Source organism: Pisolithus orientalis, assembly GCF_024613125.1.
Source record: "Pisolithus orientalis strain OTSU chromosome Unknown F5J12scaffold_20, whole genome shotgun sequence".
NCBI classification, from domain to species: Eukaryota; Fungi; Basidiomycota; class Agaricomycetes; order Boletales; family Pisolithaceae; genus Pisolithus; species Pisolithus orientalis.
The window spans coordinates 614,050-668,795 of NW_026260801.1; the positions used below are offsets into that span (position 1 = coordinate 614,050).

General features: G+C 47.3%; 9 protein-coding genes across 9 annotated transcripts; 1 reads left to right on the forward strand and 8 right to left on the reverse strand.

The window, feature by feature from the left end:
- Positions 1-11,374: 11,374 nt before the first annotated feature.
- On the reverse strand, positions 11,375-13,097 carry F5J12DRAFT_209603 (uncharacterized protein). The gene is made up of 4 exons (XM_051738432.1): positions 13,058-13,097; positions 12,203-13,007; positions 11,561-12,148; positions 11,375-11,500 (listed from the first exon to the last, which is right to left on the reverse strand). The coding sequence occupies exons 2-4, from the start codon at positions 12,935-12,937 to the stop codon at positions 11,456-11,458; spliced, it is 1,368 nt and encodes a 455-aa protein (XP_051598799.1). The 5' UTR covers positions 12,938-13,007; positions 13,058-13,097; the 3' UTR covers positions 11,375-11,455.
- A 2,345-nt stretch (positions 13,098-15,442) lies between these two features.
- F5J12DRAFT_840610 (FAD-linked oxidoreductase-like protein) lies at positions 15,443-18,164 on the reverse strand. The gene is made up of 8 exons (XM_051746108.1): positions 17,510-18,164; positions 17,127-17,429; positions 16,794-17,062; positions 16,582-16,740; positions 16,100-16,527; positions 15,950-16,044; positions 15,549-15,888; positions 15,443-15,467 (listed from the first exon to the last, which is right to left on the reverse strand). Exons 1-7 carry the CDS (start codon positions 17,960-17,962, stop codon positions 15,760-15,762), a joined length of 1,836 nt encoding a protein of 611 aa, XP_051598800.1. The 5' UTR covers positions 17,963-18,164; the 3' UTR covers positions 15,443-15,467; positions 15,549-15,759.
- A 1,311-nt stretch (positions 18,165-19,475) lies between these two features.
- Positions 19,476-20,596, reverse strand: F5J12DRAFT_209809 (uncharacterized protein). The gene has a single exon (XM_051738434.1). The coding sequence runs from the start codon at positions 20,348-20,350 to the stop codon at positions 19,787-19,789; it is 564 nt and encodes a 187-aa protein (XP_051598801.1). The 5' UTR covers positions 20,351-20,596; the 3' UTR covers positions 19,476-19,786.
- On the reverse strand, positions 20,440-21,591 carry F5J12DRAFT_209711 (uncharacterized protein). Its single transcript, XM_051738433.1, has 4 exons — positions 21,453-21,591; positions 21,124-21,400; positions 20,647-21,053; positions 20,440-20,596 (listed from the first exon to the last, which is right to left on the reverse strand). The coding sequence occupies exons 1-3, from the start codon at positions 21,505-21,507 to the stop codon at positions 20,717-20,719; spliced, it is 669 nt and encodes a 222-aa protein (XP_051598802.1). The 5' UTR covers positions 21,508-21,591; the 3' UTR covers positions 20,440-20,596; positions 20,647-20,716.
- A 2,746-nt stretch (positions 21,592-24,337) lies between these two features.
- F5J12DRAFT_209880 (uncharacterized protein) lies at positions 24,338-25,475 on the reverse strand. Its single transcript, XM_051738435.1, has 5 exons — positions 25,310-25,475; positions 25,214-25,251; positions 25,105-25,161; positions 24,567-25,040; positions 24,338-24,495 (listed from the first exon to the last, which is right to left on the reverse strand). Exons 1-5 carry the CDS (start codon positions 25,338-25,340, stop codon positions 24,487-24,489), a joined length of 609 nt encoding a protein of 202 aa, XP_051598803.1. The 5' UTR covers positions 25,341-25,475; the 3' UTR covers positions 24,338-24,486.
- Positions 25,476-26,916: 1,441 nt separating this feature from the next.
- On the reverse strand, positions 26,917-27,769 carry F5J12DRAFT_722890 (uncharacterized protein; the record flags this gene model as incomplete). The annotated part of the gene is made up of 3 exons (XM_051741407.1): positions 26,917-27,233; positions 27,289-27,557; positions 27,612-27,769. Coding segments are annotated over 3 exons (744 nt in total), but the record flags the coding sequence as incomplete, so codon positions are not given.
- A 1,419-nt stretch (positions 27,770-29,188) lies between these two features.
- On the reverse strand, positions 29,189-31,276 carry F5J12DRAFT_783831 (uncharacterized protein; the record flags this gene model as incomplete). The annotated part of the gene is made up of 6 exons (XM_051742923.1): positions 29,189-30,266; positions 30,322-30,510; positions 30,549-30,611; positions 30,864-30,980; positions 31,102-31,120; positions 31,147-31,276. The coding sequence occupies 6 exons, from the start codon at positions 31,274-31,276 to the stop codon at positions 29,189-29,191; spliced, it is 1,596 nt and encodes a 531-aa protein (XP_051598805.1).
- Positions 31,277-32,415: 1,139 nt separating this feature from the next.
- Positions 32,416-33,250, reverse strand: F5J12DRAFT_947559 (uncharacterized protein; the record flags this gene model as incomplete). Its single annotated transcript, XM_051749762.1, is given in 2 exon segments — positions 32,416-32,856; positions 32,876-33,250. The coding sequence occupies 2 exon segments, from the start codon at positions 33,248-33,250 to the stop codon at positions 32,617-32,619; spliced, it is 615 nt and encodes a 204-aa protein (XP_051598806.1). The 3' UTR covers positions 32,416-32,616.
- A 2,578-nt stretch (positions 33,251-35,828) lies between these two features.
- On the forward strand, positions 35,829-36,331 carry F5J12DRAFT_783833 (uncharacterized protein; the record flags this gene model as incomplete). Its single annotated transcript, XM_051742924.1, has 2 exons — positions 35,829-36,108; positions 36,144-36,331. 2 exons carry the CDS (start codon positions 35,829-35,831, stop codon positions 36,329-36,331), a joined length of 468 nt encoding a protein of 155 aa, XP_051598807.1.
- Positions 36,332-54,746: the final 18,415 nt, after the last annotated feature.

The window sequence follows — 54,746 nt, forward strand, 5'->3', positions numbered from 1 at the left end:
GTCCAGTTCATCTTTTGGATCATCCTCATCTGGATTATTGTCACCAGGCCCATCATCACCAGGACCGTTGCCAGGGTCATCATCATTGGGATTGTTGTTGTCATCATCATCCAGCCCTTCATCCCCAGGATCACCACTGGGGATGGAAGCAATGGGGTGACATGGGGTAGGAGTATTGGATGTTTGGGCTGAAAAGCCCCTGAAAGGACTAACAGGGTCTGGGGATCATCTAGTGGTGCCCAAGGCAGCTAGTGCTGTCTCATGGCAGGTTCCACTGGCTGAGGCAGAGTCAGGGTTGGTGGCAGAATGGTCATGGGGAGGTTGGAAACAAGCCTTGGTTGCCATGGTATGTTAGACCCACACAAGTGGCAGTCTGAAATACTGTCAAGTTTGTGATATCCAGGTTGAGGCTGGACCAGAGGTCAAAGTGGGTGTGAGGCTGAGGGGTCAGGATCAGGGGGAAGGGGCAGAGATACAGGTGGTGGACTGATTGGACTTAGCGACTGAGATTACAGTGCTATTCCCTTGCATGGGTTTCAGTCCAAGTCCAAGGCTGAGAATTACAGATAGAACTTCTTTGATCTCAGACTGGGGAGTACAGGCCAAGTATCTAAGAGCTTATATACTAGAAGTAGCTATAGTACAGAGACCAGTAATGCCAGTCTCACAAAGATTGCTAAGATGATTGGTAAGACAAGTATCAGTAAGGTATGACTAAGGTAACAGAGACTGGGACAGGGCAAACCAGGGACAAGACTGGGCAGAATTCAACTGAAGTGACCTGCACTGCAAAGCAGTATGTACCATGCTAGACCATCTGGGGATAAGGGAGTGAGTTGGTTGGCAGGAATCGACAATAAGATATTGATGGGTGCTTGTTCCCAGGCTTGGGACATAGAATGAACCAGGATGAGTGCTTTCATTTTGTCATTCAGGGTAATACCCTGAGCAGAAATGGCCGCGAGGAGCATAGTAATCTCCGAGATCTTGACCATTATGTCATCCTTGGGTTTAATTTGGATGCAAATTAGGTGTTGAAACTCCATGAATGTAGTCATTGCAGATGGAGCACCATAACTGGCATTTAAAGCAAGCCACTTTTCATTTGAGGTGGCTAACCCGTCAATTGACATTGCGATCATTGGATCACAATACAAAGTTAAGATTCCTTGTGCACAGGCATCAGAGGTGTCCCATGCATCGATTTCGGCTTGTGCTGCACCAGCTCCAGGTCTGGCAACAGTGCCACCAACAATTCCCATAATACCGAGTGTTTGCATATAAGCCTTCATAAGAACCCGACCAAGAGGCATAGTTCAAGCCGTTGAGTTTTGGGATCTGCTTTGAAAGACCTTCAGACATCTAGTGTCAAAAGTCCATAAGCAGGTGTTCGTATAAGAACAAGTGAGTCGGATGAATTTTAATGGATGGAGGATTTAATATGTGGATTTTGTTGCCCTTAGGTCTGCGAGCAGAAGCTCTAGCAGATTGAGATGGGCAGCGATACTTGCATTTGGGAATATGAGGACGAGGATTTCGCCAGGTTTTAACTATCAGTGTACCTCTCTCAGCGAATCTCCAGTTAGGGATGCGAGAGTTATTGCGCTCTAGACTTTCAAAGTCTAGTGGAGGAAAATAGTGGTAGCTTAAAAAGCTCCAGTTGCAGTCATGCAATGGTATTCCATCCGAACGAAATCCAAGATATGGATCTGCGCAAGAATAAGGTACATTGATAGCATAGGAATAGCAAAAATGAAGATTTCTACAAAGAACTTCGAGACAATTGTAGGACTTGTTGATAATACAAGTATTAGTTCCCAAATGGTTTCGCCCTCCTAATACGTATGGTATGTCCATTAAACTTGGAAGAGGATAATTTTTGACATATGGCTCGAGCTTCATGAGCTCGGCTAAGAGCAGTAGTGCATATTCCTCGAGGTTGGGGTTCTGCGAGATAATCAAAAGTACCTGTCTCCATGACATGTTCGAGATCGTTAAGAATCTCTGCTGTGCCAGGCCAGTAAGTGAAGTTAGCATTAATGGGGTCTGTACCCCATGAAAGATGCCAGTTAGAAGGTGTATATTGCAGGTTATCTCCCATATCGGCTTCATCCCGGAACCGTCATATAAACCTAAATAGACCGCTATCAAAGCAGTCTCCTCTGTGTCTGCGTTCTCAGAACCATCTCGGCACACAACGGACATCTGTGGTACCGTCAACCCAAACTCCTTGGAAATTGAACTCAAGATGTTGGTTCCAAAGGTGGAGAGGAGGGATGACGCCATTGAAACATGGGTCATAGAATGGGTGGATGTTGTAGTAGACATATACGAACATATCATGGGTGACCGAGAAGGCCAGAACAGTGTCAAGGGCAGGATCTTCATAGAAGGCTGAGGGAAGATTGCAACCATTGAAGTTCACAATAGCATGTGGAGTTGACGTATGGGATAATTTAGGGAAGAAGTCGGTTAGATAACCATGAAATGCTAAATGAAGGCCAGGGTAGAAAAATGGAGACTCAAATCTGGGAAAGTGGGGCATTGTCTGCCACACTGTTTCCATGGTTTTGAGCGGAACGAGGTAGGTAGCTGGATTCGGCTTTTTGAAATATGTGACTGAGGAAGGAACCGCTTCTCTCCAAGTTGAACAGTCCTGCACATATAACATCTCAATATACTCTATGATCTCCTTTACTGCATACTTCTGCCACTTCACATCATACATCCCGTCACATTGTTCAGCGATATGAAGCTCAGTTTTCTTTGCGATGACCAAAGACATCTTGTAAGGACCATAGATTAGTTCCCATAATAGATTGAAATGACCACAAATGAAGTTAGAGCAAATTGAACTCTGTGTTGTTGTCTTGAACGACAGCGAGAACAAGCTCTGGGTTAAGCAATTTGTTCAATGCAACAATTTCCTCAGGAAGAGGAGTTGAAGCGCATCGAGGAAGAGGAGGATCAGCTGCCTCAAACTCGTCATATGGTGGTACGGGATCTAGGTCAGCTTCAAAGTTGATGTCAGGAAGATGAAAATGAAGATAATGAGGAGGTGGAGTCGGTGGACAGCAAATGAGTGCTTGAACAAGAGCTTGACAAATGACTACTTCTTGGAGAAGATGCTGTTGTTGTCGCCACCAAGTGGAAAGACCTAATAGAGTAAACCAGAAAGCCATAGAGCATATAAACAGCTCCCAGAGGGTCAACATATCCAAGCCTGCATAATGAAGTAACAGTACAGACTGGTTAAGACCAGCCACAAGTGACATGGCAAAGACAACTACAACCATTCCTAGCACATCTAGGCCTATGACATCCATCATGATTTGCCTGTCAGCAGTGATCACTTGATGCAAATGCATAAATAGCTCACACACCTAGAAGGCAGGGCTCATAACCTATTGCACAGAGGAATGGGAGAAATGAAGAGCAATATAGACAAGAACACTTGCCTTGTGAGAATGGTTGTAGTGTTTGAGAGTTAGCAACAATGAGTAGTCTTGTTAGACGAGGCTCAGTAGATTGGATGTGTAATCTGATGGGGACTCTAGGAGAAAACCCTGAGTTTATATACATGAGTAGGTATGCACGGACCAGTAGCATATAAGGAAACTACTACTATGTATAGTAAGGAATAGTGCAGAATGCTATGGAATATGACATATAATATGACGTCATTGTGGAGCTGATTGCTAAGGCAGGTCATGTGATATGAAACGTGTTGATACACATGTAAGTCTAGATGACTCTAGATGTCAGAACTATTAGGATATTTCCAACACTTGCTTCCCTCATTACCTTCACTTTGCATGGGTCCTGGCTTTGGAGCCTGTGACTCCAGCTTTCCTAGCTTTGGCTTTGCCCACCCCACCCACCTTTGCTCCTGTTTTGTGAGATTGCTTTCCTCCTTTCACAAGTGCATTGCCTCATGGTAAGCTTCTCTGCATGCCATATTCTGGGTCTTCCACAAATTTTCCACTTTCTTCCACTCTGTCTGATGCTCAACCACATGGTTATAAAATTCATCACCTGTGAGTAATCTTGGCAGTCCATCACTGTTTAGCTGACCCTTCTTCCTTCTCTTCTGTTTTTCCTCCCATGCTGCCAGCTGACCTGACAGATGATCACAAAACATTGACTGCAAAACAACAGTTGACTGCATTCCAATGGGTGCATTCTTTGATGTGAACTCTTGCTCATAGGATTCATGTAATGCCATTTGGTAAGCTTTCTCTTTCTTGTTTGCTGGTTCTTCATCTAGCAGGGGGTGTGTGCATTTGTGCCATATTGGGGAGATTTGGGAAGGTGTGAATGGTGGGAGGCAATGGGATGAGGTGAGTGGGGTATCAGCCATGAGAAATGAGGCTGATGTAGATGCAAGTGATTCAACAGCATCTTTTGCTGCTGTGTGCCAAAGTGACTGATGCTGCCATTTCAAGGCACTGTTGCAACTTGAGTCAATGAATGGATTGTCATTGCTGCTCTGGCCAGAGGGTTGACTCATGTGGGAGTATGTGATGGACCTGGCACAGTACTTGATGGAAATGGGGTGTGTTGGATATCTTCAGCCTTTTTTTGATACTGATGCATAAGAGATGTGATGACATGAACAGGGCTTGGCTGTGGAAGTGGCAGCTGACCTTGAGATGATGTCTCCAAGCTCAGGGCCATCATCTCTTTGGTAATGATGTTTCAGTCAAGTGGCCAGACCCCAGTTACCCTGAATGCAGAATGAATGGTTTCAGGGGTGAGTGCTTTGAGATGAGCTCTTTTGTAGATTGTGATGAAGTTATTTTTAGTTATTTTTTGACATGTAGAGCTCTCAAAGCTGTTGCATGCCTCTGTCCAATAGTTCTTCAATGGACTGAAGACAACAACATCAAGGCCCTGATAGATGTGAGTGGCATGTGCAGGATAGCACAAAACATGAATATTATGTTCCCTGGCATAATTTAGGAACTCCTTTGTGTAATGGGAGTTATGGCCATCAACAAGGAGAAGACAAGCTCATCCATGTGCTTTCTCACAGGTTTTGTTGTCAAAGTCTTCAATCCAAAGTCTCCCAATTGCACCATCAGTCCACCCTTTGGGTGAATGAGTGACTCTATAATTATGTGAGTCCTTAGTATTCTAGTTGGAAGCCTGGCAAAGTGAACTCATGAGGCATTCAGAGTATTGTCTTGATGCCAATTTGTCAAAAATGACTTCCCCTTGTAGATGATAGTCGGTGCAATTGATCCACCTTGGCACAGATGGTCACCATCACAGTGATATTTTCATGATTTCCATCCTGCTGCTGATGTTGCATCTTCCTTTGTGCAGGACCAATGACACACTGTCAGCATCCATTCCCAGGCTGGAAGCCAGTCTCATCTGCTGCCCAGATGCAGTCCTTGACAATATTATTATCCTTGATGGTGCTCTTGAGTAAGTCACACCATGCTTTGAGGGTGTGCTCATTGACTACCTGCCCATGAGCAGAATCAAGTGGAGAACTGTCATAGTCATGTCTTGACCCTGGCTGGACTTGGACTTGCATTCATTCAGTCTGGCCTTGGCCTTGCCAATCCCAATACCGTTATACCTCGCATGAAAGAAGTCTGGGCCCACAAATCGGGCAAATCTATGCTTCCACAAATGGAAAAACCTGGGTCTTCTTCGACCCATATCAAACAAGAATCAAATTCTCTTCTAGCACGAATGAATAAGCCTCCACTTTGCCAAATTTGCAGAGGCAGCCATAATACCCATGATCATTAGTCTGGATCAGGCTCTGGATCCTTTTGTGGTAACTGTGGAGGTCACAGAAGAGGTCGTGGAGGTCATGGATGTGGACATGGATGTGGAAGTTATACTCCCTATCCACAACAACAGCAGCAAGGTTCTGGTTCTCATGGCCGAGGCCAAAACCATTGCCAAGGCAAGGGCAAAGCCTGAGCCAGTAATCTCGAAGTAGAAGGTACTGAGACTTTAAACTCTGCCTACATCGAAGAACTCCCTGAGGGTTCTTACGATCCTAATTCCAGATCTTGGGACATCTACCCTGATCAGGAACAATTCGAGAATACTGCTGAAGAATTTGATATCACTACTATTGATATCCCACACAAACCTTCCCCTGAATATTCTCTCCTGGATCCTACTCCAGTTGAACAAGTCTATTCTAATGACCTTGATACCTATCTCAGTTCTCACGTAATCACTGAGACTGAATCATATGATCCAGATCTTTCCAGACAAGATCTTGCTATGGCTATGGAAGTCATAGGACACACTGCTCATAATCCTGTGTCTCCTTCCACTGGTCAACTTGTGCCATGGTATATTGACAAAATTTCCAATTACCAACCGGACTGAGTTGAGTCAGTCAAGATTCGTGTAAAACTTCTGAAGTCTAATCTCCCCTGCACATGTTCAATTTGCAATCACACAGCCCTTTCTTGCTAGCGAATGGTCCCATCCCTTCGGGAACCATGGCAATGGAAGAACTCAGACTCTTATCAGAGGACAATTTCCCTTCCCCCTGATGAGCAGGACAGGACACATCAGAGTGGTTCCCTCGAACCCTCAGTATGAATGGGAACTTCCATTTTGGCTTGTGAGAACATGGTGGAGAATCGGAATGTTGAGGATAATGGCAGTTCGGCTTCGCTGACAGTATGGAATTCTGATCAATCTGCCTCTCAATTTCAAGGACAGAATTGTGGAAATGGAGGATCTCTCCAAAAATCCATACTTGTAAAATCTCATAAAAAGAAAAACCATCCTATGTCCTTATCTCAATTTCACGAATCAGTGCCAGAAAAACCTGTATGTAAACCTTTCTGTATAAAGCATAATCCAGACATTGAGTATGATCCAAACGAATCTGCATCGGGATATCTCCCTTCTGCATTCAATGGACATGCCTTCAATTCTTATGGCTGCTACCCCTTGGGTGTGCCCATGTCATTTGCAAATCTAAAAAAGAACCTTCCAAAGGGTGAGTCATTATGGATGTTGGATTCTGGAGCATCACATCATGTGACTCCTTTTAAAACTGATTTCCTCACATATCGAGAATTTAAAAATCCACCTTTGGCCTCTACTGCTGGTCTTAAAAAGGTTCAACTTCTCAGTGAAGGAACAGTGGTTATTTGCCTGGAAAATGGCAGTAACCTGCCCTTGCATAATGTTGTATACAGTCCTCTCTTTTCAAAGAGATTATGCTCAAGAAATGCACTCCTGAATAATGGGTATCGGAGCACTGCAACACTTACTGGCAAGACAATCAGAGCACCAAACAGCTGGATTGTCCTAGAAGCAAAAGTAGCTTCTCCAACTTCACCTCTTCATTGGTTTGTGGGCATACCACTTCCACCTACAACTGCCTATGGGGTCCTTTGCCCTTTGGTCAAGGAATCTCAAGAGTCTCTCTGGCATAATCACATGTGTCACCCTGCTCAAGCAGTTCTCAGACATATGCACTGATTAGGCCTGAAACAAGATATACAAATACAGGGGGAGACTTCCTCTTGTAAAGGTTGTGCACAAGGCAAACTTTCTTCTGAAGCTTTTAAACCATCATGAAAACGAGCAACTAAACCTCTCAAGTTGGTCCATGCTGACCTTCTTGAATTACCTGTCGAATCATACTTTCGGTCCAAATATATTTTAACCCTCTTGGATGATTATTCATCTTACGGTTTCTGTCTCTACCTCCAAAACAAATCTGACACTTATACTGCTTTTGCCAATTGGATGGTATCTATGCAACATACTACTGGACATCATCTTCTTGTGCTCTGTTCGGATCGAGGGGGAGAATTTATGGGTTCCACCTTCAAAGTGCTCCTTTCTTCGTGTGGAATTACCCATTATTTATCAATCGCTGACCAGCCACAGCAAAATGGTCGTGCTGAATGTTTTAATCAGACCATACAAGAAAAAGCAGGAACTATTCGACATCATACTTGTGTTCCAAAATGCTTCTGGAACTTTGCTTTCGACTGTGCACTTCACATGTACAATAGAACTCCTCTCAAAAGGATTCTTTTCAAAACTCCTGTCGAACTTTTCTTAGGAAAAATACCTGACATTTCCTATTTTCGCACCTTTGGCTGCAAAGCCTTTGTATGGGTTCCCAAAGAACAAAGAAAAGACAAATTGGAACCTCATGCAGTCAAAATGGTTTTCCTAGGCTACGAGCCTAACACAAAAGGATACTGATTTTTACATGGTCAAAAGATCATTCTTTCTCGCACTGCAAAATTTGTAGAAGACTCCTTTCCTTTCTGCTCTGATCATTCACAAAAATCCGAAACCTTTGACTCTGGTTCTGAAGACAACCAAGAATCATCATCTTCCAACTCTGAAAGCCTACATTCACTTCCGGATCCTGATCAGATCCAACTGGCACCTCATCACCACCAACCACCTCATCCGTTAACTCCTCCACAACAAAACCCACAGCAGAGAGCTGCGGACCAGCCTAGAGCTCCTCAACAACAAAGAAGAGCACCTGCTGCTGTACCACCAGTCGACCCTCATCATCTTAGGCATCCTTATCAACCTGAATTCATTCAAGGTGACTCACACAATGTTCGCAGAGCTCAACCTCCTGCCAATGACAGAGAACCTCATCCTAAACATCGATTCATACCTGTTTCTCATCCTGGAAATATCTATGGAGATAGACCTCCAGTCCAGATTGAACAAGATATTCAACAAAATCAGGATCAAGCACAACAGTGGATTCATAATGCTGAGCAACATGCTCACAATTCCAGAGAAGATATTCGGAGATATGCAAAAGAAAGAAGACCTCCTTCTCCGAGGCTACCTCCTGCACTTGTTCCTCCTGAAGTTCCTCATCATTTGACAGAACATCCTCAGGGAACTACACCTCCATCTCCTGGATCTCCACTTACTCCTATTCCAGATACTCCTGATTCTCCAAAAGGAATGCCTGGCCAAGAAGCTGAAATGCATCCTTTTGAGTTTGCACTTGCTGCTTGAATCAAGGAATCTCCGGAGCACTATAAAGATGTGCAAAAGTTATCTCCCAACTTACAAAAGAAATGGTTTGATGCCATGAAGGACGAATTAAAGTCTATCGAAGAAAGACAAGTATGGACCTTGGTGGATCCCCCAAGAGATCAGAAACCTGTTAAGTGTCGATGGGTTTTCACTATCAAAAGCGATGGTTGTTACAAAGCTCGTCTTGTGGCAAAAGGCTTCACACAAGAATTCGGCACCAACTTTGAAGATACCTTCTCTCCAGTGGCTCGATTCGAAACTGTATGAATCATACTTGCATTCGCTGCCCAAAGAAATTGGGACACAGAAGCCCTGAATGTCAAAACTGCCTTTTTATATGGCAACCTTGGTGAAGAAATCTATATGGAGCAACCAGAAGGTTTCAAAGTTACGGGTCAAGAACACAAGGTTTATCGGTTGCTTAGAGCCCTTTATGGCTTAAAGCAAGCTGCACTTGCATGGAATAAAGCCCTACATCAATCTCTACTTCAAATGGGCTACATACATTCAAAAGTGGATGCTGGGATTTATATCCATTCATCAAAGCTGGCATTGTCATTTTTCTCATCTATGTCGATGATGGACTCTTTCTAGGATTGGACAAACATCTTTTAAAAGCCAAGAAAGAACAATTCATGAAGAAATGGGAATCTCAAGACCTTGGTGAAGTCAAGGAATACCTTGGCATTCAAATTCACCAGGATAGATCCAAGAAGGAACTTTACCCTGATCAAATCCCCTATGTCAAAAAGGTCATTAAAAGGTTTAATATGGAGACTGCTCAAAATGTTCGCACTCCATTACCTTCAGGATATCAACTGGAAAAAGCACCATCAGACTATCAAGCTACATCCTCACTCCGAAGCCAGTACCAGTCTATAATAGGGTCTTTACTCTATTTGGCACTTGGCACAAGACCTGACATTGTGTTTTCTGTTATTCACATGTCACAATATATGGCAAATCCTACTGAGGATCATCACAACAAGGCCCTGCATATAGTTTGCTATATTGCATCTACTTCAAAAATGGCCTTATACTATTCTGGTCTTGAATCTTGGATCTTTGGCTTTGCTGATTCTGATTGGGCTTCAAATAAAGACACTCGTCATTCAACCACTGGTTACCTAATGTTTCTTGGAACATCTCCTATTTCTTTGTGCTCTCGCAAACAAAAGACAATTGCACTCTCCTCCACAGAAGCTGAATATATGGCACTCTGTGATGCTGCATGACAAATCAAATGGCTTCATATGCTATTTGATGAAATGAAATTGAAGACTGAGAAAACAGTTCTCTACTGCAATAATATGGGAGCTTGCTTCATAGCTGAGAATCCTTTATCGGATGGTCATTCCAAACATATTGACATCCAATGGCACTTCATTTGCAAATGTGTTCAAGAAGGTTTATTCAGTGTTGAATACGTTCAAACTGATAAACAAAAAGCAGATGGTCTTACAAAATCATTAACATGGCAAAAGTTCAAAACTAATCACTCGTCAATTGGTTTAGTCAACCTACCATTTTAGAGCAAGGGGGAGTATTGGAAATATCCTAATAGTTCTGACATCTAGAGTCATCTAGACTTACACATGTATCAACATGTTTCATATCACATGACCTGCCTTAGCAATCAGCTCCACAATGACATCATATTATATGTCATATTCCATAGCATTCTGCACTATTCCTTACTATACATAGTAGTAGTTTCCTTATACGCTACTGGTCCGTGTGTACCTACTCATGTATATAAACTCGGGGTTTTCTCCTAGAGTCCCCATCAGATTACACATCCAATCTACTGAGCCTCATCTAACAAGACTACTCATTGTTGCTAACTCTCAAATGCTACAACCATTCTCACAAGGCAAGTGTTCTTGTCTATATTGCTCTTCATTTCTCCTGTTCCTCTGTGCAATAGCAAGGGAAATGGGGAGGTCACTGGCAGCAAGGATGAGCAGAGTGTCAAGGGCACTGAGAGTGATGGCGAGAATGCGATATCGCTAAGATAACGCTGATTGGTGTTGCTTGGTCACTGACATACCTGTTTTGGTGATGGTTCAAGTGGTGTGGCATCCATGATAAGTCGTCAATTCTTGTCCAAGCTAATCACAAAAATACAGTATTCAAATTTTCGTTCATTTTCTTTATACTATATGCTCAAGTATATACCAAAGTCATCCTACCAGCTGATCTTAATAAAACATTGTTGCTGTGAATACAGAGGCGACCAAAAACTTGGTGGTTCAAGTGCCGGTAAATGACTGTAGAGAAGTGCGACAGCAGTGATGAGAGAAACCAAGTGGAATACATAGTGGTGGAGTACATGGGGAGGACAAGGAGGGGAGCGGATAACACATACGTGCCAGTGGGTACCTATAGAATATGCACATACGGTACCGATACGTGACCAAGAAATGACGCGCTATGTTTTGTGGGCGTCTGCGCAAAATTGATGAACCATGTTCATCTAACGCGGATAGTGTAAATGCGCCTCTCTGAGATGCCTAAGCATGTTTTTTCGTTTCACCTTCTTCTCTGCACCTAAAGCACACCAACGGCAAAGCACTTCGGTATCTGCCGCCATGTTCTTGATTTCATGGACGGCAGCAAAATGCTCTGCACAGTTATTGTACGTGACAGGTTCACCACACAGTCTGCCATCTTCGTTCTGCCAGCCACAGCACGTGCGTACGTTCCGATCGGAGAGCGGACGTACGGCGGACGGTCTCATCCTGCTCCGGGATTGGATTTTGGCAGAACGACCTGCTCGACGGGTGGAGATTGGCTCACTGGCACACGGACCTCTCTTCATTTTCGTCCGGCGGCGAGCTCTGATAGGACCGCGAGCCTGGTTTGCTTCAAACCCATCGATCATAATTCCATAAAGAAGATAGTCTACCATTGCCGGTCCTGCAGGTATTGGAAGGTTGCCGCTTCCAATGTCAGAGAGGCCGTCGTGCGTACAAAACTCGCTCGACGATGGCAGCGGCGAACTTTGGAAAGGTGGTATTGATGTTGATAGATGTGAGTTTGCAGCATGAGCACTCGAGTTGGACTGAGATGGGGTTGGAAGTATGTAAGGAGGGATGTGGGACACAATGGGCGTGGATGCGACCTAAGATCACGGAAGTGGGATGGTCGAACAGGGCATAAATGGCGAGTGACTCACTTCGATCTGTTGGTTTGGAGGTAGATAGGATTGCCATGTAAGCCAAGTTGGACTTGCCGCCCATTCCACAGGCGTTAGAATGTTCCCACCGTCTAGATGGTCCGAAGGATACGGACCCTGAAGTGGCGGCACGACGGAGTTTGAAGACGACGGCCATGATACGTTTGACAGGGGTGCAAAGAGAGCTGTGGAAGTTGGGCCCGTCGTAGGCTCGGTGGTGGCATGATGAGCGAGGGGTGGCTCGCCAGACTTGGAAACGTTCTCATTGTCCTGCGGGTATTCTAACGGGTGTCCCACCGCGCGGGGTAACACAATACTGATGTCTGGTGATGAAAGAGCAACGCTAGGGTTTATGGTATCGTCGGAGGCGCGACCCTGCGCACCCCCCTTGTAATGAGGCGTTACGGCATCAACAAGCGGTGCGTCACGGTGATAACTTTGGAAGGAAACCTGGGCTTGAGTAATTGGAACAGGGGCGGTATGATGGAGCAACTGAACGGGTTGATCCTTGACCTGTGTTACAGTAAGAGACTTGATAAATGTGGTTGTGCCGAAAATTTGGCTCACGATGGATAACCTCCCATCTTCGTCAGCGTAAGATGTTGAAACGGGGTAGTTCGTTTGCGCATGGGGGCTACCCCACGCCATATCTTGGTACCTCGGTATTGAAGTCGGAGCCTGATCGAGCGGTGGAGAGCCCTTGGTCTGAATGAGGACCCTCGGCTTACTTGACATCAGCGAAGCTTACAATAGATAATGCTCCGCTTTCAGCGACATTGTCCGAGGGCATTCCGGCACGTGCAGTCTACGGATGGACGAATTAGTGGACGACGAGATCAGCGGACGGCGGCTTACACACTGCAGATAGTCAACTGGGGAGACGGAGAAGTTATTGCTAAAGGTGAGAACGAAGGTGGGCAACCAGAGCTGGACGGCAGTGGGATGACATTTACGCTGATGATGAACCGATGCATTCCGCCGCTTGAGGTTGTTGGACGGCATAGCCATGAGCGGACGTTGCACCATAACGTGTGTGGTTGAGGTGACAATTCTGTTGGCAACGCAGGATCTGAGGAACACGTATTGTCGACCCGCTCGACATTGCAAGCGAGGGTGTTACCGACGAGGAAAGGAAGTAATGCATTGTATGTTCGAGGATAGATTGGATAGAACGAAACGTAGAAAGAGGGGAAGAGATACTATGGGGAGCAAGCGATCAGAATGGGTGTCTGTATTTCAGAGTGGCAACAACGATAAAAGTGCAGCCGTTGGAGGACGTCCCGATATGCCAAGCGGTAGCCGTGGGCTCCATGACACATAGGGAACATGCTTTACGGATCAACTGAACGTTCTCGGGGATAGAGATTGAGACCTCCCAGATAGCAATCTGTGAATCGGAACGCCGTCTGGTGGGCAACACGAGGTCAAAAGAATAGCAAAGAGAGGAAGCATGTGTTGCGCAGTTTAGTTGGGAAAATCCGAGCATGGCATAAATGAAGGTGGGAAGGAGGGCGGAGTTTCTGATGGTCACCGAGACGTCAAGTCGCAGTGAACAGGAACAAGGCTATTGATGAGCATGAGGTCAAGTAAATGGGGAAAACACGTTGTGGGCGTTTAACAGCTTGATGGCCGCCCAATGCCTTTTGCGGTTGTGGTTCGGAAAGAGCAGGTTTTGATATCGTCGGCGTTGAGAACTAAAGGTGAATGTCGATGTTTGCAGTAAGTGGCTTTGCCCCCGCTATTCCAATCTAGATAAAACCTCTCAGTTTGATAAGTGTGGGATCAACAGGTCGTCGTGCTGCACGTCGAAGTGAGGCAATGAAGCAAACTCGCGTGCCTTAGCGCATCTGGCACTCAGACATGACTATGAACCCCCGGACGATAGAAACCGTGGAACAGTGGGAGACAGCCTCTCGAGCGATGAGCTGGGATCGAGGCAAGCGGTCAGCCCTCCGTATGACTAAGCAATGTGGCTGTGCTCGAGCCTCCTTTCTCCGATTGGCAATTCCCGAGTGGCTTGCTACCTGCCTACAGCCGCGGTGTACCGCATCAGCTGCACCATTGTACGTGGTGTACCCAGGAAAATGGCTCGTCTAGCTCCTGGGCCTCCCCGGACACGGTGATTTAGGGCGAGATTTGGAGTTCCGTGGGACTTCCTTCCGGTGTATTTGGCAATGGAGGGGGCGTGGGCGAATTGACAACACGAGGCCTAAGGGATTTCTTCCGTCAGCCTGCCAATCTGTCCAACGGAACTCATTACAAATGGGCTCACTTCCTCCCAATACATACATTGGCCATTGCACCGGTGGCAGGTCTCCCTGCATAAAACGAACCAAATAAAATTCAATTTACTGACTGTCGTGACCCGTTGGGGAAAAGTCAGTATGGCCCCATGTCATGGTGTACGTTTGTACGTGCGCTGCAGGAGCAGAGATTAAGTCGTTAATGCAAATGAACACAATACAAAATAAGTATAAGCCTTGTGATATGACAGTCATATAATCCAGGGTGTTGGTTCCTGTTCTCCCAAACGCGTTAGTAATTACTCCCTGTTTTCCAAAAGCATAAAATACACAAAGGATATGAGTGTACTATGACAGCCATATCAGCTGGAGTGCTGGCTTCTTATGCTCACGTGTAATTATGTCCAGTTTTCATAAAAGCACAGAGACTATAAGTGTAATATAACGGACATATACATAAGCCAGAGTGTTGGCTCCTATTCTCCCAAACATGTTATGCCCTGTCATCCGAAGCGTGCCATCCACGTTCCGCTTGCAAGCCCCGACTAACAACGGGGTGTTCAGGGGCCTGATTCCCCTCCCAGTTGGACAAGGCATGATTACGCCACTAAGAGACGGGCGCATTAATGCCGGTCAGCAATACAGGGCAGAGCCAAGAAAAATAATAATAATAATAATAATAATCTTGTTTACAAGGTCACTGCACCCCGAAAATTGAGACGCTTTTTTCGACATCCGCGCATATGCCTCAATAACAAGTCGGCGCGGCAAATCCCACCAGCCACCTCACAACTGTAGCATGCTCGGGCATGGTAAATAATAAAGTTAAACCTAATTAAAAAATCTAATGAATTCACATGTATGCTGGGAGCTTCTACAACAAGGCAACGAACCATTTCCCTCATATCTAGAGTCCTAGTCGGAGAAGGAAAGCGGTGATCGGAGCCCCTGCCAGCGGTGCCGAGGCACCCTTCGACTCTCGAACCGCCCGTGCTAACAAGTATCTAGCTCAGCACGATTGTCTGAATGATTCCAACAAGGCCGAGTACGGTGAGGGCGGAATGGTAAGGGTTGCATAAGAAGACAGGTGAGACGGAGCTTACGCGGCAACGAAGGTCGATTCTTGAATACCGGCAAATGACATCGCAGTGCTAAGGGGAGCCAGCTACAGAAACTAAGCACAGCTACAGTCAAGACAGCCTACCGATTCATAAGCTCGGCCGATAGTCCAATCAAGAAGATAGTCTGCAGCGTCAGAGCACTCCACGACGGGAATATTGCCTTATAAAGTGTCTAAATGGTTCACTAAGAAGCTCACAGCCCCACGCTACCAAAAAGCTTCTTCCAAATCACTAATGCAGCTTCTTTCCTTTCACGCGTAGCTCCACCATTTCCCAGAACAGACTTATTCTCAGTTGCGCGCCGGGAGAGGTAAGGCATGACCTTTTAATGATGGGGATGCATCAGAACTCGTGTAAGACTTCTAGGCGCTCAGTCGGCTTACCTCGCCGAGCGCCCCGTATGGCGTGTACTTCAATACGAAGGGTATAGGGCTCCTGGTACGTGCAACGATATGATTGGTCAACGAATTTGCCATACCTGTCCGCAATGATCAATGACCGAATGGAGGGCTTTAGAAATAGTCCGTCCTTACCGTAAAGCTGAGCAAACGTGCATCTTTCCGCAACTTCTCGAGGGATAACAACCGACCGCGGCTCATTCACCCCGCCTTCTTCACGTGCCAATCCGTTCTTGACTAATTCATGAAGAACCAACTCTGAAGATCCCCAATTGTGTGTCCCAAATACAACACCGAGACGGGGCAGCTGCGCGGGTGAAGACCCGATGTCATCGGCGATCGCACGCACGATTACCGAAACACAAGTGTTGTAGCATGCATCCGTCTCTACCTTAGAAGAGTATACAGGGGGATCTAGGTCAGTCGATATGGACATCGTGTGTAACGAGCGGATATGTGACGCTATTTCGTGTGGGTGGTATGCACCACGGACAAGCTTGACTCCTAAAGCGTATCCCCTCTTACGTGAGAGTGCAATCGAATGAGCAAGATGAGCTGGCGTCCTGTCGATGGTAAAGTATTCAGTCCATTGCTAGTTGTCAAGTTCCGTGACTCACCTCCGAAGATAGGCTTGATACGTCATATAAACTAAGGGCTGTGGTCCTCTTTGAGAACTAGAGCCAGAGAACAACCACTTCGTCCAGAAATTCTCAGGAAGTTTGTTGAACTGTTCCATCAGTGCGTGACCAAAGGCATCTATCGCCGGTTGATACCAGCTACGAACGCACATATTAGTTCCGTTGTTCAGGCTGTTGAGAAGCAGACTAACGTATACTCGGCATCAATCACAATCTTAATTCTTCGTTCCTTCGCACGCAAACAGATTCTTCTCAGATTGGCGTACAGTTCTTGTAGATCTCTAACGTCTTCCTCCCTCAAGGGAGACTTCGGGTGGCTACGTGATTGCCTATCTAAGATAGCAAGATCTGATGAGCTTGGAGTTCCGGGGAACGGCACGGAGTCTGGTGGTTCTGGTCGCGTGTTAACGAGGTGCAAGGAGAAGTTGCGAAGCGACTCTGCACGAGGCAGAAGAGCGGTCTATGATGTCCAAAAACAGTGCGTCAGTTACATCCATGTTTCCCTGTCCCAGAAGACTACCTACGAGTTTCACGGCAATCCATGTTCCACGCCCCTCAATCCCTGACTCGTAGGCAAGACGATCTTCAAATTCGCCCACCGTATCGATGCTATGGATAATCTCTTCCACGATACGTTTGTGAACGGGTTGTTCTGAACTAGAGGCATCTTTGTGTGACCGCTGGCTCTTGGGGGTACCGTGACCGGTGCTTCCCGTTGCTACATTCTCGTCGACCTCTACGCTGTACCCCAACAGCATACCCTTGTTTTCGTACCGTAAACCTCGAATGAGTGGCAAGATATCCTGTACTGTCTCTCCGCCCACGTACTATCAAACCGGACACACAAAGATGGAATCGTGGATAAACACACTATCAAAGCATCGAGCGCGGTATATGCACGACGTACCTGAGCGAAGAAAGTCCCGCGCACGATTGTTTCTACGACACGTCCTACCAAAGGAACCCGAAGCAGATGGTCAAGAATCTGTGAGGTATGGTCCACAAGGAAGGGTATCGAAATGAGACTGTATACGACGTATGTGCGTAGCAAGGGAATTAGGTCCGTGGACTGGGCCTGGGCTATGGAGATCGACGTTTCTGGTGATGAGGCAGGGCGAAAGGAAAGTTCGAATGACGGGTCAGGGCACGACTTCGCGTCTGCCCACACACCGATTACAGCTGAGCCGGATATGACACCAGTCAAGAGCAGCGCCCGGCGTTTGCAGATATATTCCCACCGCGATGTCGGCGGTGCGGGTGAGGTCGACAGGAGCCTCCGACTGGTCGATGAGAAATGTTGTCGTAGAACACCAATCCTACGTAGAGAGATAAGCACGCCACATCGTAAAGCATACACCATGAGAGTCTTGAAGAGTATCGGTAAAAACGAGGCAAGCCTGTAAGTAGCGGGGACGAAGGATAAGATCGATAAGAGAAAGATGGCACACGGGCGCACCTTCAAGCTTCAAATATGCCTAACGCAAGTTCCTTCCGACTGTAAGTGGGACCCGAACTTCCGGGAACGAGGCTCGGCAGTGGTGCGTGCATTGCAATTCCGAACCACTGGATGCTTCACGATACGCAAGCAACCCCCACAGTCTCTGACTCGACCCGCCATAGAAATATGACCGGTTCTATCAGGAAGTGTTTTTTTTCTGCAACGCCGTTCACCAACACTCGGGCCATTCATTATGTAATCCGCAGTTTTCCGATTGGTCACTGCCTCAAGGCCTCAAGCACTAAGCAGCGTTGCAGGAGAGTGAGGAGCTTCGAAAGCTAGGTAAGTATCCCCGAGACTCCAACACCGCATTAAGTTCTTCCTGGAGCACTTGAGGCTTGGCTTGACGGTACGTGTCAATTTCTCTGCTCCCACGACGGCCTGTTTTTTTGTCACAACGCTACACACGTCTGTCCAGCTGTGGATTGCTTGGCCTGTTTCGAGTGACCTCGACGAGTTAAGCCTCTGGCGCAATATCTCCCTTCGTTGTAATTCATCGATTGGTTATTCCTGGGACTTCGACAATGACCGTCACCTCTGTAACGCTACATAGCGGAGGTAAGTCGGAGGTGTGCCTCCGACAAGGTCCCGAATCCAGATCTCTCTCGAACCATCGCATCCTCCAGCTTATGGATATCCTTTGGCAGATTGGGATGTGCTGCATCGTTGTCACGGGCTGAAGCCTCTCCTTCAACTTCGGAATATACTCTCCATCTAGGCCGCTGAATTTTGTGTTGGTTTAATGCTTAGCATCAGCTTGGCCTTAAGGTGGTTGACCTCGCTCAGGTATCTCTTTCATCTCCTTCGGATGTGGACTCCCCGGTTCGTTTGTACATGGCATGATTCCTTCAGATGCAACAATCGCGTCCAGTTCTGGCTCTTTTATTAGGCATTGAGAAACACAGATAAGACCTGCACTTCGTGAGTGATTAAGTTTCGTCGTTGGCAGTGTTTCGAATACCAGTTCTGATCGAGCAAGTCACTTTTTCCAACTTTTTCCACGTTCCCGCACGCCGAACTACGTTTATCGATGCCGATGGCCAGGCAAGCACATGCCGATCCATTCGTTTTGATCACGATGTGGAAGTTTGATCAATGCTGTCGGAGGACAGTACTGTGCATGAAAAGTCTGCTGGGATCAAACGCCAAATCAATTGGTACAAGATAAGAACATCAGCCCCTATCCCACTGAGGGAGGTTGATCCAATATAATTACTGGTACCTTCTTCGTCTTCTTCGTCTCCAAGGTACTCGAGCCCCTCTTTTCCGTCGGCGCTGGCACTTCATACGTGCCTCCCTTATACATACGCCGGATAAAACCCTATCATGTCCTCTCTTGTCGCGCACTTACAGGCACCCGGCTTTGACAACCGATGGCAAATCAGTGATGCAACGTGCAGAGACGAAATGACCTTCGCTATGGTAACCAAATGGCTGATTGCAAACCGTTACGTCGGGATTGATCTAACCACAGGTAATGGTGCGATCGCGAAGTTGGTGTGCAGCGGTCGTCTTCTCATAGGGATGGTTTGCCACTAGCGGCCCCGGAGGCATTTTAACGCTCCCACTGCCAGTATGGGATGAACGTTTGAACATATGCGACCAGTAGGGCGATGGTGTTTAATTTGGGATTCCGGCCGGCGGTAAGTTCCAGTCGATGCTTGGGTCAGAAAATGGCTCCATCATTCAATCATGCCTGTGGACGTCTGCACGATCGCTCCAAACGGTTCCTTCGAGATCCACTTCTCTTAAGCGCCTCGACATATTTTTTTGTATGACATTTTTCGTTCCTTTTGTAAGACAGCAACGACAGATGATTTCGATATCGCGTCTTATGCTCTCGAGGCCATAGACAGCAGCGGAACGGTTTGTGCAACCGTACGTAACAGGTGCATCGCATTTTCTGCCATTGTCATCCCGCCAGCCACAAAGTTTGCTCGCAAACAACGTGTGCGTTGGGCAGCCTCCTCGGGGTTCGTGGCCAGGTGGCAGCAAAACGACGTGCATGAGGAAGTCGCCTGAAAAGGTTCTTAGCCCCAATTCCGGAGAGGGGGTCATGGGAATGAAGCTCGCGGGGTAGCAGCGGGAGTTGTTTGGGAGGCAGCGACGGCTTCCATCAATCTTTCCACAGTTGCCTACCCCATCTGAGATTGCCAAAGATGCATGTACTGCGATCAGAGTGGGTAACGAGTGATCATCGAGAATGTGCGGTGTGTGATTTTTTTGGGCGCTCGTTGCGTATAGTTTCATGTTAGCCCCAGCAAGGAATCCATGAAAACATGACAGACCTGCGGTATCGTGTAGTGAGGGTGAACAGTGAAGGGGTATTCGAAATGCCCTTGCTGGGACTCACAGGATGAGATCTGGCTGGGCGGAAGAAGAAGGGAGTGGGACGGGATGTCGTTGTCGATGGTGGAGTAAGTGGTCGGGCTGGACCGGAATGCGGTTGGACACGTGTAAGGAAAGGGTGCCGGCCGTGATAATGACAGGTGTATTCTAAAGCATGGGGTGAGTTGGTTAGACAAGACATTGAAGAAGTGACCCACTGTTTTATAAGCCGCTTCGTAAAACTGGAAAGGAACCGAGCTGGTGCCGCAGTCTCTGTTCGGATCTGTACTAGAGGAAGCGGAACGTCGTCGTTGGTGAAGTCATCCGATAGATGCCGTTCCTGAAGTGAGGGCGATAGGCCGCTTGGAGGCCCCGACCGTGGTGCATTTGAGTCGAACACAAGGCCTGCGGTGTGATCATGCAAGGAGGGGTTACAGAGCTCAGTTCCATCATCGGTCCGACGGAGACACGGCCCGGATCCCCGAACATTGAATTGTTTACGATTTCCCGTGGGTATCTTGACGATTGCCCTATAACATAGGGTGGTAGAATACTTGTGTGCGGGAAGGAAAGTGTGGCGATGTGGTTCGTGATGGCCGGAGGTGCGGTCCTGTATGTCCGAGCACTGATTGGCTACAGGAGGAGCCTCAGTCTGGATGAAGATATTAAGGGAGCTTGTCATGTATGAGACTTACGATAGATGGTGATCCATTTTCGCCGGCAATATACTCCAACGGTAATGCGACCCGCGCACTCTGGTAATGTGGTGAGAGGATGGCAAGATCGATGGGAGGTGGCTGACATCTTGTTCTTCGTCCGAATGGCCAACTGGACTGAAATTGGGTACTGGAAGCAGGGCGAGTGTAGTCGAACGGCTTGGTGACTGCAGTGCCTGCGAGTAATGTGTTAGGGCGCCTGCGGTGGAAGGGGGACAGTTTTCAGACACTGGAAGTGGAAACAGTGCAATAATCGCTAGGACGAACAGTGAGTCAGGAGAATTTGATGGAAGAACGTAATTACATACCCTGTCGGTAATGCGAGACATTGCATTTCCCGCAGATCGATGGTGGAAAGGCCATAGCCAGGTGCCGCAGTAGAAAACCTGTGGCCTTGGACTCTGAGAGTGTTGCGCTATTGATGTGCTCAGCGGTGCCTGATCCGGCAAAGACGGGGTAGGCGTTTTGCTGGGACAGGACGAAAGGAATGGGAGGGAAATATTGGTATGCAGAACAGATGACCAGGACTGATCAATATTTAGGAATGGTGGAAATCGAAGCATGTCTTTGACGGACGATGAGAGTGTTGAGATGGCGACCGGGCAACCGCCCTCTATGGCGAGTCAGGAAATAACAAGACGAATCAACAAAAATTGGCAGGAGTCGGAATGGCCCGTAGCTTCCGACTGCACAGAGGGGATGAAAGCCAGAATTTGAGGGTGCTAACATGAGTAAACTATCTCATGTTAGGAAGAAACTGGTCGTGAATCGAGGGCGGCAGATGGCACGGACCCAGACACAAAGTAGGGAGGGCTTGACATGTGTTTTGGAAGTTTTGGAATAGAGGGCTTGTGAAGTGGACGTAAGGGCCATCTCCCTTGCACCTATGGCAGATATGATACAACTTCAACTGAGATCGACAAATGGGGAGTTGGGATGAGTGGGTTACGTCAATGCACAGGTCAGCGTCAGTTACGGAAAGAAATAAAAGAAAAGAAGAATTTCAAGGGGACCTTCTGCCGTCAGAACGTTACTTATAGTTAGTACTCCGGTGACATCGTACCAAGTACAATAAGGGTTTTTTGGGACGAACAGCAATATTCTTCCAAGCTGCAGGCAGCAACGAAAATCGGTTGACCATCCAGTCTGGTCACCATTAGGGTAAACGTAAGGAATCCAAGCGCTTCGCTCTGCCCTCGGCTGCCGAACCCGCATAGTAAGTATTAGCTTGATTGAATTTTGCATCACGTAATCCGAATCATTTCCGAACATTGAATATGTACGTACATACATATCTATGCATGTTATGACCTCTGTCTGTCCGGATTTGAGGCGCCGTGCTAGGCATATTCCCGCCCCCTCGAGTTGAAGGGTGGCATACTGTGGGTGGATCATGAAGTGATTGGCTTCGTCAGGCGGTGTGAGGATGTCAGCAAAGTATGCCTATGCAGAATCTGGAAGAACCAGTGCACCAGCGTTATGGGGGACAATTCTGTCAGACGTTTTTTCTATGATAATAACACGTTGTGGGGTCTCAAGGTCTCAGGGACGCGGGAAATTCCGTGTGGCTGTTTGAAGGAACGTCTCACGAAATCGGTCCTGAACAAGTAAAATTAAAGGCCGCACTTCTAACCGTCGCAGATGAGGACCCCCTGCTGACCGCAACGTGCCACATGTTTTGCCGCTTTGTAGGTGGCGAATATGGCAAACAAACCACCTGATTTGATGGTTCTAGCCTTGTAGATATGATGCTGACGTGGACATGTGTACTTCCGGAAAGTGTGCCCGCCTGCCACCATTGCGGAACTCTCCGACGTTATTCGTTACATACGTGATCGGTCGCGATCAGCCTCCGCGGAGAGATGCCGCGGTGGCAGTTTCGACACATTCGAGCTGCGGAGTTAATTCCGACTTACTACGTAGTATGTCGTGTTGAGTTAGGTTTTGAAACTCCAGTTATGTATGGAGGACCTAATTAGCTTCACCCATAGACCAATTGACCGAGCGCCGAGGAGAGGGAACCCTGCTTGATAACATTACTCAGTTCCTACTCCCTGAATTCAGGTGAGTAACCTCAATCCTTGGATACATCGGCTACTGGGGGAGAATAGGCGCCACGGTAGCGGGTGGCGTGTCACTGCCCTGCACGCCCTCCCTATTACATCGGATCATTCAAGTAAGGATTTGGGTAGGTGGGAAATACAAGTTGATGAATGATATTACAACGCACAAGATTTACACTGGACATATACTGTAACAATGATGACGCGGGAATCCGGGTGCGTGCGGGAATGGCGACAATGGTACATATGGAAGAAGGGGAATGAATAACATCTGGATGCTAGTAGACGAGTTTTACCAATGGAATGCGCGCGCGAAAAACCAGTGCAATGACGATGTGGGGTGCTTTTTGCGGCCTCGTTTGTTACCTAAGTCGGCAGTACAACCACGAATCGGAAAATTGCTACAACAGTGCACGTGACCAAGAGATGGGCCCTACGTATATTCAAGGAGGGGTGTTATCAACGTCGGTACAATATTCATGAATCGTGCTGTTTCGGACGAGGACAGTGCAGATGCTTTTCCCTGAAATGCCTGAGTATATTTTTTCGTTTGATCTTCTTTCCTACACTTGAAGGACACCAACGGCAGAGCACTTTGATATCTGCTGCCATGCCTATGATGCCGTGGACGGCAGAAAAATGGTCCGCACAGTCATTGTACGTGACAGGCGTACCACACTGTCTTCCATCTTCATTCTGCCAGCCACAGCACACCTGTACGTTCTGATATCGAAGTGGGCGTGCCACGGACCGTCTCACCAGGGTCCGTGATTGGGTCTTGGAAAGGCCTGCACGACGGATGGAGATCGACTTACAAGCACGCGGACTTCCCTCCATTTTCGTCCGGTGGTGAGCTCTAATCCGACCACAAGCCTGGCTTTCATTAAGCTGGTTGAGATTGCGCATATAAATCTCGCCCGACGACGGCAATGGTGGGATTGGAGACGGCGGTACTGATGGTGATGCGTGCAAGTCTACCATCTGGGCGTTCGAGTTGGTTGGCAGCGTGTAAGGAAGAATGTGGGGTAAATGGGTGCACGTGCGATCGAAGGTCACGGAATGGGTTGGTTGGACAACCGGCGAGCGACTCAGTTCGGCTGGTTCGTTAGGACGCAGATAGGGTTGGCTTGTAGACCAAGCTGGGCTTGTCGTCCATTCTAAAGATGTAGGGAAGTTCCCTCTGTCCAGATGATCCGAAAGGTGCCGCCCCTGAAGTGGGAACACGACGGGGTTTGGAGGGGCCGACCATAATGAGACATTTGAACTAGGACTCAAGGTACTATGGTGTCTGCTCCCATAACGGTCAGCCCAACCACAGCGGGGCAGAGAATACCCATGAGCTGGGGAGGCAGAGCCTACCGTAGGTCGAGTGGTGGTATGATGAACGAATGATGGCTCGCCAAATGTTGAAACGTTCCTGTTGTCCTGCGGGTACCCTAATGGGTATTGGTTTCCCACCGTATGAGGCAACATAGTACCGGTGTTCGGTGATGAAAGTGCAATACATGGGTACGTGATGTGATCAGAAGCGCGACCCTGCGCGACCCCGTTGTAGTGAGGTGTTAAAGTGTTTAGGGGTGGATCAGGGTAGTAACTCCGGAAAGGAAGGCTGGCTTGGGTAATCGGAACAGGGACGCCATGGAGTAGCTGAACTCGTTGACCGTTGATCTGCGTTATAGCATGAGCCTCGCTATAGCGGTACCGAGGTTGGCTTACGATGGAAGGCCTCCTATCGTCCTCAGGGTGGACTGTCAAGGATGTTGAAACGGGGTAGCTCGCATGCGTAAATCGACTACTCTGGGCCCCAGGATCCTGTGGTACTGGAATTGGGACCTGATCGAGCGACGTGAAACCTTCAATGAAGACCCTTACACAACTTGACATAGATGAAGCTTACGATGGATAATGCTCCGCTTTCAGCGACATTGCTCGAGGGTAATTCGACTGGCGTAGTCTGGGGGAAGGAGGATGAGAAGATGACCAAATCGACAGAAAACGGCTCACACCCAGCAGATAGCCGCCCGCGGGGGCTGAGAAGTCGTTCCTAGAGATGTCAATGAAGATGAGCCATCAGAACTCGTCGGCGGTGGGATGACGCTTACGCTGATGATGGTTCGATGCATTCCGGCACATGATCGAGGTGACAATCCTGTTGGAGACGTAGGTACTGAGGGACTCGTGATGTCGAGCCGTTCGACGTTACGTGCGAGGGGGTTGACAACGAGGAAGAGGAAATAATGTAGTGCATGATCGTTCGCACACACAAAGAACGATAGATTGGGCACAACGAAACGTAGGAAGGGGGAAAGTAACAATGGCGAAACAGCAATCGTTAGCCGAAGTTCTGAGATGATCAAGTTGCAGACTGCATGGGTTAAATATGACCCGCGATGCGACGGTCGATCAGGTAAACATTGTCGGAAGCCAAGATTGGCAAGTTAACCCGGGAAACGATCCGTGTTGCCTTGCGGACGACACGAGGTCAGAAAAGGCAGAGCTAGCATACAGGTTTACCCGGAAATGGATTCGAGCAGGGCGTAAATGAAGGTGGGAAGGGAGGGAGAAGGATGTATATCTGACATGTTTTCGAACATTCCATAGCATTGGTGTAGAGCGAGGGAATCGCCCAATGCCTTTTGTCCACAGGTTGTGCTTGGGAAAGTAATGATGATGGTTGGGCGCTGAGAAGTCAAGGTCACCGACACCTTTTGCAACAAGTTCCTAGCCGTGCCTCCGCTATCTCAATCCTGAGAAAGCGGTGTCTTCGAGGTAGGCATTACAGGTTTGACATGGGGAGAATAGTACTAAAATGACAGCGGTCGACATGCCGTCGTGTCGTACTTTGGAGTGAGGCAGCGAAGGAAATTCACTTACATATCTTAGGTTCTAAGCGCATCCACCCAGAAACGACGATGCGTACCGGTCGATAAAAACAGCACGCAGAGTGAAATTCATCACCTTAGAGGTCCTTGAACGGGCCTGAGACTCTTCACTGACTTGCAGGGAGTGACGTCCACAGTGGCCCACCACCAGCCCGCAGCCATGCTACACTGCATCCGCTGTGCGACGCTCAGATCGACACCTTAAAGATCAGATGGGGGACAAACGCACCAGGAAAATGGCTCGTCTTCATCTCGATCGCGTACATCCGAATTCGGAGTTTAAATGTTTCAACCCAGTGGTGTGGAACAAGCTTATCGGAGATGTAACGTACTGTTGGTTGGCAACGAGAGTAAGTGATCAAGACGCTTCAAGCGGGCTCACGGCCCCGAAATTCCGAGCCGGCGCCGACCGCATGCGCAGTGCCGGACGTCGGTGCTCAGGCTCAGTCAGTCACACCTTGTCACATTCTAGCCGCCACCTACATTACCATCATATCAGACGATGAAATGAGCATAATGAGTTGACAACAACACGAGGTGAAGGAGCTCAGCAACTGCTTCGCGCCAGGGGCCTTCTGGCCCCACAACGCATGCTCTTTCGACGACTAGGCAGTTTTTGAAAAAAAATCTTTGTTGACTATAGCGGATCGCTTCCGGCACCGTAGCATCAAACAAACTGAATAATATTCTACTCGGGGGCTGTCGCGGGCGATGAAAGAGTTGAATGTGTTCCCATAGAAACCCAAACAAAACTACGGTGCCAACGGGAAGTAGTGTTTGGATGCCAGAAGGACCAAGTGTAGGTGCAGACTGGGGCGGAGGACTAATCATGCTCGAGATTCACATTGTCGTTTAATCGACGAGGAATCCCACAGCATCACAGTACTCGACAACAGGAATGTTGCTAGCTCGTCGTATGGCGTGTGCTTCATTGCAAACGTATAGCGCTTGTGGCACGGACCATAAGATGACTTGTCAACGAAACTTGTATACCTGTAGGCAGTGATCAATAGGCGCGTAGAACGCTTCAGCAGGTGTTTGCCATAAAGCTGGGCAAGTGTGCATCTTTCCGCAACTTCTTGCGGAACAACGACCGTCTGCGGCTCACTTACCCCACCTTCTTCATGCGCCAATCTGTTCTTGGCTAGTTCCTGAAGAACAGACTCTGAAGATCCCCAACCATGTCCCAAACAAAACACCAACACGAGGCAGCTGTGCCGGGGATGGCCCGATGTTATCAGCGATGACCCACGCGATAGCCGGAGCACGCATGTTGTAGCATGTACCCGTCTCCACCTTAGAAGAGCGTGCAGGGGAGTCTGGGTCAGTTGATGTGGACATCGTGTGTAACGAGCCATTGTGTGACGATATCTCGTGTGGATGATATGCACCGTGGACAAATCTGACACCTAGAGCGCATCCCTTCTTATGTGAGAGTGCAATCGGATGGGAAAGGAGGGTTGTGGTTCTGTCGATGGTAAGGTATCCAGTCCATTGCTAGTCATCTAGTTCGGTGACTCACCTCCGGAGATAGGCTTGATGCGTCACATAAACCAAGGCATATGGTTCTCTTTTAGACCCGCGGGAACTAGAGCCAGAGAACAACCACTTCGTCCAGACATTCTCAGAAAGTTTGTTGAACTGTTTCATCAGTGCGTGACCAAAGGCATCTATCGCCGGCTGATACCAGCTGAACTAGATATGATACCAGTCACAAGCAGCGTTCATCGATTGTGTACGTATTCCTATCGTGATGTCGGTGGTGCAGGTGAGGTAGACAAGAGCCTACAGCCAGTCGATGACAAGTGTTGTCGTTGAATGCCAACCCCACATAGAGGGAGACACGCGCAACGTTGTAAACGCACAGCATGAAAATCCTGAAAGTATCGGTATAAGCGAGGCAAGCAAGTTCATCTGTTAGTGGTGGGTATGGGGGAATGACTCAGACATGCGAGCGTACCTTCAAAGATGTTGGGATTCGACCTTCCGGAAACAAGGCTCAGCTTAGCAGTGGCGCGTGCATAGCAGTCCAAAGCGCTGCGTACTTCACTGGATACGCAAGCAATTTTCACGGTCTCTAACTCGACCCACTATAAAAATGACTCTCAGGAAGTCTTTCACATAACGATACATGTGTACGTAGGCTGCTTTCAAAGGTTTCACCCAGGTACTCACTTTCCACTGCCCACTATACACATGTCCATTCAGTTGTGGATCGCATGTTCTGTCTCACGTGAATTCGACTAATCAAGAACGTGTCCCGTTCGTTTTATCTCATTTACCAGTTATTCTCGGGATTTGGAAAGTGACCGTCGCCGCGGTGCAGCACACGCAAATCTGAGATGTGCCTTTGGACGAGGTCTCGATTCTCGGATCATTGAATCTTTCAGCTTGTGTATATCCCCCAATAAGCTGGGATGAGTTATATCGTGGGTCATATGCTGATCCGTATCTTCATCCTCTTTTCGGTCGGCAGCCAACGATGATGGTGGCCACCGGCGGAAGCCTCTTCTTCAAATTTGAAGTACACTCTCTATACAAGTCGCTGAATTTCGCGTTGGTTCGATGCTTAGCGCCCACTCGACCTTGCTCAGGTATCTCCTTTTATCTCTTTCGGACACAGGTGGTTGACCCTCCTCTGATCGTTTGTGCATGGCATGATCCCCTCGGATGTAACGTTCCGGATCTTCTGTTGTGCACCGAGAAGCTCGGATAAGACCTGGGCTTTGTGTGATTAAATCCCGTCTCCTGATTTCTGCGTCATTAGCAGCGTCACGAACACCAGTTCCAATTCAGTATGTCACTTTTCTCAACTTCACCTTCCCGCCCGACCTACTAAGCTGGGAATGTTATCGCTTGTTAACGCCGATGGCCAAGCACGTATCGATCTGTTCGATTCATCATGATGTAGAAGTTTGATCAATGTTGTCGGATGATACTCTCCATTCTCTACTAATACTACACAATACTCCATATGACAAGTCCGTTGGGATCAAACGCCAAATCAATTGGTACAAGATACAAAACATCAACTGATATATGACGTCCATGTGAGACTTTACTACCCCTATCTAACTGAGGGAAATTCACCGAATATGATCACTGGCAGGTTCTCCTTCGTCTTCTTCCTTTCCAAGGTGCGGGAGCCTTTCTTTTCTCTGGGCGCTGGTACTTCATATGGGCTTCCCTTACATGTCGGATGAAACCTTTTCGTTTCACCTCTTTCCGCGCACTTGCAGGACACCAACGGCACCCGACTTTGACAACCGATGGCAATTTCGTGATACCGTGTGCAGTGGCAAAATGGCCTTCGCAATGGTAATCAATTGGTTTATTGCAAACCATTCCATCGGGATTAATCCAACCGCAGGCAGTGGTATGATCACGAAGTTGATGCACATTGGTCATCTTCTCCGTCGCTAGAGCTGGAACCGGAGGTTTCGCAGAGCTCTCGCCGCAAGCGTCGTATAAGCCTTCGAACTTATGCGGCTCGGAGGGCGGTAGAGTTACACCTGAGATTGAGGGCGGCGGTAAGTTCGAGTCAATGCTTGGGTCAAAAACTGGATCCATTCCTCGACAGTCATCTATGCCGCCGGAGGTCATGCCTGTGACGGAATTGTAGAAGAAGTGTGCTGCCGTCGTATTCATGGTGGCCTCTGCACAGAAACTGCGAAGAATCGAAAGATCCTTGGATCGTTGGATATTCCCATTACCCGCAACCGGATTTGATGACGACGACCACGATAACTCTGAGTCAATCGTCTGTCCTGAGGCGCAATCGCTCCAGCTTGTTCCCTCGTGACTCTCCACCTGGCCATTAAATTGGAATAAAGCACGACCACGAAGGGGGAGAGTGGACAACAGACCAATCGCAGGTCCAGCAGAGGCATGGTGAACGAATGGCAGCTCGCCAAACGTTTGAACGCCTCGTGAGTATCCTAACGAGCGTCTCCTCGTATGGTGTGACGATAGACTAGTGACAGGAGGTGATGAAAACAAAATATTAGGGTATGCGACTTGATTAGGGGCACTGTAGCACGTGGCCCAGTAGTCATGAGGTGGTGTATGAATAAGAGGATGGCAGTTGCTCCTAGCAGGAACGTCGTCCGCCGTACCTGCCCAGGTGGTCATGGGCCGTTTGCGAGTGGACGCGGCAGAGGGGCAACTATTCCCACTCCTGAATTAGAGAATGGAGGTGAGTCACCAGCACTCGATATAGGAATGATACTGACATGGTCCATTCAGGTTTGTTGTCGTCGGGGGGGCCCAAACTGGGTGCCACACCATGCCCCGCATGCTCTGACTCGGCATCCTGTGATGAATCCACCTTCGGAGAGTGTAGCGGTGCCGACGTGCTCGACACTTGGAGTAAGTCTGGTACAAACGAGACCTTGGGTCGTTTATTTCGCGTAACTTTTTCGCTGCAGGAGACGGCGGCGGAAGATCGGAAATGGCTTACACTTGAAGGGGAGAACGAGCGACAGCACGAAGGATGGAGTCCACACTTTGAACCTTTTTAAGGCTGTGCGGGGGAAAGCAAGAAGGAAGACAGTGTGTCCACGTCTCATGAAGCCATGAATTGTCTGAGCTTCAGGGGAACAATTGGTATGCAAAGCATAGCTGAGGCATAGCTTTCGGAGCAGAAGGCCGGATCCAATGATTGGACGACATAATAGAATCCCGCATTAGGGCTAAAACAGCAATTGCGCTTTTGCTCTCCACAATCCTGTGGGCAGGGAATAGTCTACGTGGCTAAGGTTATTCCATTACTTACCTAGAGGGCCCAGCTGGTACCTCTTTAGGGGAACTGCTGATTACTCGGGAGACCCCGCGACCGTTGGATCGGGCCGGTTTACATGAATGCTTATCATTAATATTAATGCTGCTCGCCCTTTGCGGATAAATCGTGGTGAGTAAACGCTCCAGATCGCACGTCTCGCGTCGGCGGATTGGGAGGGCCCGTCCAGTTTATAGCAGGTGTCCAGTAATGAACTATCCGTTGAATGGCTCACGGACACACAAACGATCGCGCTGCGTTGTAGTAAATACAGGCTCACGGCAGTGACTTTTAACGGCGACCTTCGGAGCCGGGTGCAGAGTTTCCGAAGGCACAATGAGAACTTGTCTGCGATGAGGCATGGCTTGCGGTGCGAACAGCATGTTTTTTTTGCCTAGGAAATCTGACATGCTTCGGAGCCAATCGCATTACGTAGTGCGGACGACCCTTGAATTCACATGAGTACCCCTATCAGTGTTGTGAGTGCATCAATATAAATGATAGTAGGCAGGTCGCCTTGGCAGGCCCCGCAAAATTCGAGAAGATAGACATGGCGAAGCAGAGATTATTCGATTCTAAATTAAGTAAATGAAACCAAGCGGTGACGGGATACATTACCCATCTGGTCTCGGAGCATCCCGCTGTCACATAATCGAGGCCACGGGCGAAACTAGAGGGAGATTTGTGCACTACTCTGCCGCCACACAAGATCATCAAGAAGTCCAGCCACGCTGCGGGAGCATTTTAACCGACCAGCCCAGTTGGCGGCAATGCAAACCTTGCTTTCCTGTCGGGGGATGCGGCTCTCTGAGACACAGCAGCAGATGGAATTGACGATACGTGAAGTGTGCGTAATTCACAGCGACCTGTTTATCGATCCAATACCATGCAATGGTCCAACAGAAGATTAATGGCCAACCACCATTCACAAAACCATACCGTCCTGTAATAGAGTCTTAATGTTAGGTTTCACAGAAGGAGGTTTTAATGAGTCTGTACATACACACAGAGTTTTGACGAAAACCAGGATCCCAGATTGCAACAAATTTGAGAAATGTTTCTAGTAAAACTTCCCGGGATCTATTTGATGTAAAGCAGTGGTTTGTCAAGTAGACCATGATACGCAATTACTGCACTTGGCATCACCGGTCTAATCTGATTTAGGTATGGAAGTTGATGGTACAGCAACCCCATGCCGTATGGTGTCCTCACTGTCTTTCTCCCAGGGTTTGTATGGTCAGGCGTGAAAAAGGTCCGGAATTTATGAAGTTCGGTGAGTGATATAACCATATAATGGTGACCCAATGATATTATGTCTGCTGTGTAGTGTGCCAACGTACACAACACTTCAAAGATATTTGATCCGAATCTTTGCGGAGTAGGACCGCAGCAACTGGTCATGCAGCATTCAAAACTGAGAAAATAAATCTGTCAAACATTCGGTCCTAGCCGAGGAATAGGATAAGGATAGCGTGCACAGAAAGAGAAGATTCCGAGGGGAGACGTGAGGTGCCCGAAGTAGTCGCCATCGTTATGATGTGGAAAAACGGCGACACTTGTGCATTTTAGTATCCGGCCTCCTTGGAAACTTCTTTTGGAGGGTTGAGCTCACAAAGCAATTGTGAGGTGACGGTGTCAATTGCAATCCCATAACCCTCAGCTGTCCAGCTCATTGGGGCCACTGTGCTGTAAGCATATGCTTACCTTACCACTTACCACTTGCCACTCATGCACCATTCATGCTATTGCTTCACATCGTCACATCTCCTATTCCCTTGATTGCACCCTTGTCTGGGCATGTGGATCCCTCCTGCTGTGTTGTGCTGTTTGGACCCTGGGGGTATATATACTGGTGCTGCATGTATGTGCAGGTCATCTCTTCTTTTTCCCTCTTTCCTCTCACTTGCTCTGTTGAGCATCTTGTATTAGGCATATATACTTGATTGTCTAATCCCCACATGCCTGTCCATGTTCTGTCATTGTTGTGCAGCTGTTCTGAGTGTACTCACCCCACAGTGGTGAGTTCCACTTTTTTTGAGCATGCCATAGTGCATGTTGATGCCTGCTAGAGGTGCCAAACTGCCATCCCATTGTGTTCCCTCCATCCCCATACCCTTGACTACCTGTAGTCGAGGGAATAACCCTCCACCTGTGACATTGTTGTCATTGCTGTTATCTTCATCTTTGTCTTTGCTGTCTCCATCACATGCTGCCTCTACTCCCCTGCCATCTACACCACTGCTCATGGCCCCACCCAGCATTGCTCTGTCTCTTCCTATCTCCCCTTCACACATCCCATTACCAGCATCCCTTCCACTGTCTCCAACTTCCACAGATAGCTTGTCATTGTCTGACAGCTTCACAGTGGTTCTCCCTGTCTTCATGATGTCCTCAACACAGTCTCAGGTAGCATGATGTGAAAATACCACTCCTGGAAAACCCCTCCCTTCTTGACAGCAGGTGACATTACCCTGGAAGGGTTGTGAAGCTGGGAACTAGGTTGTGAGAATTACTTTTGGCTGAAAAGTGTAGCAGAGGATGTTCAGGTTGCCAAAGTTGTGGGTCACCTTCTGGATCCTCATGTGCAGGACTGGATTAGCAACAATGGCAGTTGACTGACTGCCCTCTCACATAGTGTAGTCACACATTAGTCACAACACATGGGCAGCCTGTGCACCAAAACACCAACACTTATATAGACCCTGAGATAGGGCCTGCCTAAATAGATTAGCCAGTACACATGGACAGGCCTGAGGGACTAAAGTGAGAGCAACATATGTATGGGCCTGTAAGTGCATTACCACAACATATGGGAGGGCTCATGGTGGGTAAGGATGTTGAAACATTTAGATGGGCCTGTGACCAATTAAGAATACTGAGCTGCTGTAAGACATGGATAGGCCCATCCTGGTAGGTTACACCCCTGTCACAACATCAAGGCAGGCCCACCTATCATAACATGGAGAGGGTCACAACATAAGGACAGGTCCAGGAGGAATATCATTTATGCTGTCGCAACATATAAATGGGCCTGTTCATAATAAGCCATACCCCTGTCACAACATAAAGATGGGCCTGTCAATAGTAAGATGTACTGCTGTTGAAACATAAAGATGGGCCTGTCACTAATATCATTTAATAGAGTCACAACAGAAGGTTGGGCCCTTCAGTAGTATTATTTATATTGTCACAACATATGGGCAGGCCTGGCCACAGTAAGATGTACCCTGTCAAAACATAAAGATGGGCCCATCACTAGTCTCATTGAATAGAGTCACAACATATGGATGGGCCCTTCAGTAATATTATTTATATTGTTGCAACATATGGACAGGCCCTTCAGTAGTATTATTTATATTGTCACAGCATATGGGCAGGCCTGGCCCCAGTAAGATGTACCCTGTTGAAACATAAAGATGGGCCTGTCACTAATGGATGTGGTATCCCTGGCACCCACTGAACAGTGGCTTTCAATGGACACCATGCTGGCATGAATCAGAGATGATTTGAGTGACCCAAATCTTGCAAGCTGCACCCTGGATGTATTTGGCATTAATCAGAGTATTTCCAGCCATCCACCAATCTGTATTGAGTGGATGTGGTATCCACAGCACCCACTGAACAGCGGCTTTCCATGGACACCATGCTGGCATGAATTGGAGATGATTTCAGTGACCCAGATCTCACAAGCTGCACTCTGGATGTATTTGGCATTAATCAGACTATTGCCAGCCATCCACCCATCCACATTGATTGGATGTGGCATCCCCAGCACCCCCTCAATAGTGGCTTGCCATGGACACCATTCTTGCATGAATGGGAGCTGATTTGAGTGACCCAGACCTCACAAGCTGCACCCTTGGTGTATTTGGCATTAATCAGACTATTGCCAGCCATCCACCCATCTGTATTGAGTGGATGCGGCATCCCTGGCACCCACTCAACAGTGGCTTTCCATGGACACCATTCTGGCATGAATCAGAGCTGATTTGAGTGACCTAGACCTCACAAGCTGCACCTGGGATGTATGTCCAGGGTGTGCAATTTCATGTTTTTGATATGTTTTGAAAGTCTCCACAATTTTTTGCACCTTTTCCCATGCTCTCTGGAGGATTGTTTCAGTTCCCCAGTGCTCTCCCCTGAAGAGATGAGCTTGGGAATGTTGTGGTGACTGCCAATCAGTAGTACAGTGCTGCCTAGATAGTCAGAATAGCAGTAAACAGCCTAGAACATGATGAAACCCCTAAATACCAGCAGGAAGAGATCATGGCACAACACCTCAAGGTGTCTGCCCCACATAATGAGCTGTTAATATGTGGTAGGTACAGAACTGTCCTAAAAGCTAGTTCATTTTTCAGAAATGTGAACACTTTTTTTGTTTGAGCCCCTAAGATAGTTTCCAGTTTTTCTGAGCCTTTCAGACACTTCATCGATGATCAAATTACATGCAAATACACTTGTTATTCCCACTATGCCAAGTCAGATTACATTACCAGTGCCAAAAAGCCCAGAGAAATATCTTCAGGGTGTAACACAGGGAGGAGGCAATTGTGCCACTACACACCATCCCAGCCTATCAACTTGTGACATGTTGTAGGGACACATGGCCCCTTCAAGGGGACACAATAAATAGATAGACATAACCAATATATCAAAAATGCAATTGCTTTTTCTGGTTTTTCCCCAATCAGACATTGCAATTATTTAGGCCCATTAGGATGGGCAGAAAAGCATTCATTTATGGTCTAATGGACTTATAGTACATGTAACTATCTTATACAATGCCTACAGTGAAGGGACAGAGCCTGGAAAGAAAGGGGAGGCTGGGGACAATGAGGGCAGTGTGTGGGAATGTTGAATATCAGGCACATGCCAAATGAGGACATGTTTCTGGGAGTAGTGGCTGCGCTTTTTTATGCTTATGTAATGACATAAAATTCAGAGGAGTGATGAAAATACACTATGGGGATTTGTGGGGAGAAACTCCAAAGGGCAGGAGGGGGGGTGGGCAGATCTGATCTGGGTCATGGAAGTCAGCTCCAATTCATGTCAGAATGGTGTCCATGGAAAGCTGATATTGAGTGGATGCTGGGGATACTGCATCAGCTCAATATGAATGGGTGGATGGCTGGCAATACCCTGATTAGTGGGACTTGCATCCAGGGTACAGCTTGTGAGATCTGGATGACTCAAATCAGGTCTGATTCATGCTGGAATGGTATCCATGGAAAGCTGCTGTTCAGTAGGTGCTGGGGATACTGCATCCACTGAATGCAGATGGGCAGATGGCTGGCAATAGTCTGATTAATACCAAATACATCCAGGGTGCAGCATGCAAGATCTGGGTTGCTCAAATCAGCTCTGATTCATGCCAGAATGGTGTCCATGGAAAGCCGCTGTTGAGTGGATGCTGGGGATACCTCATCCACTCAATACAGATGGGCAGAAGGCTGGCAATAGTCTGATTAATGGGACATACATCCCAGGTGCAGCTTGTGAGGTCTGGGTCACTCAAATTAGCTCTGATTCATGCCAGAATGGTGTCCATGGAAAGCCACTGTTGAGCAGGTGCCAAGGATACCTCATCTGCTCAATACAGATGGGCAGAAGGCTGGCAATAGTCTAATTAATGGGACACACATCCTGGGTGCAGCTTGTGAGGTCTGGGTCACTCAAATCAGCTCTGATTCATGCCAGAATGGTGTCCATGGAAAGCCACTGTTGAGTGGGTGCCAGGGATGCCACATCCACTCAATACAGATGGGCGGATGGCTGGCAATAGTCTGATTAATGCCAAATACACCAAGGGTGCAGCTTGTGAGGTCTGGGTCACTCAAATCAGCTCCCATTCATGCCAGAATGGTGTCCATGGCAAGCCACTATTGAGGGGGTGTGTCAAGTCTGGGCCTACTCCAACCAACTCCAATGCTGGATGAGGTCCAGGGAGAGGTTTGGAAGCAAGTCCAATGGAAAGAGCAGAACTCTGACTGGTGGAGTGTTGGCAGGAATGAAATCCGCTGAGGTAAGGGCAGAGTGAAGTGAGGGCATTGGGTTTAGCTCATGCACTACCCCCTTGCATGATCTCGGCCCTTGTATTTCAGAGGGGGAGTACAGACAGACAGTCAGAGGTAACTCTGACAGGCAGAAGATGGAGACAGAGGGAGTAGGAACTAAGTTGATATTCATACTGAAGAACAGCAGAGTACAGTACATGCTTTTATACTACTATGGGGGTACAGTAATTGGAATCAGCACTGACATACGGAGACTCATAAAATTTCAAGTAAAACTTCCTAGATGATGAATGAAGGGTAGACAGAGGACATACAAACAGGTAACATAGAACATCCAGAAAAGGAAACAGTCCAGGTGCTGGGCCATATGGTGCATGCACTGTGGAGTACCTGACTATGAGCTGTCAGGGAGGAGTCCAAAGGTAGTCACATGACTCCTCAGAGAATGGTCCATTTGGTCCAGTAGGAGAGCAGTACAAGTCTGACAGCAGTTGGAGCAGAGATGGTTTGTAACTGACAGAAGTTGGGTGGAGTTGGTGTGGAGTGAGTGAACAACCAGGGGAAGAGGGTGTGGAGTGAGTAAGGACCTAGAGTGAATGCATGGTTATGACAGTGCCCCCCCCTTAGGGCCTGAACCCCTGAAGGCCACATGTACAGGACAGGATCAACACAAGTTGATCATTTGAAACCATTTTGATGCCTTGAGGATAATGGCTTTAGCTGCAGCGGAGCTCCATCAGAGTTCAAAGTACTGCTTAAAAGACACATGTCAGGATACTGAACCTTTGTCCTTTCCTCCCATCATCATGCCTTCCCAGTGCCAGAGCAAAACCCCCCAACCAACCGCTTGCCATGTCCACAACTACTCCCAAGTTGTGGATGAAGAGCTGGTCATCCTGACTGATGACTCCACCGACACCAAGTGAGAGAAGTCCACAGAGAAGGCATGCTGATGAGAGGAGGCTGAGTGGAGGGAGAAAGAGTGCAAGGCAGAGTGCAAGGCCAAGCATGAGGAGGCCAAGAGGCAGAAGGTGGAAGAAGAGAGACTGGAGGCAGAGTGGAGGAAGAGAGCAGAGGAGGAAGAGGAGGCTTGAAGGAAGAAGGCAGCAGAGGAGGAGGCAGAAAGACAGAGGCAGAGGGCCCGGGCCAGATGGGATGAGGCTGCACAAAGGTGAGTGGCAGAGTACCATGAGTCAGGCAGAACTGACTTGCAGCCTCATTTTTCTTAGACTATGTGGCATGGTGTATGATGTCAACACCACCCAGAGGGTCCCAGGGACCTCTGTGGTGGTCACTGTGACCAGGCAGCCCCCCTGCACTTGCTGTGTAGTGAGTCTAATGGCAGGACAGTGCAAACCAGGACAAGGCAAGACCAGGGCCTGCATGCCCTGCCACAAGAAGAAAAAGGTGTGTAGCTGGACAAGGGAGGATGTGGTGGTGGGACCATTGCAGAAGAGAGTGGGAACAGGGAGTTCCCGAGGGGAGAAGAAGAAGAAGCTGCAAGGGAAGGGGAAGGAGAGAGTGACAGAGATGGAAGAGGCAGATGATGAGTGGGAGGTAGGCAGAGAAGATGAGAAGGAGCCAGAGACACTGCATGAGGAACCCTCAGGAGTGGGGGCCTCCTCCTGGTGGGCAGAGTGGGAGTGGGAGTGGCAGCTGCAGGCTGCAGAGAGGTACAGGGAGGCACACAAGACAGCTGTGACCGCCTTCAAGAGGATGGCAAGGGCAGCAGAGCAGATGGTGGAGGCTGCAGAGTGGACAGCCCATGAGTGGGGGCTGTACTGTGAGTGGGTGGAATGGGTGGAGATGAGGAGGAGGGAGGATGCGCATGAGGCCAGGATGGCTGAGTTCGAGTGTGCAGGAGGAGGATGGAAAAGGCCTCAGTTGGAGGCAGCAGAAGACAGGAATGAGGAAGCAGATGAGGGCATGGAGGGGGACAATGAGGAGGAGGAGGAAGTTGGAAGAGAGCAGGGAGGTGGTGGAGAACAAGCAATGGAAGAGTAGGGTAGTTTTATTTTTAGTTTGTATGTTTTTGTACTACTATGAAATAGACTTGTAACCTTGTTTGTGATTCTGAGAAGTGAAACAGATAAGTGGAGAAAACTCTAAAGTACTTAAGGGAGTTTGGTAAGGGGCAGAGCTGGCCCACAGAGGAAGGTTGTATGGGTGGAGTACTATGGTGGAGGTTGACATGGGCCAGGTTTGTGCAGATATTGTTCATGGAAAGCAGAGACTATGTCAGAAGTGTGACCTAGCTCAGTTGCAAGCAACCAAGAGGTTTCTTTGTCAGTGTTCTCATAACCAGCCCAGCAGACTAGATACAGGAGTTGACAGTGGTGGTGATGGTGGTCCACCTTAGAGTTGAGTATCTCTGATACTTCATACTCAAGGTCACCATCAACATCCACTGGTGGAGGCAGAGGTTGTTGTCGGTTTGGGAAAGGGTTAGCCACTGTGGCTTCCAGTTGTGAGACATGGAAGACTGGATGTACTAAGCACATAGAATCAGGGAGCTTAAGGGTGATGGAGTGCATACCTGGCCTGGCCAAGATTGTGAATGGACCTAGGTACTTTTCAGAGAGTTTTTCTGCAGGATGAGTGGAGTGGAAGTACTTGGCTTTGATGTAGGCTTGCTCTCCAACCTTAAACCCAGGTGGAGGTATGTGTCTAGCATCTACTGGACCCTGATAGCACTGCTGAGTGGCAGACATTTTGGAGTGGAGGAAGTCATGAAGGGTGGAGAGCTCAATGACATAGTCATGAGCCCTTGGAGAGGTGAAGTCTTGGTCAGGGACCACAGACAGGTTTGGGTGGTATCCTTTGTTAGTGAAGAAGGGAGAAACCCCAGTTGTTGCACTTGGTGTGTTGTTGAAAGTGAACTCTGCTAGAGGTAACAGCTCAGCCCAGTTGTCTTGTTGGTAGTTGCAGTAGACACAAAGGTACTGCTTGAGGGTCTGGTTTGTTTGCTCAGTCTGGCCATTGCCTTCTGGGTGGTAACCCAAAGTGAAGTGAAGATGCATTTCAAGGGCCTTTCCTAGAGAATGGAAGAAGTGTGAGATGAACTCAGGACCTCTGTTGGAGGTGACATTAGCTGGCACTCTGTGCTTGGAGAAGACATGGGTAAGGAAGAGCTTAGTGAGTTTGGCAGAGGTGATGGAGTCATGGGTGGGGGTGAACACTGCTTGCTTTGAGAGGCAGTCCACTACCACGAGTATGGTGGAGTAGCCATCGGAGTTGGGGAGGTGTTTGATGAAGTCCATGGAGATGGAGTTCCAAGGTCTCTCTGGGATGGGGAGTTGCTTCAGTAGACCATAAGGGCAGTGATGCAGAGTTTTGCTCTGTCCACAGGCAGTGCAGGACCTGATGTATTCTTTCACATTGGAGTGGAGGTTATGCCCACATGTAGTCCCTGAGGATGAGTTCTAGGGTGCAGTTTTGCCTGAAATGGCCTGCTAGAGGATGGTCATGCTTGAACCAAAGCACTTGAAGGCAGAGGTCATCAATGTCAGGGACAAAGATGCAACTGTCAAGGCAGAGTAGACCATTGGAGTCCAGGGACCACTGAGGCTTAGTTGGAGTTGGAAGATGGCTGGCAGAGACAGGGTTGGACAGTAGGGTGGAGGTGATGTTGGAATGCAAGCACTCAACATCAAAGACCATGGTGGCATGGAGCACAGGTGCCATGAGGGTAGTGGTATGGAGGGACAATGCAAGTTGCTCCTGTGTAAACATAGGGCAGAGATTGTGAGGATTTACCTGCATGTAGTCCCTATCCCCCCCATCATCATGTGAGTGCATCAGGTTCAGCTCCCAGGCAGCCAGGTCGGGAGCAGATGGAAAGGTTAAACTGTGAAAGGTACTCCAACCAGCAGGCCTGTTGACAAGTGAGGACCTTAGGGGTGGAGAAATACTCAAGGTTTTTGTGGTCTGTCACCACATCAACAGGTAAGGCAGAACCTTCTAGGTAATGCTGCCAATGGTGGAAAGCCTTGAAGATAGCCAACAGCTCCTTGTCATGGGTATCATAGTTGAGTTCTGGTGCAGCCATGGTGTGGGAGTAGAAAGTGACTGGGTGGAGTTCACCATCAGAGCAGGTGATTGACAAAATGCCAGCAATGGCATAGTCAGAGGCATCAGTTTCAACTGTAAGCAGAGCATCAGGAACCCAGTGTGTGAGGACAGGAGTGGAGCTGAAGGCATCCTTCAGGTGGAGGAAGGTGGAGTGACACTCCTTGGAAAAGTTCCAAGGAGCACCCTTTTGTGTGAGGTGAGTGAGCAGAATGATGATGTTGGAGTAGTTGTTAATGAATTGTCTGTAGAAGTTTGTGAAGCCAAGGAAAGACTGGATGTCTTGCACCTTCCACAGCTTAGGCCAGTCGCAGACTGCCTGAACCTTCTCAGCAGACATGGTGAGACCAGAGGGAGAAAGAACATAACTGAGGTACTTGACGGAGTTGGAGTGAAACTCACACTTCTCTGGCTTGGCATAAAGACCATGCTTTTGAAGGTGGCAGAGTACCTCTTTTACATGTTTGTGGTGCAACTCCACATCCTGTGAATAAACTAGGATGTCATCGAGGTATACCATGACACAGACATTGAGCATGTCTGCAAAGATGCTATTAATGAATCACTGGAAAGCTGCAGGCACATTAGTCAGACCAAATGGCATTACCCACCACTTGTAAGAACCATAACGAGTGCAGAAAGCTGTTTTCCATTCATCTCCATCTGCAATGCAGACCAGATGATAGGCATGGCAGAGGTCAATCTTGGTATAGACTTTAGTGCAGCTTGGGGAGTTGAGTAGGTCAGAGATGAGCAACCCCATGTAGTCCATTTAGTCACAACATATAGGTAGCCTGCATGCCAAAATGCCAACACTTATATAGACCCCATGATGGGCCCATCTAAATAGATTAGCCATGACACATGGACAGGCCTGAGGGCCTATAGTGAGAGCAACATACGTATGGGCCCATAAACACAATTCCACAACATATGGGAGGGCCTGTGGAGGGTAAGGATGCTGCAACATATAGACAGGCCCTTGACCAAGTAAGTATGCTAAGCTACTGTAAGACATGGACAGGCCCACCTATTGTATCATGAAGAAGGTCACAACATATGGATGGGCCTGCCTGTCATATGCTTTATAGGGTCACAACATAAAGAGGGGCCCATCTATGATAGATTACAGAGTTGGCAACATATGGAAGGACCCATCTTTGGGATAATATACCCCTGTCACAACATATAGATGGGCCCATCCATAGCAAGATGTACACCTGTCACAACATAAGGACAGGCCCATCAGTAATATCATTGACAGCATCACAACACATAGACAGGCCCATCAGTAATGTCATTTATAGTGCCACAACATATGGATGGGCCCTTTTGTAATACCATTTATACCATCACAACACATGGGCAGGCCCATCCATAGTAAGATGTACCTGTTGCAACATAAAGACAGGCCCTTCAATATATATCATGTACAGGGTCACAACACATGGATGGGCCCATCTAGTAAGATGCACCCATGTCACAACATAAAGACAGGCCAGTCAGTATTATCAATTACATTGTCACAACAGATGGATGGGCCTGTCTAGTAAGATACACCCCTGTCACAACATGAGATGGGCCTGTCAATAGCAACATGTATGCCTGTTGCAGCATAAAGATGGGCCCATCAGTAATATCATTTACAGTGTCACAACACATAGATGGGCCCATCTAGTAAGATGCACCCCTGTCACAACATAAAGATGGGCCCATCAGTAATATCATTTATAGTGTCACAACATATGGAAGGGCCCATCTAGTAAGATATGCCTCTGTTGCAACATGAGATGGGCCTGTCAGTAAAATCAATTACATGGTCACAACACATGGACAGGCCTGTCAATAGCAACATGTATGCCTGTTGCAACATAAAGACAGGCCTGTCAGTAATATCATTTACAGTGTCACAACACATAGACAGGCCTGTCTAGTGTTGAATCTGTGGCTGTGCTACAACCCAGGGATGATCATTGCATTTTCAGGTTCAGCACTGGAGCATGGGGTGGGAGCTGTAGATGGTGACAGAGCATGCCTGGTGTACTACATGCATGCCAATGTACATCAGTCAGTGCACATTCCCATGTGTAAATCACTGTGGATGGATGACCTACTACCTAGACCAGTTGCAACTGGACAACTGTTGATTTGAAGCTGCAAAATTTAATGTAAGATTTAGTAGGCGATGTGGATCTCATATTTTATGAGGATATGCTGGCTCTTGAACTTTGGATGGGTGGTGTTGCCAAGATTTTGCAAATGGGTGGGTGCTTTGACGTCATAGATTGGGCAGGTACTCAGAGCTAAAGGGTGTGCATCATAAACTGCAAAAAAAATAAACCTACTCAGGCCATCATGCAGATGGGTGGATTGTTGGACATCATGCAGATGGGTGGGGGTTCAGACATCATGCAAATGGGTGGGGGTTCAGACATCATGCAAATGGGCAGCATCTCATAAATGATCAACATTCACAGCAATGTATATTCAACCAACACCACAGTCAAAAACATGTAAACTATTGAAGTGGCATGCCCAACAACCTGTGCAATGCCCACCACCTAGTGTAGAAATGGTCAATTTGTCGACCCTGACCATAGACAACATCGGCATATTTCCAAATATTTTCAATGCAGTAGTTTACCTGCTCCTCGATATGGCCATCAAGACAGTCTGTGATTGGCGCCTCAGGCAATGGCCATAAGCCCTGGGCCATCATCAACTATTTGCAGCGATGAGAATAAGCAGCATACCTTAAAAGAATCCCAGGCTGTGGAAAACAATCCCTTGCCTTGCAATCTTTGAGAATCTGCTGCATATTCCTCAAAATGATATAGCCACAAAGGGAATGCAAAGCCAGAATTGGGATCAGCTGCATGTGGGGTCCAATGTGGGACGATGGTGCTGATATTGTCGATTATGCTAAATGCGCTAAGGGAAATTAGCTGCATTTGATCACAGAAGCTAACCTCATCATCTTGGTGTCTGAGGTATGCATGGTAGCACACTGGGAGGGGAGGAATATAACTGGCATGCAACACCATCACCAGAATCAAGCTATTAAGCCGATTCTGAAGGAATTATGTATCAGTCCCACATCATGAAAAATTGATGTAAAACCTCCCAAGTCCATTGCTAGGTTTGCAAACCAATGTGCAGGCCATCCTGTGACATTGGCAGTCTGCTTCAGATGTACAGAGGCCACCTTGATCTGGCATGCCAAGTAGAGGATACCCATCTCTACCACAGACTTGCGAGATGGGTGTGATTGGCTGGCAATGAATGGCTTGGGACAATTTTCAAAGGTGGAATGTGGATAACAAATGACTTCCATCAAATCAAGCATATTGATGAGTCAAAGGCCCTGAGAGGCTGCACCATACTGGTCCCTTGCAGCTGTGCCCAATTCTCTCACAATGGCATTCACAGCCTGCACAAGGTGCCTATTGAGGGTGGGATTGAATGACATGTCGCTGGGAGTGGTGTTTCCACAATAGCGAGATACTGTGGCATGTAAGGTGTGCAGGACTAAAATTATCAATGTCAAAGGTGTATCAGATTAAGCTCATGCCCATACCTTGATTGCAATGTGGACCAGGTTCCATTGTTCCATTTGAAGAGATTGCTGTGTGGATGGACGTTCACCTACATAATTGATGGATATCACTGATCACATGAATAGAACCAAATGAATGCTCACCATTGCATATTTCCTTGAAAAGATCCCTCATCTCTGATCATTTGGGCATGCCAAAAGTCAAATGGTTTGTGCCATTGTCCTCATCTGCTGCCAAGTCAAAAGATTTGACAGGTACATTTGAAATGAGTGGGGGAGGTGTTGGTTCCCTCATATCCTGCAATTGAGCAAGCAGGTTAGTTGGAGAATCAGGTTGAGGAGATTGGTCCCTCAGATTCAATGATTTGTGGGTGATGGGCAGAGGAGATGGTTCCCACACATTCTGCAAGTCTGCCAGAAAATTGACCTGCATAGTAACATCTTGTGCAGGTGTTGAAGACCTGTCCATCCTGTTTAATTTCTCGTGCATGACTGGCAGTGCCAATGGTTCCCATGCATTCAGCAATGGCTCAAGTAGATCCATGTTCATACCATCTGCTGGGGGAGCAGTTGGTTCCTGTTCATTCAGGAACCAATTCATCAAGTTGTCTTGTGGATCTATTACTAGAAAATTAGTTTGTTTGTTAGCTTGAAGGGTGATTGTGCCAACTCACCAGCCACATTTCCACCCTCTGCCAGAGCAGTTGGCTCCCTTTCCTGCAGGAACTGATCCACCAAGCTTTTGCATGAATCTATAGCAAAAGAATGTTTGTTGTTTAGCTTGGAGAGAAATCATGTTCACTCACCAGCTGTGATATCCATGTTCAACCCTGCCATATCCACCCTTCCACTTGAGACAATTGGTGGAGGGGTTGGCTCTCACAACTCATGCAGTTGTACTAGCGTCTCCTCCAGATTTTTGGACTGCTTCACATGGGAGCTAGATTGCCTTGGCTCAATTAGTCTTACATTAGCTGTGGATGGCTTAGGTTGCTGGATCCAACAATGAAGACAACCTCACCTTGACAATGGAAATGAACTTGGCAGGACTGTTTGGCAGACATATTTGACAATGATGGGTTCACTGATAGCTCAATGATCAATCAAGATTTAAACTTGTAGGAACAATGGTGAGAATATCATTCACACTGTGGGAAGCAAGGTTGGACAATGGCAGATGGAGCCAAATTTTGGGTAACAGCAATACATGGGAGATGAGCAGCAATATCTCCCTACATAGATAGCTACCAGTCACTTCCACATGGCCAATACATAGACCTGTCCTGCTCAGCTCTCAGCTCAATTGTTGTGCTCAACCATCCTGCTTAACTATCCCTCTCTCTGATATCAAAGACACCTCTCACAACCACCATGGTGTCATGAGCTACTGTACATGCCATACACTTGTATTCTAATGTGTCACACTAGGCTAAGCACTCTATAGACCATACACAAGTTCCAAAAAAGGTTTCTGCTCTGACTGTTTGAGGGATTTGAACAACTACTTCTGCTTCTGATTGCTGCCATGTTTGCTCGTGTGCAATCTCTTTGCATCAGGAGATGGAACATCTGCATCTGGCCTTGCAGGGGCCTTTCTGACATGAGGTGACTTCCAGGTGCTCCCAGGGATGCCCTGTTTCACATTTGCAGATGCTGCATTGGTGGTCACAGATCCATTATGGTTGGACTTGGATGAGTATTTGGCCCCAGGTTGATGTCAATTCATGTCTGGCTCACTAGATTCTGACAGAGCCTGCTTAATATACAGTGCAAACTTGTTAGCCATAACAGCTGATTCAACATGACCTGAAACTTGCCTGGTGTGTGTGCTTCAGGGCAGATTTCAGCTTTCCACCTTTTTTTCTGCTCATTGACCCCTCCTCAGTTGGGTGGTCAGTGAAAGGAATGCTCTCCAATCCATCTTCATCTGCATATTCTGAGTGGTCCTGTAGTTCAGTTGTGTACTCATTCCCTGAGTGCAGATCAGGGTTTGCTATGAATACAAGTTACAGCAGGAAGCTCACTATTCAGGGATGTTGCCATTTTCTTTGAATTGGATAGGGTGGGCAAATAAGTGTCTTCATCAGCTTCATCATCAGAATCATGGCCATTGCTTTCCTGCCCATTATAGTCAGTTAGTGCTTTATTTTGCAGATGATGCACCAGGGTCTTTGCATGGGCTGGAGGTGCAGAGAGCCACTCACTATGGGAACCATCAGCTGGTGGGGGATTTGAGCTGGGAATGAGAAGGGAATGGTGTCTTGGCATGGTTTTGCCTCCCACCAGATACCTGAAGACCAGAATCACATTAGCGCTGATCTGTTGTGCATGAAAATCACACATGGCACACCTTTTTAGTGGAGGGACCATCTGTTCCAACATCACTTGCCTCAGCCTCGCTGTGATCATCCAAACTGTCATCTGCACTGTCGTCCACACTATCATCTGTGCTATCATCTGCCACTCCCTCTTCCTGCGCTTTACCCTTGCCCTTGACATTTTTCCTTCCAGGATTCTTTTTGCATTTGGGGGCAGGTGTCTTTCAGTATTTCTGCTGCCTCACAACCTGGAGGGGTGCCAAAGTTCTATCCACTGGTGGCTGCAGCTTGCCAGATCAATTGATCCATTTCTGAAATCCAAACACATCATTTGGATGGGATTCCTGTTGCTTGCACCAAAAGGACAGCAGCTGGGTAGCTGTTGTCATCCACATGTGACTTGGGTTGTGGTCAAAGGTAAATCCTTCAGGAAGATGGTGGGCTGCTATCATTTCTGCTTGATGATGACCAAAATTCTTGAATGGCACTGCTGATGAGGGATTTTTGCATGCTAATCCTGATAGCACTCATCAGAGATTGAGGACACTAAATACTCTGGCCACTCACAGTAGTGAGCAGTCACAAATCCTGTGAACCATTTTTTGTAGTTGGTCCTGGCTAAGGCCCGTGATTTCTCCTATCCAAATCTCTCCATCAGCATTTTTCACCAATTTCATGGAGTCAACCTTGCCAGTCCTCATTGCTTTGGCCACTGTCTTTTTCTGAGCATGTTCGGGACTTGACTTGCCATCATGCTCAGGCAGTGTTCCTGGTTCCTCAAATGTTTCCCCAAGGTACTCTTCACCAGCTTCCTTCCAGTGTGTGGACATCATTGAAGGGGATTCCATCTGTGATTTCATTATTGAAGTCCATACTGTCATTGCATGAGTCTTACCTAGACCTAGAGGAGAATATGGTGGACTCACATGCATGCCTGTATAGTTCCCTCCTCATTTTTCCACCCAGCCATACACACTATGCACATTCCACAATACCTCCACATCTCCATCACAAAGTTTTGGACATACTTGTACCCATACTTGGCTGCATTCCTGGGAACCAGGATAAATTGAAGACTGGGAAGTTGACCTCATACCACTGCACCTTGCTTTTGTCTCTGGCATGGGGCCTTCCCACCCATTCCACCTTTCTGCTATATCTTCAGCTGCAGCCAATTGTTCCTCTGTCAGGTCATCCTGAATAAAAGCCATCAATGCATTCTGATACTGTTGGATCTGCTTGCTTCCATGGGTATCACCTTCTTCTACTTCATTTTTGCAAGCTTCTCCTGTATTTGCTCTTGGTACAGAGTATTTGTAACTGGATCTAAGGGTAATGCAGGGCTTCTTTGACCAGAGGGGCTTTTTCAACCAATCTTGTATTAGCTACAAGGGTGCTTTGAATTGTGAGCATCCAAATCAGAACTTTTAGAGCATACCTTGCACTTGGTCTGGACTTTGCTCCCTCTCAACTCCTTGTTCCTGTCCAATTCACTGCATCTCCTCCCATATGGATAGCAGAACTGCAGGCTTCTTCTTCTTCCCTGCTTGCCTCCATTCCTGGTGTTGGTGCCCAAGGATCTCCAACTCTTCCACTTCAAAACTTTCTTCCTCCCTTTCCCCACATCTGATGGTTCTATGTCTTGCTCACCATCAGCATCATCTCTTTCCATCTGATCCCAGGCATCTGATTCATACTGGGACTCCATGGAGTATGATGTGGTATGATGTATAATGGTGTATAATAGATGGTTGGCTACTAAGTTTTTTTGTGCCCTTGTTTGGTCTCAATGCATTTCAGTACTAGTGTGGTCATGCCAAGGAATTTGTTCAGACCTCTGTGAAGTGACTGAAATATCCAATCAGGCTGATCTCTTTGACAGGATCCTGCCCAAAGGCAGATTAGCTCCCAGTTTGCATCTGGGCTGTCAGTTGGCTTGCCCAATCATATCCATACTTATATTGATACCAAACATCTTGTTTCACCTTCATCAGCTAATATAGCATCCAAATTCACCATCATAATCCAGGCAAAGCACCCAGGTAATGTTGCAGCAGGAAGGGAATGTGTGGGCAGGGATTGAGCAGTAATAAGAAGGCAGCACCATGCATTGTGCAAGGCCAGTGTAGTTGCATTTGTATTTATGCCCTGATATGTGTTAAGGTACTGACATTGATAGAGCTAAATGATAAAGCAACTTGCACTAGTGGTAGCATTTCTAACAACTGACCTCATACTGTGAAATCAGCAACCTCCAGATGGCCAAGGGAAGCACTCAAAAGGGTATGAGAATGATTGGTCCTACCCCAGGCCATTGGGTGAAGCAGCTGGAAGTCAAGACTCAGAGAACTGGAGGTAGATATAGATCGTGATTGGTAGAAGTCATGATCAAACAGCCAGATCCAACAACCCCTGTCCATTCTCCCCAATCCTCACCATCCAAGCATTCAAGGTCTCGCTCCCACAAGTACTTTGATGCATGGGCAGATTCAGCCTTTGAATGGACATGAAAGCATGAGCCCACTGGTCCAGCAACTGATGTTACTGTGGAAAAGGGTATGCAGCAGTTTGCCAACCTGAAAGTGGACTTCACATGGTGTGTCAGACACAGAACAATTACATCCATGCAATGGGTTCCACAGAAGGGGGAGTTCTTGAAGATACTCCTGGAGCTGGAAGCCTCCCCAGAGCCAAGGAACTGCACCTGGTGTGGCAATGATGGGGTATACAGATGTCCAGATTGCTTGCATCAGCCCCTATTCTGCACAGAATGTTGCCAGAAGAGTCATGAGAGCCTGCCTTTCCACAGGAGCCAACAGTGGACAGGGGACTTCTACAAGGAATCTGCCCTCCACATGGTGAGAGATCAGTTGGTTGCCCAGAATTACATTCACATCAAGACCCACAGACTGGCATTCAGATGCACCTAGGACATGGTGGAGCACCCTGTCCCCATGTGATGCACAAGCCCAGCAAGCAGCAGGTGAACCTCTGCCCATGGATGATCAAGAATGGGAAGATGTGGAAGATATTGAAGAAAACCCAAAGCACCTCTGTCCTCCAGCAGGGTCAAGATATCTCACTGTCATGGATGTCACAGGTGTTCATTTCATTGTAGTGAATTGGTGTGAATGCAAGACTGCAGAAACCAGATACATACAGTTACTCAGAGCCAAACTATTTCCCTCAATGTTTGAGAAGCCAAGCACTGCATTCACATTGCATGGTTCTGGATGACTTCCTGAGGGACAACCTGGAATGTGGAATGTCTGGTATGAACTATTACAGCAAGTTGCATTGGATCACATCCAGTGTGTTTCCACACCTTGTTCCAGTAAGATTTGGTATTTTGGTTCCAAGTGTTGGAATGTCTGAAGGGTCAATCAGGATAGATACCATGAGCTTCTACAGGGTTGCATGGAAATGGTGAATACCTCAAGCTACTTAAATGGAATGGATTCTGCAGGACAACCAGGTCAGCAGAGAAAGGATGGACTGGCATTATTTTGCACAGTATGCCCCCAGCCTGGAATAAATGTTGATACTAATGAGGATTTAGGACCAGTAAGCAGCTCCAATAATGCAATCCTCATATGCTGACCTTCTCCAGCTGGCAGTTCACCTGCACAGTAGTAATGGATGGAAACTTTAAAGCAGAACACATGCATGAGTGGAAATCTGAAGATCAGGTGTGGTTGATGGATGGACTAGGTTATATGGTGACCAATCTGCACTATGTGGACTATTTGAAGGCCACTCCACATATTGCAGAGGTATGAATTCATTCAACCCGTGCAAAACATGATCTGAGCTCAGGCACAGAAATCCACCTGCAACAACCACAGAGCTATCAGTCAGGCAAACGCAGCCTGGGAAAGCTTCATGTGACCAGAATTGGGGCAACTGCATGTGCATGGCACAGATGCTTTTATCTGCATTGTGTTGTTGACTTCCAAAAAGGAGAAAGGTATGAGGTTGAATCATTGATTTTGACACCTGCTGATGGCACTGCAGACAGTTGAACATGGACTACTCTTTGGCAAATGCATTGGGATACAATATGGAAGGGATCAAACAAGTGGTTTGCTTCTATGACATTAACTGCTCCTACATGATGAATCTGCAGAAGCATGTGGGTCAAAGTGAGATGATTGATATCCTGTCATCACTTTGGATTATCCCTGGAATTGGCATATGGCATGGGCATGGGCACAAGAAGGAATGTTATGCATGGTATGCCCTGCTGTTCATCAAGGGGGCCAGATGGGTAGACATGGAGAAATCATTGAAACATTGTGGTCCATCCTTAATGTGGCATCTGCATCTGCACATGGGATGACCTCACTGCATCACCAAGAACTGCTGGATTTCCAGATCAATGATTCCAACTTCATGAAGATGATTCAGATTGGTTAGTCTGAGAATCCACTTGCAGGCACACTCTCTGACATCCAAGATTAAGTGGATAGCCTATTGCAGAAGCTCAAAGTCAGCTTGAGCAGCAGTGCCATTGGTGAGAGCAGGCATATATAAAGCTAGATGAAGCCTTGACTGCAGAGCAGTGAAACAGCTGGAAAATGCAAGAGATTCATGCACTGCACAATTGCATCAACAACCCATCTGTCATGGACATCTTCAAAGTTCAATTAAGGGCAGGTATGGCATCTGCCTTTTTGGATAAATGCAAAATACTGACATATCACAAGAAGCACCAACAGTGTGTGCCATTGAACTAGCATTATTGGAGGAACCAAGACCCAGCAGAAGCCTACATGGAGCAGCTAGTTGGCTAGCACGTGGTTTATGCCTTAGAAGAGGCCATAACCTCACTTCACATGGACAGAAAGGACATCAGGGAATGGGCATTCGGAATTGAAAAAATTGGCTATGGCACACCATGCTGATAGCATTGCATCTGAACAATCAGGTTTTATTGCAGATGCCACAATTCACTTGAACTGCACCTTGAAGCAGGCTCCAACACTTCCACCAGTGAATCTGTACAGCAGACCACATTTCTTGATGCAAATTCAGAGCAGGATTATGCTTTGGATGATGGTTGGCTGGACAATGTGGGGGATGAGTTGCCCACTTCAGATGGAACCCTGGCAGGACTGCAGAACAAATTGCCACTTCCATCTGCTCTTGGCATTGATGCATGTCGAGCTTGAGGGCTTCAAAATCTTGCAGAAATGGAAGTGAAGCTTCACACAGGTCAAGCTAATGATGCACTACATGGCCTCTGTCTTATGTTGGCAGACAAGGTGGCTGTCTTTCAGGGGGTGGTGTGCACAGCTAAGAGCTATTCTGCAAAAACTCAGGGCCTGAGATATGATCTGTGCTATCAATGTCTCAGTAAAATAACAGGCCATGATTTATAATCAATGCAGAGATGCCATGGTTGTACTTGGCATGGGTGCAGATATCTTAGGATGTTATCAAGAGCTTCATAAAGAAGACCTGGCTGTGCAGACAGCAGCCTTCTCCCAAAATGCACAGGAGCACCATGGAACCCATCTTCCATGGTTTTGGTCAATTGATGTCCCTGCAGGACACAGAATCAAAGAGTTGGATGTCTGAATGTATGTTTACCTTACTGTTCAACAGTGCTTTAAGGTTGATGAACTTTCTTCAATTAGTTTATCACATTCATTGGCTGTGAAGCAAAATCCATCAAAGATCATTGGGAAGAAGAGGAAGAGCTCATAATATCAGAATTTCAATGGGCTATAAGTTTCTTCAGATTTCGAGCAAAAGAATGGCAGTAAGATACAGATGGGAAGCAGTGCTATTGGAGCTCCTGGGGTGTGGTGTTATGCAGTGAGGCAGAGGATGATGTATTTGAAGGTTGGCCAAGCATGCTGAATGCAAATGGCAGGCCATGAATGTGACTGATATTCAGTTTGTTCTGGAGAAAGATTTGTAGTTAAATGTTAGCTTAATGTGAACCTGCAGTTTCCATTCCCCACCCTTGCATTCTGCCCTGTAGCTGATGGGCAGGTCAGTGGGTACTTTGCAGGAGACATCCAGTGGCAAGCTAGCCCATTCATTCACCTTTCACATGTTTTATTTCCATTGTGGATATGTCTGGTATGACATGAGTATGTATGTATGTTTGTCTTGAAAGGCTCATGCATCCATGGGCTGAGATGAACAGGCAGACAAACCATTGTTGGGAGAACAGAATACTTCATTGCTCACTACAGAGGGTGAATTGGTCACTAGTGACTGGCTGAATGCCCTTGGTTGTATTTCCATCTGCAGAGAAATATTTATCTGCTCATTTGCCAAGCTTCCAGCCTATCGAAATACATTGGCTCCTGCAACAGGCAGAATGCAATGTTTTCCCTGAATTGAACCTTGTGAATCTCACAATCCTGCTTGTTTGCACATGTCCCACCTGTGGGCATACCTTGGATCCTATGTTAGCACAATGAGAATATTGCTTTGCATTTGCATCCGATGACCTGATTGCTCTCAGCCTTGCATCTTGCACATTCAGTGCCTCATTTTGAAGGGTTCATGTCTATCAGGATCCATTGAATGCCATGTTAGCAGGTCGAGACAGTCCATATCAACCTTGCATATTGTGCAGGCCACTCATTTGGAAGGGTTCCATCTATCAGGATCCATGGAATGCTGTTTTCGCAGGCTGACATCTTTCTTTGCATCATTATCCTATTATTAGCTGTTATCTTGTTTTGTAACTCTCAAGTGAACACTGTAAATAGCATACCCCACTCATTCACCAGGTGTCCATCTATTTGGATTCATCAGCAGCCATATTAGCAGACTGAGACCATCCTGCTATCTCATTTTTTAAGTTTCAAGTTAACTATTCTATGTCAAAAAGCCATGCATTCACTAAGCTTCCACCTATCTGGATACATTAGCAGTTGTTTTAGTAGAATGAGATTATCCTTTGCAATTCTGTTGGCTGTCTAGCCATTATTGTCTTTTTCTCACTCTTAAATAAAGGTTGAATATGTGATGCAGCATGAGTGGTCAATTAAAATGGAAATTCAAAATGACATCATATGTACCATGGAGGAGTAAAATGATAAATGGCCTTGTTCACCCTGCTGTCCTATCCACTGTCACACACCAAGGGTGTTTGGTGAGGTGGACATGGATACAGCTGATGAACAGAGATGAAGACCATAGCCCTCATGTGAAGAAGGACAGCCAGAAATGTCAGCAGTCATCCCTCACACAAGAACAAGTCATCAGTGCCAGAGAAAAAGAAAGGGAGCGAGTTAAGTGCCGGCTAAAATTCTTAAGTGCCCATGTACAGCATTCCGGTTTTCAACATATCTCTGCTGTTTCTGCAGATACAGAAACCATTCCCACACTCGCTTGTAGTGCTCAGCCACACAATCTTACCTTCCAAAATTGGAAAGGATTTGCACACTCTGCATGTTTCTACAGCACTCCCTCCAAAAGATGCTCATTTGCTAAACTCTTCTGATATGGCCACCTCTACATCAGTCATTTCACTTGTCCCCTTTGCTAGGGACCATGGCTACATATATCTACCAGGAGTTCCTACCAGCTTCCATCCTGAAGCATCCTGGTACATCCCACCCTTGTCTGTGCCCTCTCAGCCCATCCAGCTTGGACAGTGTGTTCTTTTTGTCAGGATGACTTCTAGGAGGACATTCTTTGGTTGCCTCAGGTCTGTCATTTGCCTTGGAAGGGTCTTATGTGGTCATTTCAGTCTCTCCAGTCCAAGAAACATATGGATCCTTCCTCCCTGATCCCTGTAATGTCTTCATACCAGTCTCATCCATCATTCTTCCAGGATTGTGACAGCTACAGTATAATCTACTGTTGTCCACTCTCCCTGATTGCATCCATGACAAGTATGATGCACTTCTTGCCTCCTTGTTGCAAGATACAGCAGAAGACACTCCCCTTCATCCTC

Excerpts from the sequence above, each read along its gene's own strand:
- F5J12DRAFT_209603 (XM_051738432.1), bottom strand. The coding sequence starts at position 12,937 with ATGTCAAGTAAGCCGAGGGTCCTCATTCAGACCAAGGGCTCTCCACCG. Across the intron at positions 12,149-12,202 it reads CTCCAAACCAACAGATCGAA|GTCGCATCCACGCCCATTGT; the intron begins GTGAGTCACTCG and ends CCGTGATCTTAG. Across the intron at positions 11,501-11,560 it reads CTTTAGGTGCAGAGAAGAAG|ATGAACATGGTTCATCAATT; the intron begins GTGAAACGAAAA and ends TATCCGCGTTAG.
- F5J12DRAFT_840610 (XM_051746108.1), bottom strand. The coding sequence starts at position 17,962 with ATGGTGTATGCTTTACGATGTGGCGTGCTTATCTCTCTACGTAGGATT. Across the intron at positions 16,528-16,581 it reads TATCAAGCCTATCTTCGGAG|GACGCCAGCTCATCTTGCTC; the intron begins GTGAGTCACGGA and ends TACCATCGACAG. Across the intron at positions 16,045-16,099 it reads CACGTTTGCTCAGCTTTACG|GTATGGCAAATTCGTTGACC; the intron begins GTAAGGACGGAC and ends CATTGCGGACAG.
- F5J12DRAFT_209809 (XM_051738434.1), bottom strand. The coding sequence starts at position 20,350 with ATGAAACTATACGCAACGAGCGCCCAAAAAAATCACACACCGCACATT.
- F5J12DRAFT_209711 (XM_051738433.1), bottom strand. The coding sequence starts at position 21,507 with ATGGCCTTTCCACCATCGATCTGCGGGAAATGCAATGTCTCGCATTAC. Across the intron at positions 21,401-21,452 it reads TGTCTCGCATTACCGACAGG|CGATTATTGCACTGTTTCCA; the intron begins GTATGTAATTAC and ends TGTTCGTCCTAG. Across the intron at positions 21,054-21,123 it reads AAAATGGATCACCATCTATC|TGCTCGGACATACAGGACCG; the intron begins GTAAGTCTCATA and ends GTAGCCAATCAG.
- F5J12DRAFT_209880 (XM_051738435.1), bottom strand. The coding sequence starts at position 25,340 with ATGTGCCGGAATGCATCGAACCATCATCAGC. Across the intron at positions 25,252-25,309 it reads TGCATCGAACCATCATCAGC|GAACGACTTCTCAGCCCCCG; the intron begins GTAAGCGTCATC and ends TGACATCTCTAG. Across the intron at positions 25,041-25,104 it reads AAAGCGGAGCATTATCCATC|GTCCCAATTCCAGTACCACA; the intron begins GTAAGCTTCATC and ends TCGCTCGATCAG.